Here is a 72,089-nt window from a genome sequence, read left to right as displayed (position 1 = left end):
GAAAAGTATAAGTTTTTCCAAATTCTGATTTTTGGGCCATCGTACATTCGGAACTTTACAAAAAAATTATCCTCCGAATATTACAAGTTCAAAACAAACCACGACATGGTTCCAGGTGGTTCTAAGGGCCAATATTGAAGGTTAGACAGCCCATATTCGGAAGTTTTGGTAACTAATTTAACTTCCGATTATTTCAAAGACAAAATTTGAAAAGTATAAGTTTTTCCAAATTCTGATTTTTGGGCCATCGTACATTCGAAACTTTACAAAAAAATTATCCTCCGAATATTACAAGTTCAAAACAAACCACGCCATGGCTCCAGGTGGTTCCAAGGGCCAACATTGAAGGTTAGACAGCCCATATTCGGAAGTTTTGGTAACTAATTTAACTTCCGATTAATTCAAAGACAAAATTTGAAAAGTATAAGTTTTTCCCAAATTTCTGATTTTTGGGCCATCGTACATTCGGAACTTTACAAAAAAATTATCCTCCGAATATTACAAGTTCAAAACAAACCACGCCATGGCTCCAGGTGGTTCCAAGGGCCAATATTGAAGGTTAGACAGCCCATATTCAGAAGTTTTGGTAACTAATTTAACTTCCGATTAATTCAAAGACAAAATTTGAAAAGTATAAGTTTTTCCCAAATTCTGATTTTTGGGCCATCGTACATTCGGAACTTCCAACTTAATCGGTAGATAAGAATATAAGTTTGCCACCGAATGTCTTATTCGGGGGTAATACGTGTATCTTTAACAACCGATTGTAGTGCACCAATGATACGAAACCTCAACGGCCATATTTTCAGAAACCTCAACGGCCATATTTTCAAAAATTAGATCCGTTGGAACTCTAATCTATATAAGGAGGGTAACCCCTCTCAGTTATTATTGAGTAAAAAATCGGAATGAAAAACCTTTTCAATGGCAAGTCCATCATCAATCGACAACATACTTCGAAGATGCAAGCGAACAACTACATCAATTGCAACAATGGAAGAAGAAATACAAAAAAGGAACAAACAACCCAAAAAAATTAAACCATCGTTAGTGGCAACGGAGGAGGAGGAGGAAGAGAAAATCAAGGCTAAGAAGCGAGGTCAAGAACAATTCCATCATAGAGAAAGATTAAAACAAGTTGAGGAAGAGACCGAATGGATAAAAAATTATTACATTGTGAAAGATCTACCCAAAGAACAGCAGGACGATCGTATATTTTGGATTAACGTTTCATTGGGTCCTTTTGTTGGTAAGTACAAGAAGCCACGCCACAATTATGAACCATCGCATGTTTCTTCAAGGGTGCACCATGTTATAAAATTGTGCACCGAGTACAACCGTATTCTTGCTAGGCACAGAGACGACAGGTTTGCGGCACAAGATGCTTATTCCAAGTGGAGAGGAGAGTCGTTTCTACATTTCGAAGCCGCGTTGATTGTTGCATCTCGGACTGGGAAAAAAGAATAACATGTGATGTTTGAGTGCTGTAAATTCAAAATTTTAATATTAATCGGCGGTTTGATAAAATATGGAATTACCGAATATGATTAATCGTATTGAAGTGTTATAATACTGTTGTTCCGATTACATAGTTTCAAAAAAAAATTATAATAACTCAGCCGATTCCTCGAAAAAAAACGATCAAACATCGTCATCATCCGAGGGGATCAATTCGAGTAACTCAGCGGGAAAGTTGTTGTCCATAACACGATCCCAATCAACCATGTTGGACTCATATTGTTTCACCCAATCCTTGAAATGGTTCATCGGGAAGTAATCGTGCCACTTACTCAACGGAGGTAACGGACAATCTTTCTTTACTCTTAAACCGATAAAATGCATTTCATTCACAAATGCCATTACGATTCTTCTACCTTTAACCGACTCGTTGCAAGACGTTCTTGTGGGTGCAAACGTCATGCTAAGTCCATACATAGGAGGAACAAAGAAATGTACCACGCAATTCAAAACGTCCGCTAGGAGATATCCAAATTTAGGCATTGTCATCCAATACTTGGATCCGATTGTCTTCAATCCCTTTCGACACTTCACACGCGCAACTAAGTCTTTGAACTCTTGTTCTTTGTCGTATCTATCTCCTCGCCTCATCATCTCCATATAAAAACCCTTGTCCTTCACTAGTTGTACCGCCATCTTATTTCTTAAATATTGGCATTGGGTGACATCTTCGATATCCGTCTCTCTAAAGTAACCCATTTGTTCCGTAGCAACGTGAAAACCACAATTTCCATCCCCATCAACCTCGTCGGTCGACAAAACAAATGGAATGATAAGTGGAGGGAGTTGTTCCAAATACTCTTTGTATATTGTATATGTGGATCGATTTGGTCTTCCATTAAGATCTCTAGGGCAACGAAGAGTACCTTTGTCCTCTTTTATAGTAAGAATTTCCATTGGTTGGGTTTGTTGCGAGGCGTTCATTTGATCAACAACTTCTTCAACAACATTGGGTTGACTTACTTGTCGGGTGGTTGGTCCACTTTGATCATTTCTTGGACGACCTCTTTTCTTAGGTTCCGGCTCATCTTCAAATTCGGCTTCCGAACGCTCGTGCCTAGACAATATTCTTTTATTAGACAAATACTCCTTCAACTCTTTTCTTTGGATGGTCCTCGACACTTCGGTGTTCGGCCTACCGGTGTTCTTTTGCTTAATAGGTTCATCAACCTCCCTTAAACAAGGGTGAAGGGCTTCCTCCAAATTATGCATCAATATTTGCTTTTTGGTGCCGTTTGATGTAGCGTAACGCTCGGCTATTCGTGCACACAATTCCGACTCGAAGAAAGACGGACCATCAACTACCGGGGTGTTCGGAGTGAAATTTAATTGCTTCCAAAATGGGTGAATATCATCGATGTCAATCACTTCAACATACCTACCCAACTTATGACGACATGGGAGTCCAATACCTATCATATCTCATATCCTTGCAAACACAAACCGTATTCTCGTCATCATAAATTTTATATAACTTCAATTGTTTCATCATGCGATTTATTTCCCATCTTGAAACTTTATGAACAACTCCCCTTAGAAGCAATTTTTCCTTAATATGTTCCATCGGGAATTGGTGTACACTAAATTGCATACATTTCCTAATCTTTACGAGATCACGATTGGTGAATTCATGGATTTCTTCTTGGATCGACACAACTCCATTTTGACTACCAATTAGTATTTTCTTTAGTCGACCATGAAACCCCTCCGCAATGCTTGTCGCCTCGTTCTTGAAGTTACGATATTCATATGTCCATGCAAACACAAACCTCTCCTTAATCGTTAACCATTGTTTTTTACAATACTCATCCGGTTTTGGGTAGTCCGTGCCGTATTCATCCTCAAATTTCTTCAAGTTACATTCGTAAATTTTCTCGGTCATCGACCAAACAATTTTGTCCCATGTTTTCATGAACATTTTCCAAATTATTCCATCCTCCTTCCACTTTTCTTCAAATAGCCTATCCTCTTCCTTACGTTCTTCCACGGTTAATTTACTAATGCGCTCATCCTCTTCCTTTGACCTCTTGGTACCCTTCCTTGGTCTTTTAGCTTGGAAATGATGATGGCAATTGGTTTTGAGATTGCATTGAATGTGCCACGTACATTGCAAGTTTTGGGTTTCCGGAAACACTACCGCTATTGCATGCATTAAGGCTTGATTGTTATCCGTTACAATAACCCTTGGAAAATTATCACCGTTATAAATGGACCTCAACGTCTCCAACATCCAAATGAAACTCACATTTTTCTCATGATCCATTAAACCCCATGCAATCGTAGACGTGTTTTTGTCCTAAGTATGGCAAGCAATGTTCAACAACGGCATGTTATACTTGTTTGTCTTATAAGTAGCATCTATCAACAAAATTTGATGAAATCATTGAGCCAATTGGATCATTTCGGGATGTGCCAAGAAAATACGAACCACTATACCATCCTTTTCTTCCCTTCTCAAGGTGTAGCCGTGTAACTCCACTAACCACTCCGATTGTTGCATGACCGTTCTACCATCCCAATCAGTCCTTTTGATCGTATCTAGGGCCGACTTAATTGTAGACAAAGAAGACAAGTTGTCGGGATCGTCCGCCTTTATTTTACTTAAGATCGCACTCGCTTTTTGGATCCGCATAGACCTCACCGTCTGCATTTGATGTGGTTTTAACTTGGCAACCATTACATGTCCAATTAAATCCAACGGATCATCATGGTTGTGACAACCGTTATCAACTTTATACATTTTATACTCTTTACCTTTAATACCATCGGGCTTATAGAAGACAATCTTAAATGGGCATCCTATCTTCTTGGTATTGCTTCGGTATTTCCTATTCGTCTTCCGTATGTACTTACTATTCTTTCCCTCGTGACTCTTTCGCGTCCCACCTCGCTCACAAATCATTTCAAATCGAGTGTCACTAACATGATTATTTTGAACTACCACGCACATGTTATCTTTTGCCTTGTTCATAAGCCATTCCTTTGCCTCCTTCTTACTTCCAAATGTCTAAACGTGCATAAAACAAAACAAATCTAATAAGCATAACCATTTAACATATAAATTTTGAAAAAAAAGAAAAAAGTAGTAATGAGTATACCAAATCGTTTGCATAGTATAGGGAAGTGTCGGGCCTCAAATAGAAGTCATCAACAAACTCTTCAACGGCCTGCATATGAAAGCAACAAATTATTATACAATAATCGGAGGTTATTAAATAAGTCAAACTTCCGAATACTCTATATTCGGAATCCTATCGGTTACCCAAAACACCTTATTTATGCAAATGAATGTACACAGTTTACTGAGTGCAAAAAATGATATAATCGGAAGCTAAAATATATAGTAAACCAGCCGAATATAAATAACCGGAAGATAAATTTAATCGATAAACATCCGATTTTCAAGTTTTCGGAAATTTTATTTCGAGGCCACTGTTATATTCGGCAGTCAAAGAATGTTAAACTATTACCGATTGTAAAGGATAAGAATACTAAGTTTTGAAATTTTCTGAGGAATTCGTTTTTGGGGCCATTCGGGGGTAAATAACTCTACATAACTACCGAATGTAGATATTTTTGGAAAACCAGTTTGGGGTTTTTTCTCATCTTCGACAGTAAACTAGTATCTTGTAACTACCGAATATACATATTTGGTACTCAGTGTGTTATATTCGTAGGTTTATTCTACAAATTATCTACCGAATCTGGGTAGTTCATGGCATTCAATGCATGCAATAATCGGTTTTTCTTGTTTACAAAAGCACACAAACGCATGCAAATCGAGTATTTGAGTTTCTTAACACAATACCTGTGTTTTACATGCATCGTTAGCTTCAATATCGGGCGATTCTCCATTTTCTTCCATGAAAGGGTCGTCTATGTTTTCCTCTCCAAAAAAGTTTGGATCATTCAACATATACCCCAAATCGTCTTCTCTAAACGGTCGTGAACCCTCAACATTTTGTTCTTCGTCATGATTCTCACCTTCTTCTTCATATCCATCCATTTTTGTAGTGATAAAATGGGTTTTCTCTTTTTTTCCTTCACCTTCTTCTCTATAACTCTAACAACTCAAAAATGAAAAAGAAATGGAAAAAATGAAACACAAATCATTCTAATACTGCACCGACTACAATCGGAAGTCTGGGAAATATTTTGGCTTCCGATTGCAATCGGAGGATAACAATGTTATCATATCCTCCGAATATATAAGGGTAATTTCGCCATTATGAATTACGCGAGATAAGGGATGGCTACATTTTCCCTTTGGGTGACCTTTTTTGTTTTATTGTTGGCCCCTAAATCCTTTCGAGTGACTCCTAAAAACGCGAGGGTTATTTATCCATGTAAATGAGTATCAAGTGACTGTGGACTTAATACATAGAGTTACTTTAGAAAATATCAACATTCATTCATTTCGAAAATAGCAACATTTAACCACTTACTAATGATATGCTTTTGGATATACATTACATAGAATCCAGCTGCTCTTCAATAAATTTCCCGTACTGATATGGGGTTAGATTCCAATCTAACATCTCGATCGAGAAGCTTTATTAGGTGGCAAATTTTCTAAATTTTGGGATACCCTATGGAAATATGTGGTTATTCTGAAAACGGTGAAAACAGTATTTGAACCATTCATGCTCAGTTTCAGGGGTGTAGCTGGTACATTTTTCGTTTTCAAACGACTAAAACATTTACTGTATCAAATGACATCCTTTGCTTTCTGGTACTTACCAAAAGTAGAATCCAGATTCACATCTTGGTGATTTGGGGCCAGTTTGGGTACAAATGATGGTGACATTACGCTTAAAATTATAAACGTTTTGACATAACTCCACACCAATAATCCAACTATAAACTGATCGACTTCTTCATTTGGAGGAGGTCCCTTTGGCAATTGAATGTCAATCAAAGCATACAACAAGGTTTACTCTTCACAGTAGAGGCCGCCTCACTTCAAAAGATGAGGAATGAGCATGATTTTGTACTTTTCACTTTTCACATATAGGACAGTTTTAGACTTTTCATATATAAGGCATCCGCATTATTCAGTTCTGCAGATTTGTAATATAACCATAAATAGGCAATGACAACTCAATACAGTCTACTACTATGTGTTCTTAACATACTTGTATTTTCAGTTCTGCAGATCATGGGAGCAACAAAAATTCCTGGAATTGTCGTGTTCGGAGATTCCACTGTTGATGCAGGCAATAACAATCACATCCCAACCTTGGCGAAAAGTAACTTTCTACCATACGGTCAAGATTTCGAAGGTGGAAAACCCACTGGACGGTTTTGCAACGGCCGGTTGCCCACCGATTTCCTGTCAGAGTTGTTAGGGATCAAACATTCTGTACCCGCATATCTGGATCCAGCTTTTGGCACTGAGGACTTTGCCACCGGAGTTACCTTTGCATCAGCTGCAACTGGTTATGATGTTGCTACTTCAAACGTGTTAGTAAGTTTATCAATTTAGTGCACTCTTGCATATACACATATATGATTATTCTTATCATCATCGAATTACCCATCTCTTTTGCACACAGGCTGTGATACCTTTATCTGAACAACTGGAATACTTCAAAGAGTACCAGAAGAGGTTAACATCCTTTCTTGGAAAGGATAGGGCAGTGAAGGCAGCAAGAGAATCGTTGTACTTTATCAGCATTGGAACCAATGATTTCATCGAGAATTACTTCACACTGCCCGGACGATCATCCCATTTTACGGTAGATGAATACGAGAATTTTCTCCTTGATAATGCGAGAAATTTCCTTATTGAGCTTTATAGTTTGGGTGCTAGAAAATTAGCACTAGCCGGGCTTCCTCCTAGTGGTTACCTACCAATAGCAAAAACTGTGAATCACGTTTCTGGAAGACCGAATTTGGAAGAATTAAACAAAGCTGGTAAAGACTTTAATGTCAAGTTACAAAATTTATTGGCAAGTTTGAGTAAAGAGCTCAAGGGGATCAAATTGGTGTATGCTGATATCTACAATCCCCTTCTACATATCATTCAAAATCCATATCTATACGGTAAATTCTGGTTTTTAGGTTTCAACCAAACTTTAGACTCAATGCAGTCTAAAGTTTTTTCTTTATGAGCACTGCTAACTTTTTTTTTTCTTTATGACCTGTGCATGGGGAACCATAAAGGATTTGTGAACGTAGAGGAAGGATGCTGCGGAAAAGGAAAAATTGAGCTTGGGATTTTGTGTGAAGCGGCTTGTACCGACCCGAGTAAATATGCATTTTGGGATGCAGTACACCCAAGTGAAAAGGTTTATGGCATAGTAGCCAATATATTGATGAATAAGACCGTAGCTCAGCTTTTAAAGTAACAGAGGAAGGGGCTATTATAAATCCATTTGAAAAGAGGCATGATTGTCTCTAAATTCCCTCTGTTCAAGTTATATAGGTATAGAGGAGACAAAATCTCGTCGATTAAGAAAAGACACTTCAATTTATAAATATCCATATATTTACCTATTTTACCAATTAAAAAACATATTTGTAAATGTAATAACATTATTTATGAACGCGCAATTGGGATATGGAAACTAACGGGAGATATGAATTACTTCTCCCAACCAAAGATGTCTGCTAAGGGGTGTTTTTTGGGGAGAAAATACTAAAACACCCTTAGATTAATTAAAAAAATATTATGAAAAGACTGTTATACCCTTTCTACTAAAACTTAAAATCTAAAAACCAAATCATTTATCCCCATTCTCAAATCACTTCCGGCACACTAGGGTTAGGATTCCGAAAAAAATAATTCTTCATCTTCTTCATCCGTTCTTCATCAACGATTAATCGTTAATTCAAAAATTTCTTCGTCGATTAACCTACCCGAGTCATAACCATGCCTCCACTAAAGAAATCAAATGGCCAATCGAAGTCAAAATTGATTGCTCAACAAAACAACAAAAGAGGCTTGCTTTGATTGCTCAAGAGCAAGAACACGAAGAACAAGAGTTATCGGACGATCAACTACTCAGAAATATGGCTTCTGTGCGAAGGTAAGTCATTTAGAAATGTTAAGTCATTTAAAAATGTTAAATTAGTGTTTCAATCGATTTGCAGCTATGGGTTTAGGTCAAAATCGCGAAACCCTAACTGAAACAGTTGAGTTTCAGTATTTCCGACATTCAATTTAGTATGAATACCACACCGGAAATAAGTACCGGCCTTCGATCTAGGATGAAGACCACACCGGTAGTGTTTCCCGGCATTTAATTTAGGTTGAAGACCACGCCGGAACTTAGTTTCAGCTTTCTATTTAGGATGAAGACCACTTCAGGACCCAGTACCGGCATTGATTTGAACTTTTACGAATACGCCGGTAGTGAGCTTCTAATAAACAGAAAACCCTAGGATTTTGTTATTTGTACCGGCATACATTTTAGGTTAGATTCCATGCCGGGACTGGAGTTTTGGTATCCAGGAACTTCAGAAATATTATCGGCATCTTCGACATTTTTTTTCAACGCCGGTATTAGGTCCCGGCATGAGTTTTTATTTTACGTATCTGCCGGTACTGGTATTTTGTTATCCAGGAATTTCTTAAAATATACCGGCATCCACGAAAATTATTTTTCAATGCCGGTATTGGTTCCCGCCATGTTCGATACTTTTTTGTGGTATGCCAGTAGTGATGATTCTATGCCGTAATGTGGTGTATCTATGCCGGTATTAAAAATCAAAGTTAGTTGTCTTATATTTATTTCGTGCTTCTTTTGAAATAGATCTAAAGCAAAGGAAGCTAAAGCAAAGGAGGCTAACAAAGGAAAAGCTAAAGATGTTGTCACTAAGAAAAGAAGGAAGGATGGTCTTGATACTCCTCAGTCTCTGCCTCCTCGAGGGAACAATAAAAAAACGTTTGGGTGTTATACAAGAAGGGCAATTTGGGAGAGTGGTCGTGATCGTAGTAAAATCGTAATCCGTGAATCTACCGGAGTTGTTGAGGAGGAAGATGAGCAAGATGAGTAAGATGAAGAGGAAAGTGAGGAGGAAGATAATGAGATTGATCCAACTCAATTAGCAAACCAAAGCCAAGTAGTAGTGGAACAAGTTGGGCCAAGTCAACAACCGACACAAGGCAAGGGCACAGGCAAAGTAAAAGTTAAAGGTTCACACCTTCCTCATATTGTTGACATGATACCTGACCTTGATCGTGGTAGAATTTAGGGTGCAGCTTCTTATGATCTGGGGCATCTATTTGGCTACAAGGACGCTTAGGCTCGTACTATCTATCAAACCTATGTAAGAATTTCTATCCCGTGCATATGTATTGTTTTGTATTTATATAAAACCTCTTAATCGTATTATCTCCTAATTGTAGGATCATAAGAAGGTTGTGCGTGTTTGCCGAAACCAAGCCGCGTCTCATTGGGATTCTGGTCTATATCCTTTGGTTGAATATTATGTGAAGTCAGATATTGTGACAATCAATTGCTTCGTCGAAAGGTATCATGGTGAAACAGATACCATGCACTTCCCGTTTGGATAGATGATCTTGATCCTTGATAATGCTCAAAACATTCTAGGCTTGAGTGTTACCGGAAAATCAATTGCAGAAGGAGATCATTCTCCGGAGCTAGAATGGTCGAAGTTGCACGCTCTTACTACAAGCTGTTTGGTTGGGACTAAAAAAATTTTGTGAAAAGCTTCTATGTATCTAAGACAAGTAGGACAAAGACCATCAAGCTGACCCTGCTTAAGAAGAACTTTGAAGACACCGCGCAGAGAAAAGACAAGGATGGATAGGTCCCCGCAAAGATTCGTTACACAGTCGTTGCGTACCTGTTATTCATCTCGGGCACTAGGGTGTTCCCTGACACTAGTGGCAACATGGTTAGTGCAAACTACCTTCAATACTTGGATCCATTGGAAGAAGTCTTTAGCTATTCTTGGGGCACCGTGGTAATGGCACATTTGATGACGGAGATGAGAAGGGCCTCTAAGGCAGTTATAAACCAATTTTTCGGGAATTTCACTCTACTCCGGATAATTTTGTTTTTAAACTTATGTTCTTATTTATATTGTTCACATGTACCCTTATGATGAACTTAGAAAAAAAATTTACTGATTTTTATATGTATCATTTCATATTTGTATAGGTGTGGGATTATGAACATTTCCCAACATTGTTCAAGGGAAACCCATTCTTGAAGATTATACCCATTGATGACCCCGAGGAGCCTAGAGCCAAGAGATACCAGTTCAACAGCCATCCAAAGCCCGGTAACAATCGTCGACTGACAAATATGATATCGTCTTTGGACGCGATGACTACCAAAGATGTTGTGTTCGACCCTTACAGGGAGGCTAGAGAAAACCGCCAATATTTGAGGTTCTATAACGTTGCATTTTACAATGGTCCTTTGTTCCACCCAAAAGGATACGTTATGGATGACCCTCGACGTGTGATACGCCAACTTGGATATAAGCAATTACCCCACTTCATGACAGCCTCTACTGAAAGGTATCTGCTTGACCTTACTGTGTCCATGTCAAGTTCCACAAGGTTGAGGGTAGAGTATGATCCAATTCCAGAACCAACACATTGGAGGGATAGGGAACCACGTCGTTTGGTAGATGCTACTAATTGGGAGCTTGTTAACAACGGTGATGAAGCCGATCCCTCCTATATTGATAATTACTTGGAATTGTCACATCCTTTTGTCGTGCGCCCGGACGACATCAAAGTTCCACCCCAGAAAAACCCTTCCGTTCCAACTCCTACAGAGGCACCACCAACGACGACCCAACTTAATAAGACCGTTGGATTGCTAGTAAGTATTGTTAGTTGCTTAGTCGTTTAATTTACACATAATTTTATATCACCATATATATACTAATTATGTATCAAACTAGTGGTGTCGGCTTCGCAAGTTGAGGAAGCTGTTAGGTTTCAAGTACGACGAAGGAGAGGTGTTATCCATTGAAGAAATGAAGGAAGTCGTGGAGAAGCTTGATAAAATGGAATACCCAAGTGCAAGAGCTTTGTTTGGGGAAACGAGGAAGGCTCCCGTTGGAAAGAAGCAAAAGACCAAGTGATGAACTCTATAGTTGTATTTCATTATTTGGATGGTGGTTGTTATGTTTTGAACAATTTCTAACTTGTTTTTGGTTGAACTCTTTACTTGTTTGGTTTACTTTTGGGTTATGATACCTTGATGAAGAACATTTAAGCACGATTCAGTTGTTTGGTTTATGTTGAACATGTAAAATGTTGTCTTTGTAAGTTTTCTTTACACGATAAGCACCTACATTCATATGTTTAAGTTCCACAACACCGGTACTATTTCCGGTAATAAAAGAAATTTAAATTCCATGCTGACATTTGTACCGGCACGGAACAACTATCTCCGAAACCATGTCGGGCACAATGGATGAAAATGACCAAGTTTCTGTGTAAATTATGGGTAGTTCCGGCATTCAAAAGTTTAAGTTCCACATCACCGGTATTGTTTCCGGCAATAAAACTTGATGTAATTCTATGTCGTCACCAGAACCGGTACGGAATAGTTTCTCTTAAACTATGCCGGGCACAATCGAAGAAAATAACCAAGTTTCTATGTACATTATGGGTAGTTCCGGCATCAACAGATTTATTGAATCGATGCCGGAATTCTGATTTTCTTACTCTTGCATAGTTTTGCAGAATTCCGGCATTGTATGTGTTAACTATACTATGTCGGTACTGTTAGGTTATGAATGCTCCATTTATTTATTTCCTAGATAATCTATTACATTAGATTTCAAAATTGAAATTAAAACATACTAAAACATGGTAACGGAGCACTTTTGGTTTAAGATGATCTCCTATTTAGTAACCCATCCCTTTTCAACAATTGCGGAACCTTTGAGCCTTTCGCGAATATCTTCGAAGACATTTTCTGGAATCTCGGTGTCAAGGACCATCTTCATTAGTTCTTCTTCTCTTTCAACATATTCCTTTCCCTTCATATAACACCCATCACACCCATCGATAGTCTTGCATTGGCCCTTGTGGTTTTCTCTTGATTCTGCTAGTTCAACAGCTTTGTCAAACCATTGAAACTCATCGTACTTTGGGTGATTCAAACACCTTAGAAACATTCTTCCATTTTCAGCATCATCAGTTTTTGCAATCCAAAACCGGCGTGTCCCATCACATCTTCTACACTTTGAATAAATAAAAGGACAGTCCATGCCTAGATGAGAAGGTGATTTGCAAATTTGACACCTGCAATGATGATTCTGCAAGAGAAGATTATATTAGTTATGCGTCATAGTAGTGAAGATTTTAACTGTCCATGTATTGTTAGTAATGTTCAATATCCTTACTTGCAAATAGAGCTTGATGATGAATCTCCCATCGGTTGTGAAGCTTTAACCGTGCTAGATTGATCTATTTTTTGGTGCTTGCTTTCTTGAGAGAAGGATTTTTGTTATTTGGTGGGTGCTTTGTGTAGATTTTTCCAAAGGAATGGGGGTGGGGGGGTGGGGGGTATTTGATACGGATTCTTTCTAAGAAGATTGATAGGTTTAGCGGTATTTGGTTAGGTTTTTAGGGTAGTTTTTGGTAAGGTTTTGTGGGTACATCTCTATGTAAACCCTCACGAGACTATAACTCGTCCACTTGGGTCACCAAGTGGTTTAAAGGCTTGATGCACGTGTTAAGTGCATTCGTGCTTCCTGCGACAAGGATTACATTTTAAGTAAATTATAGTTTCGGTTTACTTTGTTAACATAACTCAATACCGTTAGGTTTCCGGCATAGATACTATATATTATCCTATGTCGGAATTTAGTGTCAAAATTCTGTGTGCAATAAACCATGTTCCGTCTTTGAAATTATATAAATTACAGTGCCGGTAATCACTACCGGCATGGTCGAACATCTTCCATACACTTTCAGAACGGAACATTCAATGCATAACGACTATTTTTTTAAACCATAAACCAGTAAAGACCATTTCCGGCGTGGGATATAAGTTACTGACAATGCCGGAATGATAACGTGGAAAAGAGTCATTGTGTTCTCATATATTTAAAGGAATGGATACACCCATTGCACTTGATACCTCAAAAAAAAAATAGGTGAGCTCCAACACATATCTCTGATGGCAAATCAATCACCAACTACCGACTTCATCATTTCCATGGAAAAAGAAAAACTTAAGAAGAACAAATTATCCACTCCGATAGGAAATCAATCATCATCCACCACCAAATCAATTCCCATTATACTAGAAAAACTTAGAAGGAATGAGCAGACCACCAAGTCAATTTCCGCAATGGAAGAAGAGATACTTAGAAGGAAAAGAGAAGAAGAAGAGGCAGCAATACAAGCAAAATATCGCAAAGAAACCAAAGAGATAATCGAACGTGTAAAACAAGCGAAGATAAAAGCGGATGTTGATGAACAAACCGAATGGATTAAGAATTTCTTCATAGTATCGGATTTGCCGGAAGATCACCGCCCTTCAAACCTTTTTTGGGGTCTTGTTGCGGATGGTCCTTATATGTCGAGGTTATATGACGGTAAGTGCAAGAAATGCAAAATGGATTATGGGGATGAGTTTGTAGCGAATCGGACAATTGCCCTCATAAAATTATGTCGCAAATACAATGAGTTCCTCACAAGATACAGAGAGAATAGGTGGCAAGCTCAGGAAGCATATACCAAGTGGAGAAAAGAGCCTTTTAGGCATTTCGAAGCCGGTTTGTTTGTTGAATCTCGTTACAATAAATAATGTTAGTTGCAATTAACTTAAGACCTTTCATTTTATGTGGAACGTTTTTTATGTGTTTAATGTTTTTTAGTTTATTTCCTTAGTATTAATATGAAGGCCAATTTGGGTCAGTTTGCTTGCTTAAACCTTTTGGTGGTGCGTTAATAATGAATCAAGAATCACTACCGGCATAGATTGTTAATAACAAATCAATGCCCGAACTGTATACATAAATTCATTTAAATTCGTCAGACTACCGGCATAGATTATGAAAGTTCGACAACGCCGGAATTATGAAGGTTTGTTACCTTTCAACCGTCCTTAATTGAAAACGTTTAAAAAACATAACAACTAATTCTAATTCCTTATTCTTCTCCATTGTAACTGTCGCACCAATTATCCCCCATTGTAACCGTTACAAACTCCCTCATTCCATTTATGTGACGGTTACAAACTCCATAATTACATAAAATTGACGGTTATAGAATGGAAACGGTTCCATCTTTCTATTTCTTTGTTTTCACTTCGCAATTCCAAAAGAACTTCCAAAACCACTAAACTCCATTATTTGGTTTCATCCTCTGAACCAAATTCATCAATTCTTCAAACCCAAAGAAGAATGGGTCCTCGCAAACCTCCTGAAAAACCAAAACCTATTCCTGGTGGTAAATCGAAATCAGAAGCATCTATTGAACAAGATGATGATGAGGAAATAACAGAGATGATGAGGTAAGTGATTTCTATGTTTATTGAAGCATTCTTAGGGTTTATTTCATAATATAAAAAACACAAATTGAAACTTGCATGATTATTGTTTGTACTAGGTAAAAGGAAATTTGAATTTGCAGTTTAGTGAATTTGAAATTAAATTTAGTGATTTTGAAATTGAATTTAGTGAATTGAAATTCCAATTTAGTTTCTGCGTACAATTAAATTACAATACAATGTCGGTTTATATGTCTTGTATCCCCCTTTTATTGCATGCAAGTTATTAGAATACCTGCATAGAAACCCTCTAAGTTTCAACGCTGGCACTCCTACCGGAAGTATCGTAATGTTCACTATCCATGCAGGTTTTGGTTACCTTATTTTGTTAAATATCTGTAGACAATTCCCATATTACCGGCATGGGATTTAATTTACATACAATGCCGTTACCGTGTAACCAGCATGGAATTTCTTTAGACTACAATGCCGGAACGTATCCCGGCAGTATCGTTACGTTCACCGGCCATGCTGGTTTGATTACTTTATTTTGTTAAATCTCTATTGACAATTCCCATATTACCGACATAGGATTTTATTTACATAAAATGCCGGTACCTTTAAACCGGCATAGAATTCCTTTACACCACAATGCCGGAACGTGTGCCAGATGAATCGTTATGTTCATCGGCCATGCTGTTTTTGATTTTCTTATTTTGTTAAATCTCATTTTGTACGTAGGTCCAAAGCTGCAAAATTGAAGAAAGGAAAGAGAAAAGTTGTTGATGAAGGAAAACCTAAGTCTTCTCGGCCTCGACGTAGTCGAGATGATCCGGAACGTGGTAAGGTCATGATTCGGGAGATTCTCCCGGAGGGAGACACAAGCAGCGATGATGATGCTGAGTGGGAGAAATTTGTACCTCCTGATCCAGCAGGTGGCTCATCCTCACATGGCTTAGGAAAACCTGAAGTTGAAGACGGAGAGAAAAAGGAAAAGGACCCACCAAAGCACCTCCCAAAACCATATAACATGATTCTAGAACGCAATGATGGAAAATACTGGGGTCAGCCGAGATATCCAAAACTCTTATTTGACTACAAGGACTCTTGTGCTCGTTGGATCTATTCAACTTATGTAAGACGTTTGCATCTTGTTGTTATATTGTTTGTATATGATCAGGTGAATTGAAGTTTGTTTGGTGTGTTTTTATAGGACCACAAGAAAGCCTTCCGTGTTTGCCTCCATCAACAAATGGATACATGGGATTTGGAAGGGGAGTGCGGGGCTGTTCAAGCGGAAGTAAGAGCATCTGGGTTGTATCCCGTGATAGAAAAATATGTGGCCACTGATCAAGTGACGGCGAATTTCTTCTTGGAGAGGTTTTTTGCTTCAACTGATACCATGCATTTTCCTTTTGGCGAGATGACCATTATCCCTGAAGATGTCCAAAGAATATTAGGTCTAGAGATCCTTAGAAAAGCCGTTAAGAAAGAAGATGACGGTAAGACCCTAGAATGGTCCAAGATCTATGAGTTGACTAAAAAGTTGTTTGGTCGGGACGAGGCAACGACAAAAGCAAATATGTAGGTGTCAAAGAATACCATGACAAAGACTATTAAAGTCAATCGTCAAGCTCAGATATTTTTTTTGGAATACGATGGGCAAGGAATTGAATGTCGAACACATTCAGCAAACTGTCGCTGCTTATCTGTTGTTCCTCTTGGGCATCGCAATATTCCCTGACTCTAATGGTAACAGGGTGCATATGAAACACTTACAATACTTGGATCCCTTGGAGGAGGTTCATGAGTATTCATGGGGCACTGCTTTCTTGACACATTTTTTTGCGGAGATGTGTAGATCTTCTATGGCGATTTCCTGTCAATTTAATGGGAATTTCACTGTATTACAGGTAACGTGAACTAGTTATTTTGTTTTCCAATTAGTTCTTTTCTTATACATTTCATTGGAACGATCTTTTATTGGCGTAGGTGTGGGCTTATGAACACTTCCCAACATTGTTCAAGGAGTACAAATATTTGGAGTCGTCAACTCATGGTTTGGACCCACGGGATCCTGTAGCTAAGAAATACTTTTTTGAAAATAAACCGAAGCCCAATAACAGAACTCGGTTACTCGCCATGAGAGAGGCTTTGGACTCTATTGCTGTCGAAGATGTTGTGTTTGACACATATAGGAACGAAAGAGGAGTTCACTTTGCAAGGCATGGCAATGCAGCATTTTACAACGGACCATTGTTTCATCCAAAAGTATTTGTTATGCATAACCCTCACCGTGTGATGCGCCAACTTGGGTACAAACAGAAAAAACTTACGGGTAAATCTGATGCCAAATTCTCTCATGATATTCCTCAATGCCTATCAGATGAACAACATACGCTGGTAGTTTACAAACCAACTACTCTACTTGCACATTGGAATGAATGGGAAGAACAACAACTAGTGTTGGAGAGGGTTGGTTGGGAATTGGCGGAAAATGGTTATGAGTCGGAATCAAGCTTCCTCAGAGGTCAGTCTAGGTACTCCCATCCTTATATTGTACGCCCGGCCACCGAAATAGTGCCTCCTCAAGCAGAACCTCCCTCCATAACTCCTGAAAAAGTTGTTGAACCCGTACTTCAAAAGACCCTAACGTTGTTGGTACGTAATTCTGGTTCACTTCTTATTATTTGAATGTATATCTATAAACTTATAAAAGTTAACATACTAATGGAAAAATATGACAACAGCGTTCGCGGCTAGGAAAATTGGGAAACTGGTTTAAATGCAAGAAAAAGAAAGGAGAGGTGCTGACCCCTGAAGAAATGAAGACAGTCGAGGAAAAGATATACAAAATTGAAGATCCAAATGCAAAGGACTTGTCGAAGGAAACGAAGAAGAGGGTTCACAAGAAGCCAAGGATCGAGTGATCTAAGATGTTTGTTAATGTTTCTTTTATAGTATTAGTTATGTCTTTGAACAATCTACTGTCGGGTTTATGTTTGTCTGTGTGTCTTGCTAAACTTTGAACATCTTTGTTTCATTTTTTCCGGTTTGGAACATCTCAACTTTACATATGGTTTGTTAAATAATCTAGTCTTTGCTTATGTTATTTTGTGTGTTTTGCTAAACTTTGGAGATGTTGATTTCATTTGTTTTTGGCTTAGAACATATTATATTGGTTAATCTATGTCAAACATTGCAATTTTTATGTTTTTTTCAGAACCGACACGGTCTAAATTGTAACAACAATGCCGGTATACTGATTTCTTTTCCGGACCAAAGGAATTTAGAATTCCGGCATGGATTCGCTTTTCCAGACAATGCCGATACTCTTTGTTTTTCTCACACATAAGTGATCTGTGTATAATTCCGACATTATTAGGAAGTTAATTTCAACGCCGACACTAAACCTGATATCTCTGTGTACTTATGGTGCCTTTCCGACATAAAAGAAAAAAGACTTTCTAAGCCGGGATCAATTCCCGACATTGTAAAGTTTGAACGAAATCATGCCGGCATGTCCATAGCATATGGTTTAATGATTACAACTCAAACTTCCAAAAAAACAAAAGGTTGCGTGGCAGTGAACCACACATTTCCAAATTACTCTTCATCACTTTCTAATTTATGAATAGGAATTCCTCCCTTCTCCGGGTTAATTGATATCTTCAACGTATCCCACAATTAGTGGTTCTCCGCATACAGTTTCATCCATTCCTCCGAGTGATTGGGGACTATATCCTTGTTTCTAGTCAATGGACACACCGGTGGCAATGAAAAAATTTCCTTTAGCTTCAGAATAATGAAATGATTCCCGTTTACGAACGCCAAGACAACTCTTCTCTTCTTAAGAGATCCTTCGCACTTTTGCCACTTTGGCGTATAAGTTGTTTGTTCGGTGGGAGGAAATAATGAACAACACAGTTAAATGTATCCGCCACAATATGCCCAAAAACCGGCATTTTCATCCAATATTCAGTAGGAAGGAACTTCATCTCGTGCTCTGGCCCTAACACTCGAGCATGCAAACTATCAAACCCTTCATCATCATCTACCAATTGTTCATTACAGCTCTTCTTTTCCATAATTTGTTCGTCCATCCTCTTTCTAGCGTATCGGCATGGTGTCATCCCTTTACTAACCGCCGTCTCAAAGATTCCTAATTGTTCGGTCACGACATGATAGCCACAATTTCCATCTCCATCGACATCATCTGTATATACAATATACTCGTGAATAACCTCGGGAAGTTGCAGTACATAGGACTCTATTTTTGTATGGTAATGTCTATACATCTTACCTGTTTAGGAATCCTTAAACGTCTTCATATTACCAACTTTTAGCTTAAGTATATCCAATCCATCCTCTGCAATCTCTACATTTCCAACGTATTCAGTATGTGATGGGAGTTCGTACTTCCTTGGCCTACCCCTTCGCCTTTTAAAAGAGACTACATCACCATCATGTTGTTGATGACTAGGCATTGGTCGCTTACCTTTGCAATCACTTATCTTTGGCGTGGCTTCGGAATATTCAACTTGATGTACTTCACTTGATGTAGGTTCCTTATTCGGCCTTTCAGTTTTGATATGAAAACCCGCCCCTTCAACTATGGGTGTGACTTCAGAATGCTCCCCTTGTTCAATCATTGTTGGTACCTTCCTAGGCCTACCCCTTTTCTTTGGAACCTCGACTCTATGTGTGGCATCCACTTCCTCGGCTTGTTGTTCTTGTTCCATCGATGCGGGTACCTTCATCGGCCTACCCCTTTTCTTTGGAACCGACACTTCATCGGCTTGTGGTGTGGATACGGAATTCCCCGTTTGTTGTTGACTTGATGGAGGTTCCTTCCTCGGCCTACCCCTTTTCCTTGGAACTGGCGCTTCCGCGAACCTTGCTTCTGAAAGCTCACATACAGTTGGGTCTCGTTTCTTACTTTCCTCGTCTTCACATTCACGTTGACTCATTGCTTTCAATTCTTTCCTTTGTTTTTTCCTAGTCGTTTTAGTTTGTGGTCTACCGGGCGGATCTCCCTTTCTTGGCTCTTCACTTTGCATTATCCATGGGCGTGTAATTAGCCTTAGTTGTCTCAACAATACTTGTCGGCTAGCCGAGTTTCCACGTGAGTAAGCTTCATAGAATTCCTTGGCCTCCTTTGTATCCCATGGTGATTGTCGGGAGCTTCCGAAGGGGGAGGGTCGAAAGATACTTGTTTCCAAAATGGATCAATAACCTCAATGGGTATAACCTTTTCATACTTCACAATCATATGACGACACGGAAGCCCCAATGAAGACATGACGGGACAAATACACACATCACCCGGTTTGACCTAGTTTATCTCTTTTTCCATTTCTCTAATCATATGTTTTATTGCCCAATGCGAGACGTTGAATTCTATTCCTTGGAGCAAACTACCATATCGGAAATGTGATGTCATCCTTTCCATTGAGATTTTCTCAAAGGACTTCTTGATCCTATCGATATCAGCCTTAAAGTATTGCTCCATTGCCTCGGTGACCGTAACCACGTTTCCTTGGCCGGGCTGGATGAGATCTTTAAATCTCCCATGAGCGGACTCCTCTATACTAGTTGCTTCATTTCTGTAGTGTCGATACCGATTTGTCCACGCACGGACAAATTTTTCCTTGAACTTATCCAACAATTTATCCCGACAATATGAGACGGCACTTGGATACACTTCGGTATATTTGGCAATAAACATGTTCAATCTCTTTTCATATATATCCTCGGTAAGAGACCAACAAACTTTCTCCCAATACTTTAGAAATTCCAACCACCTTTTATGATTTTCATCGTGTTTTTTGTCCATTCGCTCTTTAATCTTTCCTCTTTCATATTCTTCTTCTTCGGGTGATAGTTTCTTCTTGCGAACATCTTCCTCTAGTTGAGCAACCATTCTCTTCTTAATATCCACCTTAGAGGGTTCAAACAAAGCATGACAATGTTTTATCACATTTTTTGACCTATATGATATGTACATAGGAAATATTGTGCATCCGGAAATACGTCAGATATAGCATTCATTAGTGCGTCATCTTGATCGGTTATGATGACCATCGGAAATTTATTTTCCGGGAATAATAATTTGAATTGTCGTAATGCCAAATGATAATTGTGATCCCTCTCGTTTTCCATTAAACACCAAGCCAATGTGAATGATACCTTGTCCGATGTTTGGCCTACGATGTTGAACAACGGCATATTGTATTTGTTTGTCTTGTAGGTGCAATCCATCATAAGAACACCACAACATGTATGAGCCAATTGTGAAAGCAAAGGATGCGCAATGAATATTTGAAGGGGTTTGTTGTCCGATCCTCTTTTAATGACACGCGTGTAGTTATGATCCCAAACTATCTTCTCAAATTCTTGCATAACGGTCCTCCCTTCCCATTCCACCCTTCTAATGGTTGCTTGTGCACTATAAATTGTACTTAGGGAAGAAACGTTCTGACCATCCTTTTCCTTGAAGCCTCTGAAAATCACTCTTGGTTTGATACATGCTTTGGTCATGATCTTTACATCCTCGAATTCATGAGGTTTTAGCTTCGCAACTAGGGAGTGACCAACAAAATCTTTCGGATCCCGGTGGTTATGACGGCCAAACCACACCTTACAATCTCATTCCTTTTCTTTGTCTCTTAAATAGAATACAAGCTTAAAGGGGCAATTATCCTTCCTCGTACGAGTCTTGTATACCCTATTAGTCTTCTTTGGATATACATAACCCTTTATCTTATGGATATACTTCTTCTTGTATTGCCCACTTCTCTCGCAAACCATCTCAAAACGATTATCTGAACGTTGGGTATTCCTCACCAACACACACATGTTCTTAAGAGCCGTCTCTTTTGCCCAAGCAATTGCTTCATCTGGAAATTTTATGCCCTACATATATAAGGACAACAATGGGATATTATAAGGTTCATTTCAAGCAATCCCCACATAAAGTTCTAAAAACTAGATGAAAAGTATTGTTTGGTAACATACCGGAGGCATTTTATAGTATTCGGATGTATCCGGACCAAGCGCTTTGGGATTTGTTGGATAAATGTATGTCACAATCTAAGGAATGAATGAAAAGAAAATTGAATTAGTTCCAAATAAAATTAAATTACTATGCCGGGTACTAGTTCTGGCATGCTCGACGACAATACCGTTAAAACAACCAAAGCTGAAAAAATGTGACGGTATTCTCGAATAATTTTCCAGCATTACGGAAATGCACTTGAAAAAGAGGACCTAATTTTAAACATTACCGGCATTGTTGTAGCGCCCCCAAAGCTAGCAGCTGACTAATCCAAGAGATTAACTAAATAAAGAGGCACAAAGAATCTAAATCATTTTTACTTAAACATTCAATTAAGAAATCTGCTACAAAACTTAACCCAAAACTAGCCCCGCTCAGAAATATATATACAAGAACTTATCTTTAATGATACATATACAATAGTCATTTGGTTTACAAATAGAATATACAACATAATAAACATAGCAGAAGTAATCTAACAAACGGATTCAACTCCTTGAAGCTTTCGCTGCGCAACTCTGATCTGTCTTTGAAACTGTAAGTGGGAATGGGTGAGCACATCATCCCTAAAAGGGGTGCCCCGTAGGAATAACATTTAACTTTCATGCAATCATTGGAAATGATTTGAAAACAATTCATGTTTTCCCTGAACACTAAAACACAACCAATTTCACAGAGGTAAACAATCATGTATATGGAACTAACTCCTTCTAAACAATGTATAATATGGTGACTCGTCCCGCACCTAGATAATAATATGGTGACTCGTCCCGCGCCAGTAAATGAAGGAGCAGTACCCTATATACTGCAGATGGAAATTCTCATTTCCAAACAATCAAATGGAAATTCTTATTTCCAAAAACTATTCATAAAGACAAACAAGGCATTACAATTCCTTTCCAAACTATGGATGATTAAAAGAATCAACGGTACTTTCGGAGTTTAAAATAAAACAATGCATGGAATACACAATCAGACTATGCATGAATTTGTTAAACATAAACTTTTGTAAAAGAAAACAACAATAATCACAAAAGAGCTAAATGTAAACCTCTTTTGATGAAAAGCCACTCCTACCTCGAAATCCACGATCCACTGGTTCATCCTTTGAATCGATCGTTGTTAATATAGACTAACTGTTAATCACACAAGAAGTCTAAGAAACTAGACAAAATGGCTCACACAAGAATTATACAAGTCTATCTAATGGTTATGACTTTACACCTTTTCGTTCTCTATCGTTAGCATAACTAAGGTTTACTAATTGAATTAGATTGGTTTTATAGTCTATTAGCTAAGTCTTAAGAATGTCTACAACTTTGTAGAAGGAACCACAGACTAATTCAGACCATACGTGGTCCAATCCATCAAACTATGAAAACTGGCCCTAAGACAAAAACCACTAAGTCGGCCCATTAATCTAAGGCCCAGTCTACCTGAGTCAACTAACGGTCAAGTTAACAGTAAACGGGTCTCTAACAGTCAACGTCAATCAAAGGTCAAGTTTATGGTCAACTAATCAAATCGGTCAAGGTCCACTGAGTCAGATGAGTCAACTCAGTCAGATGTCTAAGTCAGTCTAGGTCAGTTCGGTCAGAAAGTTTGAATAGATTACAGACCACACAAGAAACACAAAAACTCTTAACTTTACAATGCTAACTTCTTCCTCGTTACTTCAATTCTACCAAAATATAAAACTACATCTAATCATTTCAAACATACATTTAATTCATATAAACTTCATAATTTGATTACAAAAATAATCTTAGCTTACGTGCAATTGCAGTAATTGCAAGCCTCCACTGAAACCACCATTCATAATTCTACAACTACCATTTCTCAACTTAACCCTTACAGAACTACCATCACTCCCTCTAAAACCCTGAATTCTTCAAACTATCTCCACCTAGAACTTCCATATTCGATTCACCACTAATTCAACACAACTCTCTGCATTCAACAAACCAACACCACCTGTAACTCCACCAACACATCTCATTCCAGTACTTTTAACTTCAGCTGAGACTCAATTCCAACACAACCAGCTCTATCTAATATCATTCTTTCACCTACAACTCCAATTTCATTCATTGTACGAGCAAGTCTTATGGTGGAATCCAACCTATTCCAAGTGTGTAAAAACCATGGAATGTCAAGTCTAATGGCTTCCAAGTTGGGGTTTTCCACATAAAATCCAAGCAAGGTTCCACCGTTTCGTGGAAGGGTTCGTGGAATCCATCTGAACGCCAATAAGAATAGCGTTAAACGCTTCTTAGATCTATTGAGAATAGCGTTTTTTTTTCTTCCGTAGATTTAGGATGAGTTGTTGAAATCTAACGGCTGAGAAAAAAACGCTATTCTTAATAGCGTTTTCACTATTCCACCACTACACTTGCACTTCCATCCACGGTTCCAAATACTGAGGTGGCGTGGAAGATGGAAGATGGAACTCTTCCACCATAAGACTTGCTCTACAGAACCACTTCTGCATATTCAAACAATCACCACATCCACATTTAAAACTTATCACCATTATCAGATGAGCAAACTCATCACATACCTCCTGCCTCAATCTCAATTCAGCACTACTACTACAACCTTTAATCTTCATAACTGCAATATCATATACATACAACAAACCCATTCATTCATATCTCCTGAACTTTTACAATTCTACCATACCAACCTTAACACAACCATCATCCATATTTGTAACTCATACCAAATTCAGATCATTCTCTATATTAGTCCAGCACATATCAAACTTCAATTCAAACAACACAATCTACTTCAGTTCTCAACACCACTAACAACTATCCAAAAGAACTTCAATCCACACTCAAATCAATTCCTAATTCCATTACCAACCATACAGACTCAATAATAATAATTGGATAGTTACTGATCTAACTCAGAGAAACAAATTACCTCAAAGACAATTCAACTCGAGCAGTAGTGATCGAATTCTTCAAATAACACAATTAAGGAAATTAAGAACTTACCCAAGAACCAGCATCCACTGAAATGTTATTTCCTTTCCTGAGTCTTGATTATACCTGATATTCCACTTTAATCCACTCAACCACCATCTACCAACACCACGTGATCTTCATCACTATCCTCTATTCATAGTAGACTCCAAACTCAACACCAAACCCTAATTCCTACTTTGGGGAAGAACAAATACAAACCTCAATTCTCTGATTTATCAACTCATCACTTCAACTGTTAAATTAACACAATACCCATTTTCAATTATCCCTCTTAGACATTATATCCATCTTCTATGAGTTTCTTATAAACCCTAACTCATAAATTGAATCAATCTTCAGTGCTAGCGCAACTCAACTTCAATCAAAACTATAATTCACGACAAACCCATCACTTAGATATGGGCATCCAGGCGGTTTATCTGTAAAATGATTTTGCCCTTCGTACAAATATGATGATATCTTCTCCGTACGGTATTTGAATGGCACGCTCGAGCAGTCCATTCCGCGTAACTTTTCGATATCTATCTAACGATACTAGTTTCGTATCTAAATCGTTGTTATATAATTTCTATTAATTAAAATCTATATTAACTAATCGATTTATTAGCGGCTAAATCGTCCCTTGACTGGTCTAATAGCGTTGACGAGCTTGAGGGTCTTTACAATTGTATTTTCTTGAACATTAATGTCGGGATTCGCAATACCGGCATTCTCGATATGTAAGGTTCCAAGCCGGTATATCGTGCCGTCTTTTTCCATAATTTATAAACCACACCGGTACTTGGTGCCGGCGTGATCGATAATTTATATACCACTCCGGTTTTTAAGTTCAAAAATCTTTAACTCCTGGATGTTTTTCTTGTGGTCCCGGCATAGTAAAGTTAAGAGTGAACCATGCCGGTTTGGATATTCCATGGAATATTCGGTGGTAGGTAAAAAGTTAACTGCGTGCCGGCATGGATTCTTTTGGTTGAATACCACGCCGGAAAATGTTTCAAAATGGGGGATATTTTCCGCCGGCATGGAAGTAGTATGAATACCGTGCCGGTTCTATAAGTTCCGGCGTGGTATTCATACTACGAGTATGCCGGCACCAAGCTTTTTCAGAGGAAAAAATGGCGGTTTCAAAAAAAAAATCAAATTTTCGACCTCTTAGCAACATTACCTGTGTATTGGGGATGCTTGTATGTTGAACTTGTTTACTTTCTTGGGTTGGTTATTCAAAAAACATTCATGCTCACGAAAATCATATTCCAAGGGTGTTGGTTCATCATATAAGTCCAATTGTGAGTTGTTATCATTAACCGAAGATTGAAGATATGCTTCTTGTTGTAGTTGAGCTAAAGATTCAGCAGCTGCAATTCTCTCCTCACAATCATCTTCCATTTTCACAAAAAAAATTCCACTCAAAAATATTTTTCCCTCCTTCTACTCTCACCTCACTCACACAAATTCAAATGAAAGTACACACTAATCTATCCCCCAAATACTCAAGATTTTACTAATTATTATTAACCACAAAACCTGATTAGTGAGGGCTAGATTAGGAATTAAAAAAATAATTACATAAGGAGTGACCCAGATTTGATATTTGGATCCAGTTTTTGTCATGTAGCTATATCCCCAAATTAGTTTCCATATCCCCCAATCGCGCGTTCTTATTAATGCATTATAATATAAAAAACTTGGATAACTAATATCTATTGTTGAGTCTGACTCTCAACAAATTGGTTGATTCCGTTTTATCCATCCTCGTCAAATTCAGGAGATGCCTATTTCTACGACATGTACCAGATTTTTAACATGTGAACCGCCATTTGGACTATCCTACATGATAGAATCATCAATGTTTCAACTCCACTACCATGTTTGAAAGATATTATCTCATCAAATGATTGTGAAGTCTTAACATTACAAGAGTTTCACCTCAACATTTATAACAGATGCTATGGAAAAGGGTTTCATGGAAACCTAACGGAAAAGATATGGAAATAACTAACTGTAATAAAAGAGTAACAATTACCTAAGCAGTGACATAATATCTTCTAACACACCCCCTCAATCTTATGTGGAAGTGGTAATAAAGAGCATCATATTGTCACACTATTCAGATAAGATAGGAAGATTTAAGTCCCTTGGTGAGAATGTCAGCTAGCTGATCAGATGAAGGAATGTACTCAAAAGAAACAAACACAGTTGTAAGTAGATTGCGCACGAAGTGATAGTCTACTTCAATATGCTTGGTACGATCATGAAATATAGGGTTTGCAGCAAGGACTCGTGCACCATCATTGTTGTAGTAAAGAGTGAATGATGCTGACAAGGGAAGGTGCAGTTCAGTAAGAAGAGTGGAGAGCCACATCACTTCAATAGAAAGTAGACACAGTGTTTTATACTCGGCTTCAGTGATGGACTTTGATACAGTTGATTGCTTCTTGGACTTCCAGGATATAAGAGAAGAACCAAGAAAAACAAGATAGCCTTTAGTGGATTTGCGTGTATCAGGGCATCTAACCCAATCAGAGTCAGAAAATCTAGATAATAAAGTGATGTCACCTGGTAAAATAGTAGTACCAGATCCCAACGAATGCTTCAGAAAATGCATGATTCGTTTCACAAGCAGCGAATGAGACGTTCTCGAAGCATGCATGAACTGCGAGGTGTAATTAACTACAAATGTGATGTCAGGATGAATCAATGTAAGATATTGCAATGCACCAACTAAACTTCTATATTCTTTAGTATCGACTAGAAGTTCACCATCATTGACAGAGACTCGGGGACTATGTGCAATAGGAGTGGTGCATGGTTTGCAATCGATTATTTCAGCTCTTTGCAATAACTCAAGTGTACAATTAGTCTTAGTTAAAAGTAAGGAGTTTGTAGCAGACTCATTGGTAACCTCAATTCCAAGAAAATAATGCAAAGGACCCATATCTCTCATAGCAAAGGACGAACTTAATTTGGTAATTAATGAAATAAGATAACAGAGAGTTGGAGCTACTAATCAATAAGATATCATTAACATAAAAGAGAAGTAGAAGTACCTCTGACCCAGAGAAGTATAAGAAGAGTGAGTGATCAGATTCTGACATGTGGTGCTTGTTTAAGTCCATGGAGGGATTTATTCAATTTGCATATATGAGTTGGATGAGCTGGATTAAAAAATCTTTTTGGTTGATCCATGTGGACAGTCTCATGTAAATATCCATGCAAGAAGACATTGGAGACGTCAAGTTGTCGAATTTTCCATCCATAAGAAAGAAAACAATGAGAAGTACATAAATAGTATTGAACTTGACCACGGGACTGAAAGTCTCAGTGTAGTCAACTTCATCATACTGATGGTACCCCCATTGCAACTAGACATTCCTTATATCTTTTCATAGACCCATCTGATCGTAATTCAACTTTTTAAACCCATTTGTTACCATGCACATTCATTGATGGATCATAAGGAATCTTTGTCCTTGTATTATTGTTGATGAGATCTGTTTGTTCATTGTGCATAACAGTGACCCACTTAGGATTATATTCTTAGATGAAGTCTTGTAGGACTTGGGTTCTTGATGACATAGAACTGAAGTAGTAAAGTATGTAGGCAGTTGATGATTGATGGAATAGTAAGTCACAGATTCTAACAGATATTTGAGCTTATGAATACCAAGGTGAGACCTAGTGGTCATAGTATGTGAGGGTGTCAGGATACGTAGGTCAGTGTGTAAAGATGGTTGTATTAATGTTGACATAATGGTTGTATCAGAGTCAGTCATCTGATTCAATGGGCTCATGGTGAATGATCTGATCATTTTCAAGTTCATCAATAGTGACTGCAGTTGTAGTAGAAGGTGTAGTGAAGGATAAGGGTATAGTGAGAGTCACATGAGAAAGAGTGGTATGTGTCTCAGATGATGTGCAGGTACAAAAAGGAAAAGTAAGTTCATCAAATACAACATGGTGTGAGATGAAAACTTTCTTGCTTGTCATACCATAGAACCTATGCCCTTTGTATAATGAGTTATATCCAACATACACATGTAGATGACTTGGGACTTAATTTGTCCTTCCTAGAGTGCCAAGAAGTGGAAAGAAAGTATATCCATATGAAAAAGCGGGGGTATAACAACCACACCCAATATTTCGATTAGCAATCTGTATGGACTAACTCCAATATACTTTCTAGAGAATCAACTAGACAGTCATACTCAATATAGAGAAAAGTATATGAAGGAGTTAATATCTCTCTCTTTATTTGATTTTACTCAAGCAAATAGAAATCTGCGAGTCTTTATCAAATACAAGGATAATAAACTTGGATGGTACCAAAGAACAATATCCAAGGATCAATCAATTTCCAATCAACAACCAAAGGTTGGATTTCACAATTGATCGATACAAACGCACAACCTGTGATATTTAAATTATATAACAAAATATAATTCGGAATAGAAATAATACAGACACCAGAAATTTTGTTAACGAGGAAACCGCAAATGCAGAAAAACTCCGGGACCTAGTCCAGATTGAACACCACACTGTATTAATCCGCTACAGACACTAGCCTACTACAAACTAACTTCGGTCTGGACTGTAGTTGAACCATAATCAATCTCACACTGATTCAAAGTACAGTTGTGCTCCTTACGTCTTTGATCCCAGCAGGATACTACGCACTTGATTCCCTTAGATCTCACCCACAACCAAGAGTTGCTACGACCCAAAGTCGAAGACCTTAGTAAACAAATCTGTATCACACAGAAAAGTCTACAAGGATAGATAAATATGTCTCCCACAGATAAACCTAAAAGTTTTGTTCTGTCTTTTGATAAAAATCAAGGTGAACAAGAATTAATTGATAATCCAGAGTTATGTTCCCGAAGAACATCCTAGTATTATCAATCACCTCACAATAATCTAAATCGTATGGTAGCGAAACTAGATATTGTGGAATCACAAACAATGAGAGGAAGATGTTTGTGATTTCTTTTTATCTTTCCCTATCGGATATATAATCTCAAGTCAATTATTCAATTGAACTCGTACGATATAAAATGGCAAGATCAGATCACCCAACTATAAGAGAAGTAGTTGTGTCTGGCTTCACAATCCCAATGAAGTGTTTAAGTCGTTAATCGACAGGGTCTCGCGAAGAAACCTACGATTAAAGGAGAATCGATTATAGCAAACCAACTAGTATCACGGGAGGTGTGGGGATTAGTTTTGCAAAGTTGCTAGACGTCTCCTTATATAGTTTTCAAATCAGGGTTTGCAATCTAGGTTACCTTGGTAACAAAGCATTAAATAATAACCGTTAGATGAAAAACCTGATTTATCCAAGCTAATATCTTTCAACCGTTAGATCGAAACTTAGCTTGTCACACACAAATGAATTGTATTCATTTAGGTTTGAGTAACCGTACCTAAACGTGTACATTGGGTGGTTCAAAAATGGTTGACCAATGGTTAGCCATATGAGTGCTTTCATATTAACCGTATTCATCTTTCTCATAACTAGTTCAAATGACTCATAAGAACTAGTTCAAGAGTTGTTCAATTGCTTAGGTCTTTATACATAGACACAATTGAAACAAAATCGGTTTGATTCATTTGAATCAATTCATGAACAATATACCCACGGTTTGCAAAGATTGCATTCCTTATAAATTATTGGTTTAAGTCCATGAACTACCGATTTGAGAAATAACTAGCTTGGGTACGCGTATGGGTATGCGTACCTTAGCTACCGGATTCTGAGTTGGTTTTAGTTTCCAAACTCACCAGACTTTTTCGGGTGAAGAATTTCCGCCAGTACGCGTACGGTACACTTACCTAAGGTGACTGGTTTTTGAGTTCATAAACTTCAAACTCAGAAGAATTTCACGGACGTGAATTTCCGCCAGTACGCGTACGGGTACGCATACCCAACCTGTCTCCTTCACCCATACCGCATGCACACATACGCACGCACTTGGTTTCCGGCACATGGATTTATACACTAATGTGCGAACACACTATATGGATACATCCATAGGTGGTTACATATTCTCAACTCTACATTTCAATCATTGAAACATTCTTCTATAATGTTATAACAGTCGTTAGACATAAAGAACCGACTATCGTCATCAAAGCTATTTTCAAGATTGAAACGTCATCATGACTTTCGTCACGAGTAAAGATGAAGATGGTTAAAGCAAAATCTTACCAACACGTATTTCGAGAAAAATATAGGCGAGTAAACTCGGCTCGAAATAGCAAATGTGTATGTATGAAAACTATCATACTTATACGACTTTTGTCTCAAGAGTAGAAGATAGAGTAGATAGACTTTTGAGTGACAATATGAGTTCAACTCTCCACATACCTTTTGGTCGGATGAAGTTCCACTGGTTCCTTGAGTAGTTCTTCGTCTTTGCAAGATAATCGCCATGGAGTCTGGAGCTCAATTATTCCTAACTATCCTAGACCGAGGCTTAGTCATAAGTATACTAGAAATCAAGACATATAGTTTTGATCACTAATATTGACAAACATGCTTAAGATAGCAACGCATGCGAGTTCGACCGAGCAATGCTCTAACAATCTCCATGTTTGTCAATTTTAGTGACAAAACTATCAATACATATGGATTTCAAAATAAATAAAACTTTGTAGCTTCTCATCCACATGCTTGATCTCCTTGGTGCTTCAACGTTACTTGAAAACTTTGTCTTTTCCAAGTACTCCCATGATTCCATAGATGTTAAATTCAGCATCATAGTTGTTGAAGTTCCGTAGCCATAACAATGAAAAAACAAAAGCTCTCGATCATTGTTATACAGTGTCATAGTATTATCACACAGCATCAAAGTTCTCATATCACAACTTCGACAACAATACTATGGTGATATGTATCACTCCCCCTTAGTCAATACTTTCGTCTCGACATGAAAACCACTCCCCCTTACATAATGACCCGTGAAGCACGTAAATCATATGTATTTTAGTGTGAACTACACATTAATTCTCCCCCTTTTTGTCAATAAAATTGGCAAAGGTACGAAAACGAGATCCTAATGAAATTTCCACAAAGACGCTTCAAGACCAAAGAAAAGTACGTATCAACATGTTTAGATGCAATCATAAAGCCGAGGCTAAATGCATTCATCAAGGAGTTTATAAAGATACAAGATAACCCCTAAATAATTCCACAGCCGCACTCCCCACAAAGATATGGAAATTAAGCGCAAGTTCAAAAGAACTCTCCCCCATTTGATGTCATTCCCAAGAGAACAACAAGAGCGACCTTACTATTACAAGAAAATAAGGATTTTATTGTACACCAAAAACCATAAAGAAATGATTTTCTGTATCCAAAATTCTCAATTAAACTAACCACAACAGAACCCATGATTAATTTAATCGGAATACACAACCAAAATAACCACAAACGAATCTATGATTAATCTAGTTGGAAATGCTCGAGATAAGAGAGCTTACGGAGCTACAACTAAGTTCACCATAAAATAATGATTAACTCAATCGTCTTATGCTCAACACAAGAAAAACTTATGGAGCATTGCAGTATACACATAAAATATGGATCAGGGAGTGATCAATACTGCGACATGCACAAGGATTCATTCTATTTTCCATCACTATTTGCACAATGACATACAATAGACATAATCCTTGTAAACAAAAGATTTTAACCTATCTTCCATCAATAGTTGGCATAATAGGCTTAACTTTTGTTTGTCAAAAGTTCATCGATCTTGTATCAATACTTGCATATCGACATATAAAAGAGATAACTTTTGACATCATATGGGACAATAATAGTTCACGGACACAAACACACATATCCCATAATATATTGCAATATATGAAACCATAAAGATTAAAATTGCAATCATCATCTCCCAAACAATTTTTAGAATTTAAATAAATAAACCTAAAAAAATAAAGATGAAAAACGATGGACATATCTATGTGTACTCACAATAATGGCTATTCCAAACTCTAGTTATTCTTCCTAAGACATAAGAAATAAATTCTCATAAGAAGACTTTCTAGACATGTATATCTTTGAGAAATTATGCATCGTTCCCGAACTCCTTGTCGTCAACAGCCATTGGAACTTAAGGTTCGTGGAGGAAGGAGTCAATACCAACAAACCGTCTTGGTTGAAGATGTCGAACCAGGGCCTTTTGAATTTCTAAAGATCTTAACACACAAGCCTTTATTTGTCGAATCTCCTTTCTTGTCTCTTTCAACTCATCAAGAACATCAGAGAACTTCTGAGAGTTAGAAGGAACTGCCCTTGGCTTCCTCGCATTCCTTCTTTTTATTTTCAAGGATGGAGACACCGGAGATTTTTCTTTTTCCTTGGTGATTGATGGCTTAACAATCAAATTGGTGTCTTTTCCATCTGAAGACATGATGCTTGGAGTATCCATGAAAGCACGGTTGTGCGAGAGGAGTTCACAATTCAACTTCAACAAGCAGTTTTGAGATATAAAGAATATCATAGAAGGAAAAAGGAATGTAGGGATTTGAAACCTTTAAACAGGTTTGTACACGTCCAACTCACCCTATAAAGAGCGGAACTGACGATAATAACCTTCTTCTCTTGGCAAATCGGTCTCTTCCAATAACAATAGTGATACGAATAAAATTTCAAGGCCAAACAACTCAAAACTAAAAAATAAATATATTATTTTAAAGACTGAGGTGTGCAAGATCTTGTCTCTTTTGAACAGGCACATGAGACAAGATGCACAAAAACAACACAATCAGGTTGTGCTGTAGTGAACAATGATTTTTCCACCATGACCCTTTTGTACGGAATCAATGGAGCTCTGCCTTGTTTAGACCAGGTTTTCCTCTCTAATGGTCTATATCTTTCTTTGGAAACTAGTCTTTTCGAAGAGGACAAGATCTTACATACCTTAGCTATTTTCTCTGCGATTTTAAGCTTAGTGGCTAGACGATCTGCTCTTCATTGAAGCTTGTTGACATATCTCATCTTGTGTTTGTACTTGAAACACTTTGAAAATTCATGTCCCTTGGGAGAACAATAGGAGCATGTCAACGCAAAGGATGGTTCAGGGGCCTTTGAAACGCAAGCTGCTAGGCACAAAGCAGATCCTGAAACATTAAGCAAAGGGTTTCCAAAAGGCGGGTCAATTGATTCTTCCATCTTGATTGGGCTCTATTCTAGAAGATTATCAAGATGATGTATGTATTGCTACAATTATCAAAATCAATATTTTCACATAGAAGAGCAACACTTGATTTTTTGTCTTCATCAGAATCATAGTTGTCAGACATTGATCGAATTTTATATAGTGGTAAAAAGGATTGTCGTTCACTCGGACTTGGTGAGATTGATTTTAAGAATTAATAAAATAAAACAAAAGAAAAGAAAAATATATACAAAATATTGTCACAGGTTGAAGAGAGGTGCTGGGACTCAGGATTCCACTACTTTTCATATTCTTGTGGTTCAATCATTAAATCTAGACAATATAGCTCAAACAAAAGAAGTTGTGACTCTAATTCTTTGCCAAAAATAGATTTTCATAAAACATTATTTTTAAGTTGTAAGCATGACGCATCAAAAGTAATTAAAACTAAGCATGCGACATCAGACAAAATAACAAGTAACTAATATAAATCATAAAACAATTAAATCTATGCAAAAAGTCAATAAAAGAATTTATTAATTTACCACAATCATGAAAAGTTGCTTCCTCCGCTGTCCCAGTAATGGGGTCTAGCTCATCATGTTAGAAACACGCTCAAAATATAATTTCATTGCTCAAAGATGCTTACAAATGATGAAAAGAAGAGATATCAAATAAACCAGGGATTTGCAACACATTTAAAATGTTACAAACCCACTGTTACAGAGAACGATAGAAACTGAATGTCACTGATATTGTAGCTTTCAACCACGTGGCTTGTTGTTGTCACTGTTGAAGAACGACAGTTCTCTTCAGTCTTATGTTCTTCGTGCTCTTCACAGCAGCAGCAATGGCAGTTCTCTGCAACTCTGGTTTTCTGATTCTGTGATACTCTCAACTACTCCCCAAACTCTCCATACCATTATCTGATACTCCATCCTCTTATTTATACTCGACAGGTACAAGAATAACAACTCATTACTTACGGAAATCTTCCCATTACTCGACAGTCAATAAAAATATTCCCGAGAAGTTTTCTTCTCAATCTTGTCTTCTTCATGCGTCTGTTGTAGTCAACCTCCATCCAAACACTCTTCTAGACATCCCAGCATGTGTCAAAAATGCTCAGGTCACAAGAAATCTTCCCAAACATAACCAGAAATCCCGTAATATCCTGGAGTAAATATTCTTCCCCTGTTTTCTTCGAATCCGAGAATCCACCCCATTCTAATCGAAACCATCGACCATACCATTCCTATTTGGTCCAAACATGCCCATAGCAACCAAAACCAGTGCTCGAGTCTCACTCAAACTTTTCAAAAATCCTTACAGAGTTTCCGCATGAAGAAAACCCAAGAATTTGTTCAATCATTATATCCATCATTCTAGCCAATTCTGGTCTAAATGACTACCATTACCAGCCTTGTTGAGTCAAAATAAACAAACCCAGTGAGTTTCGACCTTTGAATCTCCCTAGAACATGATCAATCTTCAAGCCCTAATTCTATTCCGTGAATATCCAGTTTCCCGCCAAAATCAAATTTCAAACGAAGAAGAAAGGTTCTCCGCTTATCCAACAGCTGGGGTGCCAAATAACTGGTGGGTGCTAATGACAAATTTGGGCTACACATAGCCGCGGGTGTCCCTTATCAAAAGTGGGGGTCCGTTTAGCAAATGTCCTCCGGGGGTGTCCCGAGCAACTTTTCGAGCCGAATTTTCCAAAAATGTTTATTTCCCCAAAAATACCTACAAACACATAAAACAACATAATAAGTACGAAATCGAGTACTAAAAATACGGAATACTGAGGACAAATTAGACACATAAATGTGTCTATCAAATACCCCCAAACTTATTATTTGCTAGTCCTCGAGCAAAACTAATCTAGAAAATAAAAACCTAACTCGCTAGGTGGCCCTAGCGACCGAGTTAATCTCGGGAGGGTTTACCAGAGGTGTGCCCACAAAACCATGACTTCTAATTGGTAACAAGTATCCAAAGAGCTATGAGGACATACATATTCTCAACCTATCTCCAAGTAACTAGAATGCCAGAGAAATTAAAGGTTCCATCTCTAAAGCTGAACAAAGAATAGGGGAGACACATCCGCAACACTGCTAGATAAAGAGACATTCGCCACACATCTAGATAAACATTGTAAGATGCATCCGCTTTACAGCTGGATAAGATTAGGAGAGAGATAAAGATGAGAGGGACATCTGCTACACAGCTGGACTAATTACGTGTGATGAGTTGAACCAGTGCTGAAAAGATCTTGTGCCAGATGGAAAGCGGACTAACGAAGCAACCAATATGCATCTTTCTTAAACTCTCTCATAGTGCTCAGTAGAAACAACGTCTTCTTCGGCTTCAACTGTTGATGATAAACTCTCAAACCTTGACAATTTAACTTTTCTCCTTAATTTCTTGCTTGAAACTTCCTTATAGATTTCTACTTCCTTATGGCCTTATTGAACAAAAATCTAAAATGATTTTTTATTTTTTTTCATTTCATTTTTTTTTTGTTTGAAGAGAAATTAACAAGACAAAAATTTACATGGCCATGATAGAAGGACTTTAGAACTTGGATCTTCACAACTTGTAATGTCTTGGCATCATGAACTTCAACAACTTATATCGTTTGATTTTCTTTGCTCTAAGTCTTCAACTTTGATTTTTGAATTATTCTTTTCTATTGTTTCTTCTAAACCTTAAACGTATTCAACTTTCTTCATAGATTTTGATGTCGCTCCGCTTGTTGATGATGATAAGTTTCTACTGAAAGAGAGTCGTAATCCAGTAACTAAGACTACATTATGAGGTTGCTTTGTCTTTCTGGCATTTCCTTCTGACCTTCTTTCCTTTCCGTCATGGATGGTTAGGTCCATCACGGTTACCCTCTAAAAGGAACAAGTTCTCTCCTGAATTTTAAATATCTCAATGTCTTTTTCTCTAATGTCTCAATAGAATGTTATCCCTAGCAATTCCAATTTCTATCTTTTTGGTGAGAAACAGTATGTAAACTTAGCTAACCGGATACTATGTGATGCTAGAAGTTTATCCCTTACCCCCAAACTTAAATCTAACATTGTCCTCGATGTTCTAAAGATAAAATTAAAAACATGAACAAGGAGAAACTATTACCACTTGAGGGAAAAGAAATAAGGAAGAATATTACCGTGTCGCATGAAAATGGGTTACCTCCCAAGAAGTGCTAAGTTTAAAGTCTTCAGCCAAACATTGGAAGAATTAGTCACCTCGTAGAATCATATAATAGTAGCTGGAATAACTGTGGGTCATCTGGATCAAAAAGTATTACCCACAAGAAGAGGAAACTGCAACAGACCAAAAAAATACTGAACATACCCTTGTTTAAGACAACTACATCTAGTTGTGGTTCAGGTTCAGACTCTATAAAAGGGTTTAAATAAAAGGCTTTCGTAGGTTGGATTTCCTCAAAGGCATCCTGAAGATCAGGCTGAAGAGTCTGGAAATACTCAACTAAGAACTTAGAAGCGCATAACAAAAGCTTGAATAATTGGGGATCCTCTAAGTCAATCATATTTGACTCACACAGCTGACCACAATGAAAGATGTGGTCTTTCTTAAGAAAATATGTCGAACCTATTCTCCTAAAGTAATTAGGTTTAGTCTCAAAACTTAATAACCGACACATCTGAAAATCATATGTTCCCACAATTGGAAAAAAAGTTTTTGGTGGGAAAACAAAATCAATCTTGGTATAATAGCCTGGGTTGACCACATCAACCAGAGGATGGGTTTCTAACAACTGAGCTCTCTTATGGACACAACTAGGTTCAGGAAAAAGTGTATGAAGATAATCTTGTAAGATGGTTGAGGCACAAATGTCAAGTCCTACACGAGGGAACTTTCTAAGAGTTAAAGGTAAGGCCCCAGGAAAGTGATAATCACCCCCAAACTTAGAGTTTTCATTGTTTCTAGATAGACTAGTCACAATCTCCCTAATTTCTAAATCATCAGATCCCTGAAAATGGTCAATTGATTCTTCTAAGTCAGGTACATCCTCACTCATATCGACGGGTTCATATTGTTTTTCTAATTCTATTGTTTCTAAATCACTAGACTCAAAATATACCTGTTTCTCTAAACCATCGTTGGCTTTGTAATAAGGAAATACTACGTCGTCTAAAACGGGGATACATATAGTCAAATCCTCGTCCTTTTGAATAGGTGAATAATTATTAAAATTATTTGGATTTTAACTAGAAATAATATATAATCCTCGTCCATTGTAAATCTCAATTGGAGTAACAAATTCCTGATCACTATGCCTATATGTGTCTGATTCTTCATCAACACTATCCTCATCATAATCATCATTATAGTAACATGAAAATGGTTGAACCTTATCTAAACAAGTAGTGTTACCAATTATAACCTCGTCATATTGATTAGGAAAGAAGGTTCACACGTTGCATTGCTTTCGTCCATGACTAAGTTATTTAATTCTACTAACTTACGTGTCGACTCAGCTAATTTACGTGTTGACTCTAGTAAAGAGGAATTATCAGAATTTTGCTCGTATGACCGGTGGGTGTGTGGATAGTAATTGGGCTCACCATGGTATGACCCATAACCTTCAAAAGTTTGGCGTTCCCAACCACTATTCACACTATGGTCATAAAAAGAATAATGTTCATGTTGCTCAGTCGAATAATCATTGTATTGGTTATACCAGTTTGACATACTAACTGCAAGGGAATTCTAAACAAGCACAAAGAAGACTGACTCGACCACAACAAGCCTATTTTATCTAGCAAACAAAAAGCATGATGGATCCACTTAGATTGTTTCTAGACCGGCTTCTATTCTTTCGAAAAAGAATTCGTTACAATCTGAGCAAACTTCTCTGGAATCAATCCGAGTTAAAGTAAGTTGAATAGAGACGAGGGAAGCTCAGTGGAGCTTTGATACCCAAGGCCTCACCGGCATTACAAGGAGGCGTATTCAGTTTACAGAAACCATCATGAACTTCGAAGTATGCTCAATAGAGCAACCAATATTTTTCGAACGACTTTCCTATTAAGATCGTTACCCTATCGGTCTCGTTCTAGTCCAAATTTTAAGGCTTAGGTTCTCGTAGGTTACGTGTTCCTAAGTCGAGCAAGAAGGAAACGGTGATGAAATCCGAGTCCTTATATTGACTTGGCCAGGCCTTGCCCTTTACTAGAAAATTAAATCCGATTTCAGGTCCTCAACATATATGCATACGAAATCATCCAGTAAACCCGCTGACAGGGGATTCGTGGGTGTTTAGAATTCTTACCTCCCGTTCCAGACGGGGGATGAACCATTGAAGTCGACTCGGGCCACCGACTCCAATGTCAGTGTACGAATCCGAGGGGCCGAGGCAATATCGTAATCGTCGTCCTTCTCTGCAAACAGTTTATATTTAAACTAACCCTTCCTTAGGGTTTTAAAAAAAATGTCCAATGTCCAAAAATAAAATTCAAAAAGTGTCCAAAAAAATAAAAGATTACAAAAATAAAAATTCTAATTACAGTTTCTAAAAATAAAAAGAAATAACTATATACAGGGAAAACAAAATTTTCTTCTTCACTCCTTTTGAATTTCTCTTTTATTTCCTTCTTTGGCCTTGCCTTTTCTTTTTCTCTAGCTTAGCTCTGAATCTGAAAGCAAACAAAAAAATACTAAAAGGCGTAAAAAAAGAACAAAAATAAACCTAAAAACAAATCTATACACAAGTCTGCGTCGGTGGCGCCAAAAATTGATCGAATTTTATATAGTGGTAAATAGGATTGTCGTTCACTCGGACTTGGTGAGATTGATTTTAAGAATTAACTAAATAAAATAAAAATATATACAAAATATTGTCACAGGTTGAAGAGAGGTGCTGGGACTCAGGATTCCACTACTTTTCATATTCTTGTGGTTCAATCATTAACTCTAGACAATATAGCTCAAACAAAAGAAGTTGTGACTCTAATTCTTTGCCAAAAATAGATTTCATAAAACATTATTTGTAAGTTGTAAGCATGACGCATCAAAAGTAATTAAAACTAAGCATGCGACATCAGACAAAATAACAAGTAACTAATAGAAATCATGAAACAATTAAATCTATGCAAAAAGTCAATAAAAGAATTTATTCATTTACCACAATCATGAAAAGTTGCTTCCTCCACTGTCCCAGTAATGGGGTCTAGCTCATCATGTTGGAAACACGCTCAAAATATAATCTCATTGCTCAAAGATGCTTACAAATTATGAAAACAAGAGATATCAAATAAACCAGGAATTTGCAACACATTTAAAATGTTACAAACCCACTGTTACAGAGAAAGATAGAAACTGAATGCCACTGATACTGTAGCTTTCGACCCACATGGCTTGTTGTTGTCACTGTTGAAGAACGACAGTTCTCTTCAGTCTTATGTTCTTCGTGCTCTTCACAGCAGCAACAATGGAAGTTCTCTGCAACTCTGGTTTCCTGATTCTGTGATACTCTCAACTACTCCCCAAACTCTCCATACCCTTATCTGATACTCCAGCCTCTTATTTATACTCGACACGTACAAGAATAACACCTCATTACTTACGGAAATCTTCCCATTACTCGGCAGTCAATGAAAATATTCCCGAGAAGTTTTCTGTAACCTTGAGTTCCAACTCACTGCAGCTGACCCCATAGTATAAACATAACCGGTCGTACTTCGCCTTTTATCTACATCACCTGCGAAGTCTGCATCCACATAACTCCTCAAAATAGAACCACCTTTTCCATAGCACAATGGTAAGTTTGTGTTACCTCTCAAATACCTGATAATCTACTTCACAGCTTCCCAATGTTGTTTTCCTGGGTTGCTTGCATATCTATTCACTACTCCCACTGCATGTGCAATATACGGTCTCGTGCACACCATAACATACATTAGAATCCCAATAGCGGAAGAATATGGTACGTTAGACATGTAATCCTTTTCATCTGTCTTCGCACACTGCATATTTGAAAGACGAATTTGACTTCCAAGTGGAGAACTAACTGGTTTAGCATTCTCCATATTGAACCTTTTCAACACTCGTTCAATATATTCAGCCTAACTAAGCATAAGTACACCCTTAGCTCTGTCTCTTATGATCCTCATACCAAGAATCTGCTTTGCTTCACCAAGATCTTTCATATCAAAATCACTTGCTAATTGTTTCTTCAAATTCTCAACTTCTTGTAGAGATGTTACGGCAACCAACATATCATCCACATACAGTACTAATATGATGTAGTCAGAATCATTCCTTTTGAAGTAACAACAATGATCTGCATTACACCGTGAGTAACCACTTCTATGCGTGAAGTTATCAAACTTCTTGTACCACTGTCTCGGGGCTTGTTTTAAACCATACAAACTCTTCTTTAGCTTGCACACCATCTCTTCCTTGCCTTTTACTATAAATCCTTCTGGATGCTTCATGTAAATTTCTTCATATAGGTCACCATGAAGAAAAGTTGTCTTTACATCCAACTGTTCAAGGTAGAGATATTCAGAAGCCACTAGACTTAACAATACTCGAATAGTAGTCATCTTCACAACTGGAGAAAATATCTCGTTGTAATCAACACCAGGTTTTTGCTAGAAACCTTTCACAAGCAACCTCGCCTTGTTGCAAATTTCTCCATTTGCTTCAGATTTCATCCGATAAACCCACTTGTTATGCATCGCCTTCTTACCTCTTGGTAATTTTTACTAACACCCAAGTGCCATTCTCATCAAGTGAATTTATCTCATCCTCCATAGCAAGTTTCCACTTGCCTGAATCATCAGCCGCTAATGCTTCCTTAATATCTTCAGATTCGCCTCCATCCGTAAGTAATAGATAATCCAAAGCATACCTTGGGTTTGGTTTAGGATTTCTTGACGATCTTCGTACTTCTTGTGAAACTGTAGGAATAACTCCCACTGCAGTATAAGTCTCTCCAACTTGTACTTCTCTGCCATCAGCAACATCATGCTCTTCTTGTTCCATACTTCTTCCAGAAACATCATCAATATCGATATACAACTCCTTATCGACGTTGCTTGACCTGACATCTTCAACTTGTGTTGTATTCCTGTCCTTGTACAGCTCATTCTCATTAAAAGTAACATCTCTACTTCTAATAAATTTGTGACCCTCATAGTCCCAAAGTTTATACCCAAAAGCGTCAATTTCATAACCAAGGAATATACACTTCTTTGCTTGAGAACCTATCTTAGATCTCTCACCGGGACTAAGATGAACATAACCAACACACCCAAAAACTTTCAAATAGGAAAGATTTACCTTTTTTCCAGTCCAAACCTCCTCTGGTATCTTCATATCTAATGGACTACTAGGTGTCCTGTTAATTAGATAAGCATCCGTCTCTGTTGCATGTGCCCAGAAGGTCTCGGGCAAACCAGACTGCAACCTCATGCACCTTGCACATGCATTCAATGTCCAATTCATACGTTTTGCTACTCCATTCTCCTGTGGTGTCCTTGGAACTGTCCTCTCCAAACGAATTCCATTTGTAGCACATAACTGTAAGAATTTTGTTTTGTCATACTCATCACCGTTGTCTAACCTTAGACACTTCAACTTCAGACTAGTTTCTATTTCAACCAAAGCTTTCCACTTCTTAAACACTTCATACACCTTGAACTTATTCTTCATGAAGTAAAGTCACACCTTCCTTGAGTGATCATCAATAAAGGTGACATAATACTGGAACCCGCTGTGAGATGCAACATCAATTGGTCCTCATACATCCGTGTGAACCAAATCAAGTTTTGCACTTCTCAAGTATCTTCCTCCTCTGCTGAAACTAACTCGTTTTTGCTTTCCAAGAACACAGTCTTCACAAAAACTCATATCAACAGACTTCACCTTAGGTAGATATCCTCCCGAACATAGAATCTTCATGTTCTTCTCACTCATGTGACCTAATCTTCTATGCCATAAGTTAGTGTCTTCACCACTACTAGCCACTTCTAAAGTAGTTCCATCTGAAGTCCGGTATAGAGTACCGACTCTAACTCCACGAGCTAACACCATAGCCCCTTTCTTTACTTTCCAATTGTGTTTCGTTAACACAACTTCACAGTCATCATCACAAACTTGGCCCACAGACACCAAGTTCTTCTTCAAATTTGGAACGTGTCGTACATCCTTCAATTACCATGTCGAACCATTGACTTTCAATATCACATCACCCAAACCGATGATGTCGCATGCTTCACCGTCACCCAAGAATACTTGGCCATAGTATCCTTATTTATAAGAGATCATAATACTCTTATCACTCGTTGCATGGAAAGAAGCTCCCGAGTCTATAATCCAAGACTCATCTTGCTTGTCCTCAGAGAGTAGTAGAAAACCTTCCGTAATCATCTTCTTGTTATCAACAAGGACCTTCACCGGTTCCGCAGCTGCAACTACATTGACCTCTTCTTGATTACCTTTGTTTCCACCATTATTAACACCTTTGTTTTCCGGACAATCGCCCTTGAAGTGTCCTACTTTCTTACACGCCCAACACTCAACAACACCTCTAGGTCGAGATTGAGATCCCCCCTAGACTTCCATCTGGATTTGTTGTTGTTGTTCCTATTTGAACTCTTGCCTCTATCTTCATCATGCATACTTAAGGCCGAGCTTGAAGAACTAGAAACATAACCTTATTCTATTCTTCTCTCCTCTTCAGTGATCAACCTTTGCTGCACATCATCAAGCTTCAACTTCTCGCTCCCTGCAGAATTGCTTATGGTTGTCCTTGCAGTCTCCCAACTCTTTGGTAATGACGACAACAACCGTAAAGCTTGAACTTCATCATCAAAAGTAATACTAACTTTTGATAGCTGAGAAATAATTGATTTAAACTTCCCAAGATATGCTGAAATCGCTTCGCCTTCTTGCATCTTCAGATAAATAATTGTTCACACAACATAATCTTTCCCGAGACTGATGACTTTTGATACAACTTTTCAAGTTTATCCATAAGATTCTTCGTACTAGTTTCCTCTTGTACGTTATTGTAGACTTCCTACGTTAGGCATCTAGGGATCACGGCTACACACTTGCGATCAAGAGTATTCCATTCATCGTCTTTGCGTGCTCCCTTTTTCGCAACTCCACCCAATGGATCAGCAAGGTCTTTCTCATGTTATTATCACCCATAACTCTCACTCCAATCGTACTACGATAAACCCTAAAGCTTTAACCCGAGCTCTGATACCAGTTGTCAGGATTTTCTTAGGGAATCACTGACAACCGCGGAATAACGGATCTTGAGATATTATGATGAATAATAAGTAAACCAAGCACAAACAACTATAATAATACGAGAAAGATAAATCAACTCACAAGACACAAGATTTATAGTGGTTCGACCAATACATACAACTTGTATATATTGTCTACGTCCACTTCGAGCCGCACCAACTCAAATCCACTATGAAGAAAAACGATTACAATGTCGTGTGAATCCCAGCAAACCCTTGGTTACACCGCAACAATTACCCGAGACGATAACCTTGTCTCTTGTTCCTCACCAATATGCTCTCACAACGAAACCCTAGCTTTAGACCTCAAAGCTATACAAGAAATCTCTCACTGATCTCTTAATCGTTTTCTACACAATGCACAAATTCTACAAGGCCTAACTACCTATTTATATAGGTTACAAATTTTGCCACCAAGAATTCTAACCGGTTTAGGAAACCCCTTCCCTAAATAACCACGATTAACTTTAGAAAATAATTAATTAGTCTTCAATAACTAATTAACAAGTTGTTGTGGATCGAAAATATAAGGTATTGATACCATGAAAGATATCATTTCAATAAATGATTGTTAAGTCTTCACATTACAAGAGTTTCACCTCAGCATTTATAGCAGATGCTAGGGAAAAATGTTTCACAAAAACCTAACGGAAAAGATAAGACAATAACTAACTCTAACAGAAGAGTAAACTAACCTAAGCAGTGACATAATATCTTCTAACAATGTTATGTGCCAGAAACATTGTGAGGAAGAAACAACCAAACTATAGGAAGACTTCCCTGGAAGGAGTTGTAAAATGAAACATAGTGATGAATTAGAGTGCCTCAACAAAGCGACAGTGGTCACCAACATCGAGACTAGAAATAACAACAGTTGTACTAGTAGGTATCGAATCCTTACAAGTAGCAAGAGAACTGGTTTGGTGGACCATAAAGTTGTCATATTGATCTTGAAGAAGCATCAGAACGACGAACGCAATGTCAAATTCATCATCATATTCATTCATAAAAATCCCCACCAGAACTGGTTTGCTGCTAAACTCATTGGTCGATAAGGTCTCAAAATGCCCTTCAAGATTCTTTCACTACAGCCTTTGTGATCTTTTTCATTCTCGGTGCCACTACATACTGCGTAATAAAGTTGGCATATGAATTTTGCGCTAGAACCAGAGCATTTTGTGTCATTTCACCAACAAAGTGGTCTTGCAGATGTCCTTTTGTTTTACGTTCGCATCACATTGCTAGAAAACACAACACCCACTACAGCTCTAAAAATGTCTTCACACTCGTAACTTCGGTCTATGTTGTCCTGTTGTCAAGCTTTCCAACAATTTCAATCTCTCCTGCAGTACACACAAGGAACATCTTATTAAAATATAATTCCCTAAGGGTCTAACATAAGTAGGCAATACAAAAAATAAGTAACTGCATATCTTGATAAAGTCATTTTTCCAACCAAAAGTCTCTCTGGGACTTTTCCATCCTCTTAATTACGTTGTCAAGAATCAAAAAAGCATTCATGTGATAAATGGGTTACTTCTAATAAGGACATTACTCACAAAAAACAGACCTACCAGCTTAAGTAAGTTGTTTCTTTTCCATTTGCAACTTTTTTTATCCACTTGATTTACTAAATCTATCAAATGACCAAATGCATCAGTTTTGGACCTACCAATGAAGAGAAGGATGCTTAAGTATTTCTCTTCCGATGGTACTTTGTTTTTGAAATATTTACATATACATTAAGAGCATTTCCAATACAACGGATCAAGCTAATGTTAGGTGGAGGTCTTCTATTAACACTTTTCAAGGTCTTATTTAATTAACTTTATTTGATTTTAGGATGAGGTGGACTTAAGACCCAATGTCACGAAGAAAGTCTAATCTAGATATTCTCCTTTACTCCAATTTAGCCATGTCATCCTTCTTTAAGACCTTTTCTACCAAAATTTCTTCTACAATGCAAGGGTCAAGGTAATAAAAAGATTTTTCATTTACCTTGCATTGGAGATGAAAATTTGGTGGAGAAGGTCTTAAAGAAAGATGACATGGCTAAGTGGGGTAAAGGAGAAAGTCTAGATTAGACTTTCGTCATGATCTTGGGGCTTTAAGTATCCATCATCAGTTTGTCTCTAAATTTAAATAAAAAGTGTTAAATTAGCTTAGAGATTAGAGATGAACTTTAGGTAAAAAAAAAAAATCGGTTTACCAATGACCCTTAAAAAAAGGTGTTAATAAGACCTTGACCCCTTGCATTCGAGATGACTTTGACCTTTCGAGATGCTCTAAGCGACACAGAGAGTAGATGATGACAATTTTAATTGAGGAAACAACTAGACTTCTGCAGGTTAATGACTTGACCTGAGCAAGCTGAAAAATCATTAAGTATAAACATATATAATTTTTTTCAGCTTTATTATGAGTAGCTTTGCAAAATACAAGGCAATTGTCAGTGAAGAAAAGGTGGGATATTATAGGAGTTTCTTTACTAATTTTGATGTCATGGATGAGATGGTTAGTCACGGAGTGTAGGAGAAACCAGGAGAAAAAAATCTCCACACATATGATAAATAGATAAAGTGACGGAGGATCACCTTCAGTGGAAGGAACCAGGGGTAGTCTAGACCTAGCTCTGGCCTCCTTTAAAACTTTTGTAATCCCTAAGTAGTTCTCGAATTGATTATCATCAAAATGAGTTGAGTTGCAACTTCAGATAATGGAATCTATCTTGGGACCTACGTGTGTAGACCAGATTAGTTATAGGCGCAGGGATACTGAAGGAACTGAGTAACTAGGAGTAGTTTACTTGGTATCAAATATACGAAGTTGCAGTAGTCAATTTATATACTGGTTTCCGAGAGTATTCAAAACTGGGCTAGGTGCTTGGGGTATCATGCCTTGCAATTTTCCTCGTTAACAAAATCTTGTTGTGTTCATTTCCTTTACTTTCCACAATATTATAATTATTGTTATAGTTATAGTTAAAGTAATAGCATTGTACGTAAATCAAACACTTGGTGCGATCCCAGAGATTGGTTCGGTTACGAACTTAAGCTATTTACAAAGTGTACATCTTGTTGAAGTAATCTTTTAACGGTTTTTGTTTATATAAGATTATATAAGGTGTGTTTGTAGTAGGTTGATAAGAAAAGATCATGGTGTACTTGGTACCCTCATTATTTCAGATAATAAATAAATTATGGAAATAAATTGTGGTTCTTACCTCCAATACTCCCCAAAAATCATTCAAGTTTTTTTTTTGGAACTCGAGCATTCACCAAGGGTTATGTAAAGTTCAGATAAAATTGCAAACCACTGGTCATATGTTGGTGCTTGCACTAAATCTTCTAAATAACGATTTGAGAATACCAAATAATGTCACTGAGCTAGAATTTGGAAATAGACATTGACTTATTTTCCACAGCACAAACACGTTCGAGCTCCTCGTAATATTTAGGGAACAAAAATTTTATATCCGCTATCCTGTTGTTATTCGCAATCTTAGCATAACGCTTTAAGAAACTTTTCAACTAGACACTCATAATCCATGGGATTTTGGCTTTGTAAAGTCTGAGTTTGCTTCTGCCGCAGTTGTAGCCAGTCTTTTCATTTTCCTTCTGACTCTCACATTGATTTTTCAAATGGAAATAAATCTCCCTCACATCTAATTTCCGTCAGTATGTACAACTCTAACGATGTAATTCATATAAACAATATTTTCATAATTAAGTGTTGTGTATATCCATAATATCACATATACCTAAACTGAATGTAAATAATCTTGAACAATTTGAGTCTTATGATTTCTAAGTGTTACAAAATATAAACGCCACCAAAAATATTTTCAGACTCTACCTCCAACAGCGGGGGAATATGCTTGAACACCTTTTGGAACTCAAACTACCCACCTCTTAGAGCGATTAGATTAACTCGCTCTGGATGATTAGATATATGCATAGGAGCATTTCATGACCAGCTTGTTGTCTAATATTTTGAAACTCGTTTTCTTTATTCTGGTCATAGTCTAATCAATTCTCTGGGTCGTCGATTGATCTTTTGACTTTTTTCTATTTCTTTTTGTTCTTGGATTATACATTTTGAAGAAAACTTTAGTAGAACAAGAATTTGGAGAGATTTTTTCAGAACGATATTTTGTTTTTTTGATGAAAAAGGAGAAGAAAGATAAAGAAAAAAAAAGTGTGAAGCAAAATTGGATGAGATGTGCTTAACTATATGCAGCAGAGAATCCACCGTTGGCGAAATTATGTCAAGCAACATAGATTACAAAATCAGCGATCAAGACTCTATCATTGACGGTCAACTCTTGATCACTCGGTAGAATTTCAATGGGCGAACACTTTTCCCATAGTGGCTCGCTTAGGCCACCTAACATGTTAAATAGAGATTTTTGATAGTTGCCATAGGAACCGGCCCAAAGAAATAATATATTCAAGGGGTATTTAAACCCCACCGTCGCCGAACTTGATTGTTGATAGGGCATAGTTTTAAAGTCTGCCGAGCACAGTAGGTGGGGTTTGGTTGGCACTGAATGACTGAAAGCTTGGTCAAAACAAGCAACAAATAACTATACCATTCTTACACAAGGTATATGCATTCAATTAGCTATAGCTCCATATTAATTTCTTGTGTGTAAGCTAGCTAATAGGATTCTTACACAAGATATAACATTAATTTTGATGAACTCGTATTCATATTAACATTCATTATATAGCAACATCTAACCAATGGAAATATGTTATGTTGTTGTTTTTCGCCCAAGAAATGATGGTGTAAATGGTAGAAACAGTATTTCAAGGATGTGCCAAACAACCCGCTTGCTGCAGAAGCGTATGGATTCTTCATGCTACTCAATTTGCAAAGCATCACTATGGCGGATCTAACCCATTGTCCAACCATTTTAAAGCCAGATGCTTGCTCTCTCCTCCCTCTTGCATCTCCCTGAAGCTTTGGCGTCAACCTGACCTAGTCTGTAGCTGGTTCATTTTTCATTTTCAAGTAACTCAACTATTTATTGTGTCAAATAAATGAATGTCATCTACTTTATTTTCTGGTACTTGCCAAAAGAAGGATTTTTAACCACAGATTCACATCTTGGTAGTTCACTGTGTGGTTAATTTCGGGCCAGTTTACGGTACTACAAATGATGGCGACATTACCCTTAAAATTATAAACGTTTGAGATAACTCCACACCAATAATCCAACTATAAACTGATCGACTTCTTGAAATGGAGGTCCCCGACCCCGTGGCAGTTGAATGTCAGTCAAAGCATGCAACAAGGTTCACTCTAAATTACAGTAGAGGAGGCCTCATTTTAACAGATGTGATAATTTTGTACTTTTCACTTTTCACATATAAGACAGTTTTAGACTTTTCCTATACAAGGCATCGGCATTATTCGATTTGTAATAAGCCATGACAACTCACTATGGGCTACTACTATGTGTTCTTAACATGCTTGTATTTTTCAGCTCTGCGGATCATGGGAACAAATAACATTCCTGGACTTATCGTGTTCGGAGACTCCACAGTTGATGCAGGTAATAACAATCAAATTCCAACATTGGTAAGAAGTAACTTTCTACCATACGGACAAGATTTTTGAAGGTGGGAAACCCACTGGACGGTTTTGCAACGGCCGGTTGGCCACTGATTTCCTAGCAGAGATGTTAGGGATCAAATATTCCATACCTGCATATCTGGATCCAGCTTTTGGTATTGAAGATTTTGTTACCGGAGTTACCTTTGCATCAGCTGCAACTGGTTATGATGTTGCAACTTCAAAAGTGTTAGTAAGTTCATCAATTTAGTTCACTCTTGCATATACATATATATGATTATTCTTATGGAATTACCCGTCTCTTTTGCACGCAGTCAGTGATACCTCTATCTAAAGAATTGGAATACTTCAAAGAATACCTGGAGAAGTTAACATCCTTTCTTGGGAAGGATGGCGCAGTGAAGGCAGCAAGAGAATCGTTATACTTTATCAGCACTGGAACGAACGATTTCATCGAGAATTACTTCACAATTCCCGGACGATCATCCCATTTTACCATAGATGAATATGAGAATTTTCTCCTTGGTATTGCGAGAAATTTCCTTATTGAGCTTTATAATTTGGATGCTAGAAAATTATCATTAGCCGGGCTTCCTCCTTGTGGTTGCCTACCAATAGCAAGATCTTTGAATCACATTTCTGTAATACCGAGTTTGGAAGAGTTAAACAGAGCTAGTAAAGACTTTAATGTCAGGTTACAAAATTTGATGGCGAGTTTGAATAAAGAGCTCAAGGGGATCAAATTGGTGTATGCAGATATCTACCATCCTCTTCTACATATCATTCAAAATCCGGATCAATATGGTAAATTCTGGTTTTTATGTTTCAACCAATCTTTAGACCAATGTAGTCATAGAGATAACAATTTAAAGCACTGCTGAGTTTGTTTTTCCTTAATGAACTGTGCATGGGGAACTATGAAGGATTTGAGAACGTAGAGGAAGGATGTTGCGGAACTGGGACAATTGAGTTTGCGGTTTTGTGCAAAGCGGGAAATCCGTTAACTTGTACCGACCCGAGCAAATATGTATTTTTTGATGCAGTACACCCAAGTGAAAAAGTTTATGGCATAGTAGCCAATATATTGATGAATACGACCATGCCTAAGCTTCTTCGGTGATTAGGTAACCAATCTGATACTCTGTGCATACAAATACTGATGTGGTGGCAGGTGTGCAGGACTTCAAGGGATTCCTCCTGCTAAGGAGTGGTTAAAAATAAATATGGATGCCTCGTATGATAAACTGACTGATATTGCTGGCGTTGGACTAATTGTGTGTAATTCCGCAGGAATTTGCATTGAGCAAAAGGAAAATTCACTCATGGAGAATTAGATGAGGAAGAAGAGGCTGAGCAAGCTGAATGCATGGATGTGAAGGAAGTTTTAAGCTGCACAAGGAGCTTTCATTTCTCATGTTGTGTGTTTAAATCAGATTGGAGGAATCAAGGAGTCATGCCTGATATAAATCTCTTTGTCTGGAAAGGATAACTGGTGCTGCATTTATTCCAATAGGTAGAATAACAGAGTAGCTGATAGATTAACAGAGAGAGAGAATTGAGAGAACTTGTTTCAGAACTCTTTACCTTCTGACGTTTAACTCATTAATCAGCAAGGAAATGTTGGATGCTTTTACTTAAAAATCTAATATATTCATTCTTCTGAATCCAAAAAAAAAAAAAAATAGTGAAAATAGTGAATAGGTAACAAGGATTCTTCGCCACCAAATGTTCAGAAACTTCCCCACCAAATGTTCTTTAAGATTCTTCGCTAGAGCCTTTGTGAACTTCTTTATTCTCAGTGTCACTACATGCTGCAGAACCAACAAATGGATTTTGTGCTAGAACCAGTGCAATTTGTGTTAACTGCACCAACAAAGTGATCTCGCAGATGTACACCTGTTTTATGTAAACATCAAATTGATGCAAAACACACAACACCCCGTGCAGCTCTGGCAATGCCAACACAGTGGCTAACTGAAGCACGGAAAAGACATTTATTCTCTTCATTTGAGAAAGTCTTCAAGCAATGTTGAATCACATGGTGACCATTCGAGTCCTTGCTCAATTCAACAGCATCTTTATTCAGCACACTCAACTTTGTCTATGTTGTCCTGTTGTCAGGCTCTCCAACAATTTCAATCTGTCCTTCAGTACACTTCAGGAACATCTTCTGTTCAAGATAATTCCTAGGCAATACAGAAATAATCCACTGAATATCTTGATAATGTCCATTTTCTAATCTTGCCTCAGTTGCCTGCAATAATCTTAAACCCAAGCCATATCTACCAACAAATATCTGTCGATTCTTCCATATTATCTCTTCATACCATGAACAATGACACCTGCTGCTGCAGCCACATTTAAAGCTAAATTATCTCTACAATGAAAGAAACTCCCATCATAACTCCAGCAATAATGCCTTCCGCTGGTAACAGGTAAGACCTGGTGAAAGTATTGAACCACGCTGCATATACAACATTTACCAAACTTGTTGCACTACCACCTGCACTGACTTGCAAGCACTACAAGCAAAACTTGTTGCAGGAAACACAATTTTGCAAATATTGCAACCCTGCAGTTAAAAAAGAATAACAAGACCTGAAATTGCAGAATACCTAAAAAGAAGAATAATTCAAGCTGACTGCTGAAAAATAAAGATGCCCACTATGATTTCACAGACTATGAGCCTGTCATAACCCAGTACAATTCCCATTGAACACCTCTTAACTCAGAAAACTGCAAATCATTAGAGACCCTTCAAGAATAATCATTAGAAACCCTTCAAGAATTATAGCATCACTTGTCAATAACCAGAACTTGCAGCTTGATCATAATGCAATGAGTATAGTAAAATCCCACAATACAGTATACTGTAACTATTCATAAATCATAACAATCAGGCAACCAGCCTTCAAACAACAATTTCAACAACTGAAAATTGTAAACCAAATAAATCTCAAAATGTGGAATCACTGGTGATGAAGCACTACCAATTTGAGAAGACGAAACTTAAGACTAACTGAATACCACCTCACATGCAAGATAGACAACCACATAGGGGCATCTTGTAAGAAACCCAATCAACACAGATTGCAATAAGGTAGAATGAGTTCACAACTGCAGAATCAACCAACCATTACAGAATGTGAAGAAAAACAACATCTGTGAATGAATTCTTCTATCCATAAGCAGCAGTATCAAAATACTAGTACCCCAAAATCAGATTTTTGACAAGAAGAAGAACCTAGTAAAATCCCAACTTTCATTTCCACTTGATATAATGAGATCAATTACAGTTTTATATGCAAGAAATTTAAGAAAAAAATTAAAATTACAGTAAAGAAAATTAAAAAGTGAAAAATGTCAACCTCGACATAAAGGAGATCGTTGTTGAATAACCTTTAGTGATTGTTGTCTGAAAACTTTAATTGGACTCGGAAAATACCAACTTCTTCTTTCTTTACCACCAGAGTTGCTACTAGTACTAAATCTAACATCATCACCACCACCATTATTATTCTGATTACTAATCTGATCTCGATCTGAATAACAAGATTTTGATCTAATCATCATTATTTTCTTCATCTCTTGTTGATTTTCTTTCTCATCTTCTTCTTGTTTTTCTTCTGTGTCTTCTTCTTCTTCAACTTTCTTAGATGATGATTTCTTAGTAAAAACAGAAGACCAGAAAGATGAAGATTTCTTTTTCTTACCGGACGGAGGAAGTCCAAATCTCGACGATTCTTGGGTATTATTGTCTAGAAATCTGGACGGTCGTAGAATGTGAAATGCGGTAGATCTTGATCGTCGAAAAGCTGGTTCGTTCTCAATAAGATTTGATATTTTACCAGTAATTATTCCACCTGCAACTCCATCAGATGTAGAAAACCCAGAGGATGAAGATGATGATGATGAAGAAGATGTAGATAGAGGCGTACAATGCACACAAGGGAGTTCACAAGCACAATTAGGGCAAAGTTTATTAAGTCTATCTCTTAAACAACTTGGACATACTCCTGATACTATCTTCTTCTTTGTTGGATGTTTCCTGCATTTCCATATCTCTTCTTCTTCTATTGAAATCCCCATTAATTTACTGTATTTTTCTCTTCTGAGTTTGCTTCTGAGTGTTGTTGATTTTTCTTTCTGAGAGATTGATTGATTTTCAGATTGTTGCGGTTTGGGGAATTGGGGAATAAATAGGTGGGGTGAGTTAAAAAGGTTTTAACCAGGGTTGGTTAACTAGAGTTAACTTAAACGGTTGGTGAAACGGTGTTAGACGGAACGACGCCTTTTCGGGGTTTAGTCATGATTTTCGGGGCAAAAATACCCTTAGAGTTGTAGATATTTACGATATTATCACTCTCGAGTTCTTACTGTTTAGATTTGTTTATTGTTTATTTTAGTGGGCTTGAATTGTGCAAGTCAAAAAAGAAGCCCGAAGTGCATTGTGGTTGAAAAGGATAAAAGAATAGTTTCTGAAAAGGTGAGTTGGCTGAGTCAGCTTGTTTCAACACGTTTCACTTGTCAATTCTACTCTGCCAACTCTGGTGACTGGTAAAAAGGAGAAACAGGAGTTCCACTCAAGTTCACTTTAGTGAGGTCACTGAGATGGGATGTAACTTCCACCGTAGTGGTGTTGTTGGTGGTGCAATTGTTTTTATTTGACTGTGGACGAGGTCTTACGACGAGGGGTTTTTACTTGGAAAGCCCGGGAAAATCAACGTGGTCAAATAAAAAGTTAACAAGTATAGAATTGGTAAGAGCAAGGTGGGGAGGAATGACAGCGCCATAGTGAATTAGTCCGCCAGAAAGAGACCGCTGATGAAATAGTTCATATCCCAAAACGCTTATCTTGATCGACTACTCAAGCCGAAGTAATTTATAGCACGTTCGGATATAGATCTATTTCTGATTTCTGTTTTTTCAGATATCAAAGTCAGAAACAGTAGTCCGAAGTATTAGGAAATAATATATGAGAGTTTATATTTAGGAGATACACATTAAGTTGTGAGAGTTATATTAGGAAAGTGTCTATGTTTAGAGTTTGATCTTAGTTAGGAAAGTACGTTGAGTGGTCGTCAAGTTTGTGAACAATATAAATAGGCTGTTGAGCCATGAAAGTTGACATACCAAGAATTATTATCAATGTAGTCTTTTACGCTTCCGCGTTTATGCTCTCCTCTCTCTTGCTCGATCCTTAACATGGTATCAGAGCAAGGTGAGAGGGAGAGAGGAGAGGAAGATAGAGTTAGAGAAGATTTTTCACTGTTTTCGTTTTAGGGTGTATGAGAAGGTCGCAGTTAAAAAAAAAAAAAAAAAAAAAAAAAAAAAAAAAAAAAAAAAAAAAAAAAAAAAAAAAAAAAAGTATGAAGTTTGATGATAAGAAGAAGGTGTAGTAGTAGTCTTGTGATGCTGCTGCCGAGGAGTTTGTCCAGCTGTTTTAGGGTTCGTTCTCTAAGGTTGTGACTTAAGTTCAAAGCTAAGATGGAGATGGATGGTCGTGAAATTCAGGTTCGAGGCAGCTGTCATTGTTTGTGAAACTATGCTTCTTTTGAAACTATTCTTGTGAGCAGTTGAAGACAGAAGGTTATCGATTCACAGCGTTGTTTCTCTGTGGGTTCGGGCAGACGAAGAAGATGGTGGCTACAGATACAACAAGTTTCGAACATGGTTCGACGGATGCGTGATTGTCAAGATGATGCTGTGTGGTTAAGAGAGAGTTTTGTTCGAGCAAAACAAGAAAAGTGCTGATAATCAAGGTCGATGCGATGAGAGTGGATGCTGCTGATGGACACCGGAGATGGAGCTATATGTTGTTGCTGAGGTGACAGCTCAAGAAGATGAGACAAGTCTCTGTTGTGTGATGGTTAAGAAGGTACTCGAGCAGGGAACTGAGGTGACAAGCCGTGGATTCTGCTGCCGTAATGGGTTGTTGCTGACGATTCCACAATCATGAAGAGATGACAGAAGAATTGGTTTGTTTATAAAAGTTTTTAGCTGAAGGAATATATTGATACTGCTGTGTTCGAAGTTCAGAGAGCTGTTGGCAGATATGAAGAACTAGAGCTCGAGTCTGTCGTGGCAGAAAAGATATGAGATTGTTGCGAATCAAGTTAGAAGCGGTACAGTACTAAGATGAAGAAAAGAGTTTGAAGAGGTGCTGCTGACTTCAATTGAGATAAGTTAGCTACATTGATTCAACTGAATTTGGGATCAGAATTCAGTGTTGGTGATGAACGTGAGAAGAGGATTACGTTGCTGCCATTGCAGTTGACTGAGAGAGATAGTGGTGCAGTCGGAGATCGACGTTAGGGTTTCACAACCCTAAGTTCAGGTGAGAAAAAAAAAAAAAAAAAGGAAAGTGTTATTGAAAGTTTGTAACAGTTTAGATGTTACAAAGAAGTACTGTTACGGATGAAGAGTAGTGTGACTAATGGAAGTCACAATACACAATAGTTGCAGCATGGTTGTTACAGAAGAGTTGCATCAGTTGCAGAAGCGTGAGAGAAGAAAGCTGGTGACAGTAGTGTGCGTGATAAAAGTTGGAAGAAGTGAAGTGTGGTTGAAGAGTTTGTGGCAGAAACTTAGAGATCCTACAAAGTGTGGCAGACTTTGTAAAGACGACAAGATTGTGAGAGAATCTTGAAGAACAAAGAAGTGTGAAGGTTTCGCAAAAATAGCGTGACTGGAACAAGAGAAGAAGAAACAACATTCATGTTGTGAAGAAAAAAAAAGAAAAAAAAACAATCACCAAGAGGTGATGAGAAAAAGAACAACAATAGTAGGTTAAAATCCTATAAGTTGTCGAGAGAGTACACAAAGTATTCTATCGAAGAAACAAAAAAAAAAACAAGAGTACAAGAAGTATTCTACCGAAGAAATGAAGGGGACCGTAATGTCCTTAAACTACAAAGAGGGGACCGTAATGTCCTTAAACTACGAAGAGGACCGTAATGTCCTTAAACTACGAACAGGACCGAAATGTCCTTAAACTACGAAGATGGGACCGAAATGTCCTTAAACTACGAAGGGGACCGAAAGTCCTTAAAACTATGATTGGGACCGAAACGTCCTTAAACTACGGTCTGAAGATTTATTTTTTTTTCGCAAAAGCGTTGAAAAAAAAAAAGAAGAAAGAAGAAAACCGAAGTTAAATTTCTTTTGTCCAAGATGGACATTCGTGATCTACATGCTCCATCTTGAGGGAGGGTATTAGGAAATAATATATGAGAGTCTATATTTAGGAGATACACATTAAGTTGTGAGTGTTATATTAGGAAAGTGTCTATGTTTAGAGTTTGATCTTAGTTAGGAAAGTACGTTGAGTGGTCGTCAAGTTTGTGAACAATATAAATAGGCTGTTGAGCCATGAAAGTTGACATACCAAGAATTATTATCAATGTAGTCTTTTACGCTTCCGCGTTTATGCTCTCCTCTCTCTTGCTCGATCCTTAACACGAAGCAAAATTATTTTGCTTTGCAAAAAGTTAATTATTCTATTCATAAAAGATGTTTTTAAAATTTGATACCTAAATTGATTTCTGATTTTTTGACGCCTAGAAGTCGAATAGCTAATCTTGATGTGCTATCTAAACAGGCAGTAATACCCGAATTTTATTTATTTTTGACATTTTGGCCTCCACCGCTGTAGATGCTCTCACGAGAAATATGGCATGGTGAATACAGTTAAAATTTTAAATCTATTCTGACATCTAAAGGCAAGTATGGCGGGTTCAAACTTCAAACTGTAAATTTTTCCATCTTTACACACTGTAGCTCCTGCGATGAAACATTAAGTAGTCGATTGTACGTCTGACACTGTGACGTACCTTTACAGTACTGCCTTAAAAGTCCAAGCAAGTCACTTAATTTTCCACGATAATTATCTTATCTATATCAAAGAAAAAATTGGTCATCTCTACCAACCAAAAATCTAAGAAAAACAAACAATTAGTCAAAAGATTAAACTGGTGGACATATTTCTCTGTTTCCCAGATGAATCATAGTAATAATAATTGAATTACCTAATACCAACTCACTACATGTTTAAAAGTCTCACATATGGGTCTGGCTTAAGCACTTTGTAAAAATGGTCGTTTCCCACCTTTTAATTTCTGGTGTATTGGTAAGAAAAGAAAGAGAGGCATACATACAAGGATTATGTGCCCTTCTTTCCTTTTTCTTTCTTTTTTTTTCTTTACCGTAAAAATGGTCGTTTCCCACCTTTTAATGGCCATTGCTCTTATTGAGCTCGAAATAGCAAAGCTACGAATCAGTTCAATAGAATCACTGTGAAACAACAAGTGAATTGCCCTTACAACAGAGCAAAAATCAACCTACAAAATTTAAATAGCAAAAACTTGCGCCGAAAGACAACAAAAACAACATTGATAAAATTAAAAAAAAAATGTTTGTTCAGATCAAACGAGAAAAATGTTAATGACGGGTTTAGATTGCTTTTTTTCCTCTTTTGAGGAGGGGAAGTATTGATCCGTAAGATAGAACTTTGAAAAACTAAAAAAAAACTAAAAAATTACAAAGAGTGTTTGTCAATGTGGAGCTTGAAAATCATAACGGGTCAATTGCATTTTTAATGCGCCTTGTTCACTCTTTTGTTGACATTAGAGCTCCTCCCTTTCTCCTAAAACAAAAACCCAGAAACACTGATCGTCAGATCTAAGCTGATCATTCGTCAAATTCTCTATCTTTCACCTTATTGCGCTAGTTGTTTTGTTTTTTTGTTGATCTTGTTTCAAGTTACCTTTTGGTTTAATTTCGTTCCAATTTTTCTATGCATATGTAACTTCGACGAGTTATCAGGAAAGTTCTTCACGTTTCGGGCGAGAAGGTTTCAGGTCATCCATCTTTCAAGTAGTTCTCCCCGGAAAAAAGGTAGTTGTCAGAAATATTAAAAAAACTACTTTAGGTTTTGAGTCATGCTTCATCTTCTCTCTGGAAAAAGGTAGTTGTCAGAAATATCAAAAAAACTACTTTAGGTTTTGGGTCATGCTTCATCGATCCAGGTTATCCGCATTTAAGTGGATGTTCTACTACTATTACTGATTATCAGAGATTAGGGTACACTATTAACTGAAATTCTGTTATCAGATATTCGTCACTTAGTCCTGTGTGAACGTCGTTTACAATAAGTCTAGCTGTATCTAATGCGTGATGTCCTGTAACTTCATGTTTAATACCTACTTTATCTATTTTAAAAACCAAAAAAGTGTACTCCCACCATACCACAAAAAAATGTATTGGCGGAAAATGTATCAAGAGGAGTACTTTATCTAATGTACTCCCAGAAAAATGTATAGGCCGAAAATACGAAATCTTAGTTTAAGATTTTTTTTTAAATCATAAATATCCATTTTCTTCTGTCTATAAATAACAGTATTAAGATGGGTAAAGATTCTCCCTCCATCTCTCATCATTTATTCGCTGACGACTGTCTCATTTTCAATAGAGTTGGAAAAAAAGAGTGCAAAAACCTTGTTAAGATTTTGGACCTTTTTAGTCAGGGTTCGAGTCAACCTTTTTAGTCAGGGTTCGGGTCAATTAATCAACTATGACAAGTCTGGCATCTTCTTCAATAATTCGGTATCAAATACGAAGGCTAGAGAGATCCTTTGAATCCTAAAAGTTGGGACGGTTAGAATGGATGACAAATATTTGGGTGTCCCACTTTTTACCCACAAATCCAAAATTAAATGATTCGAATCAATAATCAACAATTTAAAGGAAAGACTGAAAGCTTGGTCTAGCAGGCTTTTCTCCGGTAGGGAGATGAGTCATGATAAAATATTTATCTGATTCATTGGCTACTTACCAAATGTCATGTTTTATAATACCAAAAACAATAACCAAACAAATGGATAGACTGAATAGAACTTTTTGGTGGGGTCATGCCTCTGAAAGCAAAGGATGGTGCCCAAAATCTTGGGGCATTGTCTGCAAGCTGAAAGTTAGGGGAGGAATGGGGTTCAAAAAATTTGAATACTTCAACCATGCTATGCTGGAAAAATTGGCATGGAGAATGATAAAAAAAAGTCAGATGTTATTATGAGAGCGAAATATTACAGAAATTTCTCACCACTTACCATTAAAAAACCAAAAAATAATTGCTCTTGGCTTTGAAAGGATATGTGGAATGGCTTAAAACTCATACATGAGGTTGTTATATGGGAGATTGGAAATGGAGAGGATATTGAAGTTTGGAACCATAACTGTCCCTCTCCATAGCCCAAACATTATTGAGCGGACTAAAATAAAACCCTTAATCGCTAACACTATCACCATGGTCTGTGAAGTTTTCGAATCACAAACTAGGATTTTGAACCAGGACTTTTTAAAACAGATTCTACCCCCTCGCATTGTCCAGGATATTACTTCCATTACCCTGAACCAGAATAATACTCTAGTCGATAAGTTGGTCTGGCCGTTAAGTAATAATGAAAAAAGATGGTAAAATATGTTTACGATTATCTTGTCTTTGGCCATGAAACTGAGCCAATTAATCATACTTGGAAGCATATATGGAACATAAAAGTTATCCCCCGCATTCAAGTTTTTGTTTGGAAATGCTACAATGAAATTCTTCCTATCAGTGACAAAATAAGCAAATGAGATCACTCTGCATCACCGGTATGCAGGATGTGTGGTAACTGTGTTGAAACATATATTCATACCGTGTTGTTTTGCCCATTTAGCAAAGCGGTCTAGTTTTGTCTAAATTGTAGGATTCAAAATCAAAATATTAACAACATCAAACAATGGATAAAATCTTGGTGTGATAACACTCGATACAGTCTAGTAAAAGATGTAACTTGGAATAAATTGTGTGCTATCACAACCTGGCACATAAGGAAGGCCCGATGCCTAAAATGTTTTCAAAATATTACTCTATCAGCAGAAGTCACTACCAATTTCATCCATATCCATACAAATTCTCTCAATACCATCCCTTCGAACTACACCCACGATAAGAAACCCAACACCGACCAGCTCAATCAAACTGTTGTCAGAACCCCCAAGAACAAACAAATCATGATATGTTACAACACATGGATTAATAACTTAGCCACTACAAGTGTCATAATTGTTGTTACAGATGATGAAGGACAAATCTATGGGCAGAGACGATTCAACTGCGAAGTACAATCCTTGAAGAAGAGCAACACGTTGGTTGTTGGGGGCAACCGAGGCTCTCAAATGGCGGAAACAGTGGCAGAATCGAATATGCAAGATACAAGTTCTAGGTAAGCCCCTGGTGAAGAAGTTGAATCTCAAGTAGAGGCATCCATCCAAAGCCTCTAATGATGTCATGATTGATGATGTTGCAGATTTGTTTACTTATTTCAGACAATTTACTTGTACTCCCCTAAGGCTTGATTGGAAGCCAAAACTTACTTCCCTAGCTACAATCTCAGCAGCATCTCCTACAGATGATAGTACTGCTACCACTTTCGATACTTGTAATCCTATAACTAGACCAAATGCTCTTTCGATTTCAAACCTGAGCAGCTAATTCTGTGTGTTTACTGTTTTCCCAAGAAAAATAAATAAATAACAGAAACTCATCTTGGAAATAGAATTTCGTTTATCTAATAGGACAACCGAAATCCAAAACTACTCAAATTTATACGTGGTATGCAGGGAGTACAAAGAAATTCCAATGATACATGTACAAAAAAAAAGGAACCGAAAAAATACTCCTTATTTTCAAAATCTTTTAAAAATTGCTCTTAAGGACATTATTTTAAATTTGTGTCTACTTATTGATTTACACAATTTTGCATTAAGTTAATTCAACTTCTAAAAGAAATAGAACCGAAAAAGTACTCTTTATTTTCAAAATCTTTTAAAAACTGCTCTTAAGGACATTATTTTAAATTTGTATCTACTTATTGATTTACACAATTTTTCAGTAAGTTAATTCAACTTCTAAACGAAATAGAACCGAAAAAGTGCTCCTTATTTTCAGAATTTTTTTAAAAATTGCTCTTAAGGACATTATTTTCAATTTGTGTCTACTTATTGATTTACACAATTTTTTAGTAAGTTAATTCAACTTCTAAAAGAAATTGAGCTAACGATTTCCTGCATCAAGAAACATTAATGAAGACTTAATCTTATGGGTTACAATATGTTGATGCATTTAGAAAGAAATTCAAAGATTTTCATCACCAATATAATTTTCTTTATCGATTCCAAATTTTGTTGCCCGGACTGCAAAATCTCTCGCCAAAATAAAAATATCTCTCGTATCATTATGTATAGTGGCTCTTGCTGGAAAGCATACAAAAGATACACTCTCTGTCTCTGCAGTTGACTAAAAAAGAAAAACATTATACCTTCGGCCTCCCTAAAAGGAGGAGCTGTGGTGATTACATTTACTCAGTTATACTGGGGAATCAGGGAGGATACAGGTTTTCAGTCCGGAAAAAAACAAGACCACACCCGAAACATGGATTTAAAAGAGGATATGGGTTCATCAGTACTTCTTCTTTTTCTAAATTATTTATTTTGTGTTCCCTGGCAAATCGAAAGATAAGATATTACTACGGTACTGGCTGTGATAAAAGTTTCTGTCTCTGAATAAATTAAGCTTTGATAGCTATGTAGATTGTGGATCCGTATCGGGAGTTGTGGCTACTGAGGTTTGGGTTAGGGTGAAGGGGACAAGACAACTGAAAAGGTTAATAAAGCAGCGGCACTCACTCGTGCACATAGTGATATGTCGCTATGCTCTCTTCATTTGTTATATGTGCGCTCGTGCAACTTTCAGCTTTTGCGAGACCCATTCCTTTCGCTGTTTGGCGTTTTGGCTGCATCTCCCTGTCTTTGGTCGTGCATTAACTTGTAAGCTAAGATGAAGAAAAGGCGTGAAATTAAACCGTACTCTCCTCGCTTGAGCACGCTTTTAGCATTTGTGGTGGCTTGTTCATACGTACCATATCTATTCGTATCATGTGATCATTCTGATTAACGTTTGTGATGGCTTTTAACTCATTCACATTATCACAACGTTCAGACAATAAAATACAATGGTACATATAAATTCAGGGCCGGCCATACGGCAAGCTAGCAGAGTCTTTCCTTAGGAAAATGATAGGAAAGCCAAGACCAAAGAATCATGTAAAATGACAGTTTTTGTGTGGATTTGTTTCAAAATAATTGGTAAAAGGCAGGGACGGAGCAAGAGTTGGAGGTACGTAAAAACGGATAAATAAAATGAAAGAAAACCTTTCTATGGGTAGGCAGGTAAAAAGCCAAAATGCCCTGAAAAAAACTTAATTCTTTTTGATGAAAAAAAATTAATAAATGTCTGGGAACCAGTTTTTTCTTTTTGAAGAAACCACCTCAAAGGGTTTTTTTATAAACAAGGAACACAAAGTTTTTTTTTTTTTTTTTCTATAACCAGTTTAAGATAAAATAAAATAAAATAAAATAAAATAAGAGAATACAGATCAACAAGAACATATCGTAAAAATACAATACAGAAAAATCCGATAAGAGAAAGAGAAGAATTACTGGAGTAACACAAATACAAGTATGAATAAGATCCGATTAAATCGGAGGAAGAATGATTTTTGTCGGATTTAATATCCAATCATTTAATTTGTTTTTCTTATTTAGAAAGATATGCTCCCAAAATAGGATGATTTGTTCAAATCTCTTATAACTAGTGTGATTTATCAAAATCTTCATTGGCCGAAATATTAAAAACTCGTCAGAAAACTCGTCGGAGCTGTAAACCCAGCTGGAAAATCTCATCACCAAACTTGGAGCACGCGTTGATCAGATAATGATCTGACATGAGAAATCCATCACAAAGAAACTTAGAAGACCAAAAAATGATAGTAACATAGCATACCTAGTAACCATAAAATTAAAATTAACATCCGAATGAAAATATGATCTATTTGACACTAGCTCAACCATAAACCATAAAAGAGGATTAACGAATATCTATAGTTGAAGATTACAGACTGTAGTAGCCGGAAATGCTGCAGAAATAACTGTTTGTGTATAAATCGGTGCTGAAATTGGTGAGCAAAAATCATGCCTCCACTCGCAACCCAATCCCCAATAAACAATCACAAAATTGCACAATAACAAAAACAAAAATTAAAACATTAAGAGCATGACTTAAAGGTAAATCAAAGTTAAACACTAAGATTATCAGAGGTTGTAGATCGAAAAAGTATCAGAACTGCTCAGATCATCTCCAAAGGAGCCGGTTTGAGCAGGCGACGACAATGGAGTGTAAGGTTTTCATTTAGAAAGGGAAAATAGAAAGAGATAAAAGTAAAGATCAACAATTTTGGAATTTCAAGTATAATCCCATTTAATAGACTTTTAGGATCCAACCCTAATGGTTGTTCAGCAAATGTATTCAGATGAGTCAGAATGTCGAAATGAGCTCTCGTAAGATTGTTTTGAGTATTTCGGAGCTTGTATAAATTCTTAGCCAATATTATCGAGATTTAATAGTGGGTATAAGAAAAACGGAACCACTCGGACGATGTTGCTATAAAGGACGAGATTAGGCGACTTAGAGTATCACACTTTACTAAAGATGAGCATTCGACTGGCGAGAGGAACACTAATAGAGAATTCTCGTCTTAAACATGTCTGTGATAGATGTGTAGCTGTCCGCGTGCTGCGAAGTTGCACCTCATTATCCCCGTTCTTTCATTAGTATGAAAGTATTCTGCATGTCAGCAAAAAAACCTTCCTTTAAAGTTCATATCTAGGTTTCTGAGTTTTTATTTTTGTCTTGGTTGGTGGTTGGAAATCAATTTCTTCCCTGATGACAACCGTGATTATCTACTGTGATTGAATAACCACCTCCCATCGTGGTTGCCAAAATATGGATGATGAAAGCTGGGATTGGGTTAGAGAGGTAAAAGATGGTAATGGCATGAGTGCAGAAGGTTGCTTATGAATGACCCTTTTATAAACCAAGAAAATGATCGTTCAAGGGATGCTTCAGTCACAAGATAGAGAGGTAAGGTTGGTCTAGGAAAGGAAGATGAGAGAGGTGAGACTAGAGTTCTTAATTGCAGAGAGTTATAAAGTTAGAAGCTTTCAGAGAGAGATAGAGTTACCAATAAATATTGATCTGATATTTTTTTTCCTAGAATGACCGGGAGTTGATGTACACATAGATCTGCAGAAGCATGATCTCTAATCGATGAAATAAGGATGATAAGTAAGATAAGAACCCCTCCTTGATCCCGTGAATAGTTAAGGATAGATCAAGGGTTGAGTCTATCCTTCGTAATTGATTCATTGAGACTGATTATCCCTTCCTCGTATGAGTAGGTTGATACCCACACGTGGCGAATACCCTCCATACTAAAAGTGAAGTTTATCCGCCCATTTATGACGTAAATATATGTGATGTGTGGTGTGACGTGCTAGTATTCTAGTTGTGGTAACTTGGATGAAGGAATACTCATATTTTTGTGTGGAAGCCTGAGTCTTGTGGAGAACTCAAGGAGGCTTGTTGTAGTCGTGTGTGTCATGAAAAAAACACAAGCTAAGCTGAGATCAAGTATGTATGACCCTGGATGGCCGTCCTCCGACTAGTTGAGCATAAGCATGACCAATGTTGTAAAGAGGTTAAGGAATATTTGTTATTTTTTCAACTGTTAAGAGCAAGCTGATAGTCGTAGGCTAGCTGTTAGAAGCTATAAGAGTCGTAGCCAAACTGTAGAAGCCTAGACTGAGAGTCATAGTCCAGCAGTTAGGAGTTATGAGAACGGTAGTCCAACAGTATGAGCCTAGGCTGGGAGTCATAGTCTATTTATTAGGAGATATATGAGAGTTGTAATCCAATCGTATGAGCCTAGGCAGAGAGTCCTAGTCCAGCAGTTAGGAGTTATGATGGTTGTAGTCCAACCATAAGAGCTCAAGCCGTCCTGGTCCAACAGTTAGAATCAAGAGAGTCCATCTATGACGAGACGAAGATATGACCGGTCCTGAGAAGGTGCTATGATAGTGGTCGGTCCTCATAAAGCGTTGTGATGGGGGCCATCCCTAAGAGGGCGCTGTGAAATTACCAGGTCTGAGAAGGCGTTGTGGGTGAGTGTGAAGACTCGATATTGAAAATGCGGGGTACAACAACCACACCCAACAATTCGTTTGGAAATCTGAGAGGACTTACTCCAATACACTTTCTAGAGAATCAACTAGACAGTCAGACTCAATCTATATTAAAGTATACCAAAGAGTTTAATATCTCTAACTCTTAATTCAATCTGCAATCAGCAAATAGAAATCTGTGATCCTGATTGAATATAAGAGGAATTACTTGAACGATACCAAAGACCAATGTTCAAGTGTCAATCAATGTAAATCAACAACCAAAGGTTGGATATTCTAATTGATTGATCTTAATGCAAAACCTGTGATATTTCAATTATATAACAAAATATAATGCGGAAAAAAAATTACACAAACACCAGAATTAAAAAGGGAACCACAAATGCAGAAAAACCCAGGGACCTAGTCCAGATTGAACACCACACTGTATTAAGCCGCTACAGACACTAGCCTACTACCAATTAACTTCAGACTGGACTGTATTTGAACCCTAATCAATCTCACACTGATTCAAGGTACAGTTGCGCTCCTTACGTCTCTGATCCCAGCAGGATACTACGCACTTGATTCCCTTAGCTGATCTCACCCACAACTAAGAGTTGCTACGACCCAAAGTCGAAGACTTGATAGACAAATCTGTCTCAAAAAGAAAAGTCTATAGGATTGAATAAATCTGTGTCCCACATAAATACCCACGAGTTTTTTGTTCCGTCTTTTGATAAATCAAGGTGAACATGAACCAATTGATAAACCGGACTTATATTCCCGAAGAACAACCTAGTATTATCAATCACCTCATAATAAACTTAATCGACTAGCGAAACAAGTTATTGCGGAATCACAAACGATGAGATGAATTGTGATTACTTTTTTATCTTGCTTATCAGAGATATAAAATCTCGAGCCTATTATTTCAATTGCACTCAACACGATAAAAACAACAAGATCAGATCACGCAACTACAAAGATAATAGTTGGGTCTGGCTTCACAATCTCAATGAAGTCTTCAAGTCGTTAACCTACAGGGTCTCGAGAAGAAACCTAATGTTAAAGGAGAATTAACTCTAGTTATGCAACTAGTAACACACAGGAGGTGTGGGGATTAGGTTTCCCAGTTTCTAGAGTTCTCCTTTATATAGTTTTCAAATCAGGGTTTGCAATCCAAGTTACCTTGGTAACAAAGCATTCAATATTCACTGTTAGATGAAAAACCTGATTCAAGCAAGATAATATCTTTCAACCGTTGGATCGAACTTAGCTTGTTACACACAAATGAAATGTACCCTCATTTAGGTTTATGTAGCCGTACCTAAACATGTACACCATTTTAGTTCACAAATAGTTAACCGAGGTTAGCCATATAATTACTGTCATATCAACCTTATTCATCTTAACCATAAGTAGTTCAAACGACTCAAATGAAACTAGTTAAAGAGTTGTTCAATTGTTAATAAAACACAATTGAATCGGTTTGATTCACTTGAATCAATCATGAACATTATAGCCACGGTTTGCAAAGATTGCATTCCTTATGATTTAAATGGTTAAGTTCATGGACTTGACCGATTTGACAAAGTAACCAGCTTAAGTATGCGTACTTAAGCAACCGGTTTTGAGTTTGTGAAGTTTCCAAACTCAGCAGAAATTTTCGGTTCAAAAACTTCCGCCAGTAAGGTGACTGGTTTGTGAGTTTTGCCAAAACCAAACTCAGCAAAAATTCTCGGTTTGAGAACTTCCGCCAGTATGCGTACGGGTACGCATACTTAACCTGTCTCCTTCACCAAATCCGTATACACACATATGCATACTCTTGGCTTCCGGTTTATGGACTTATACACTAATGTGCGAACACACTATATATGCTTATATCCAAAGATGGTTACATCATCAACTCTTTATTTCAATAATTGAAATATTCTTCTATAATGTTAATAGCCGTTTTCACACACTATCAACATCAAAGCAATTTTCAAGATATTGAAATAATCATTATTGAAACCTTCCAAGTCTTACACCAAATGATTGTATCACAAAAACCATGTAAGATGTTACTCGGCAATTTTCTCATAATATAAGATGAACTTGGTCGAAGCGAAAGCTTACCAACACATATTTCGATAAATATGTAAGCGAGATATAGGCTATAGTAGAAATAGACTTTTCAAGTGATAGATAAGTTCAAGTCTCCACATACCTTTTGTCGAAGATGTTCTACAAGCTCCCCTTAGTAGTTCTTCGTCTTCAAGAGATGAACGTCGAGAGATTTAAGCTCAACTATATGTCCTAGTCCGAGACATCCACAAATAAGCTAGAAATCAAGACTTATAGTTTTGATCACTAACATTGACAAACATTCTTGAGATAGCAACGCATGCGAGTTTGACCGAGCAATGCTCTAACAGATATAACGTTGAGGAGTCTTGAGCTTGGTTTGCGAACCTCGTTGTAAAGCCTGTGGTAAGGTACAATCGAGATTATAAAGGTTGTGAGACCCTATAAGGGTGGCATAGCTTTGAAAAGAAAGCAAGACTCAACTGGTGCAGCAAGGCTCAGGAGGGAGAGGAAGAATTAACAAAGGTAATGAGGCTCAACACCCATCTTGAACCTTAGTTTCTTCACTTGTATTGGCAGTTGATTCAAGAAAAAGTGTTCAAATGATAATGTTTCGACTAGATAGTCAATCTCTAGTTAAATCTGATTAACTGAAAAATGACCTTTTTGCGCTCATGCATAAAATGGCCATTTTTCCCTGGATTGTAAATCACCATCAACACCTCCCAGAATTCCAAAACCTTGTATACTCTTGTAATCTTTTTTGTCGATACTGAACTCCCCAAATTCCTCAGAAGTGAGTTATACCAAGCACATTCTGAACTCTAAGTCCAAGCACTATGGTTGATGATTTCGTTACGCTATAGCGTAATTGTAGCGAAACGTAACTACCATGGTTTTCCGTATAGCTTTAGAGTAGCGATATCCCTTAACTACTTTACAAAGTTGATAAGGTCTGATGAGCTTTGTAACTAAGGGAAATAACAGAAACTTTTGTTTTTTCACTTTAGTTTTCGTTTTTAAATTGAAACAGATACTGAGTACCCGTTGCATTTTACACGAAAACTAAGTATATATCCGATTATGATTTTCCCTGTTTTACACTAACAATTCCTTTTTTCACTCGTTTTTTTTTACTAAAACTCTTTTCTTTACTAAAAACTAAATATCAATTTATGGTTTTCCCTATTGTATACCCTGGTTTATGATTTTTTTTTTTCTAAAATAAACACAAAAACCAACTAAAGGTTTGTAAGGCTTAAATTTACAAGTTATTGCATACCTTGTTCTTTGTAGAAAAAAGAACTATCTTTTAATATACACAAATACTTCTACCGGAAAAATTTGGGGAAAAAGATTGGAAATTTAATTTCCGTTTTGTACTATTTACATGGAAACTTGGTTTATGTGCAGTAAAACTAAGGATAGCACAACACCACATTGAAGTTTCTCTAAGACCCATTTCCCATAACTTCAAATAAGCTATAGCTAAAAGAAATGACACACCATAGTGCTTGGAATAACTATTTCTCATTTGCATTAAATTCTTGGCGATAGAATCTCTATTTTGTTTTTCCTTTTACAGGTTGTCCCTTTCTACTTAAAGAGCTCACCTATCTTAAGGATCGTATGGATAATTTTTCTGCACGAATACCTTGCACACATGATAATTGTAGGTACAACCACAATTTTCCATCATTGAGAGATATGATCGATCTTCTTTTTGAAGTCCAACAAAGACAAAGCGGGGTTGTGAATTTCTGAGCAGGTAAGGCCGACAATGTTGGCCCCTTTTCATCTCTAATCAAACTCAACAGGGTGAAACTCTAAAGTTTAATCAAAAAGTTAGTTCTGTGATGGTATTATCTACAAATAAAGCAAAAATCTTAAGATTAAAATAGAAACTTTCTACTAAAATAAGGAGTTGACAAGCCAACTAACCATGACTCATTATGGCATTAAGAACCCTAAGAATGTGCATCATGCATATATCAGTCCAAATTAAAATAAATAAAATATCATGTTAACAAAAATCAAAAGACAACTCTAAGTAAAGGTATCTAATAGCGAGATTTTCTTCATAATCATGTGGATGATTAGTAAGTTATTGTCTTAGTCTCCACTAATGTCCAATCTTCAAAGAATCAAACCCCTCAGGTTTTTTAATAAACAAAAGAAAATAAACCAATCAAAAATCTTCGTATGATTTAGTACAGTACACTACACACTAGTGACAATGTGAACTTATTGATTATACTAGTGGTTTTAAGTGTTTACAGCTAAAGTACCCAAAGACATTGGATTTTCTGGTTTTTCCGTCTCATAAACTACAGTTTAGGACACGATGCTTGTACACAGTATTTCTGCATTGCAGTGCAGTTGAGAGGATCCCTAGATTACTACTTACATTAGGTACTGTTAATTTTTTATTTATTTTTAATCTCTGAACTGTGTACATGGGACACAATTGAGGATTTGATAGCGTAGAAGAAGGATGTTGCAGAACATTGAACTTGCGGTTTCGTCCATTATCTTGTGTCGATCCGAACAGAAATGCATTTTAGGACGCAGTACACGCAAGTGCAAAGGCTTATGGCGTAGCTGCCATTATACTGAATACATAACGATGGAGGCAGGGATGGTACATAAGTTCATTTAAAAGAGAACCTTAAGGAACTTAATGATGAAGAATCATAAGAAAATGAACAAATCCATGTGAAAACCAATTCGTAAATGTAACATTTTCTATCAATAAAACTCATGGATAAGCAATATCAATTGATGGGCCTGAATTATGAACCAAGTTGGCTGATCACGTTTTACCCGCGTCAAATTCAGAAGAAGCCCAATTCCTTGACATGCACCAGAGTTTAACATGTGACTGCCCGGGAAGGAGTCGTAAACTGAAGCATAGTGATGGAGTGCCTCGACAAAGCGACAGTCGTCTCTATCACCGAAACCAGACAGGACAACAGCTGCAATAGTAGGAATCGGATCATCAGAAACACAATAATAGTTCATCATCAGATTCTTTCAGAAACTTCTCCACTGGATTGCTGCTAAACTTATTAGTCGATAGGGTCTCAAAATGTCCTTTATGATCTTCTTATCCTCAATGGCACCACATATTACAAAGTTGCAGATCTAAAACTAGAACCAGTGCACTTTCTATTAATTGCACCAACAAAGTGGTCTCGCAGATGTCCTTCTGTTTTCTGTACACATCACATTGCTGCAAAACACAACGCCCACTGCGGCTGGCAATGTCAACACAGTGGTTTGATGAAGCAAGGAAAAGATGCTAATTCTCTTCATTCGAGGAAGTCTTCAAGTGATGTTGAATCACATGGTGAACATTTGAATTTAACAGCACCTTTATTTAGCACACTTCTAAGTCCATGTTGTCCTGCTGTCAAGCTTTCCAACACTTTCAACATTTCCTTCAGTACACTTCAAGAACATCTTCTGTACAAGATAATCAACTGAATATCTTGATAATGTCTATTTTCCAATCCTGCCTGGTGTGGTCTTATACCCGAGTTGATCTTCAGCCATATCTACTGACAAAACACCAATTCTGCGGATTCTTCTTATCCATATCTGATGAAGGAACAATAAACACAATACTATCTCTCCTTTCTTCGAACGCTAACAATGGCGGCCGCTGCTTCAGTAACAGTAAAAAGCTAAATTCACTACTGAAAGGAACTTACATCAGAGAGTACTCCAGCTATAATGCCTTCAGCTTGTAACATTAAGGCCTGGTGACTGGTGAAAGTAATGAATTACACTGCATATACAACATTTACAAAACTTGGACTACCACCTTCACTACATGAAACTCGCATCAGAAACTACTCCAACTA

At 37.3% G+C, this 72,089-nt stretch overlaps 1 protein-coding gene and 1 pseudogene across 1 annotated transcript; both read left to right on the top strand.

Moving 5' to 3' along the window:
* Positions 1-6,610: 6,610 nt before the first annotated feature.
* On the top strand, positions 6,611-7,901 carry LOC113352056 (GDSL esterase/lipase At2g04570-like). The gene is made up of 3 exons (XM_026595932.1): positions 6,611-6,985; positions 7,074-7,563; positions 7,684-7,901. The coding sequence occupies exons 1-3, from the start codon at positions 6,611-6,613 to the stop codon at positions 7,866-7,868; spliced, it is 1,050 nt and encodes a 349-aa protein (XP_026451717.1). The 3' UTR covers positions 7,869-7,901.
* Positions 7,902-49,722: 41,821 nt separating this feature from the next.
* Positions 49,723-51,389, top strand: LOC113352055 (annotated as a pseudogene).
* The last annotated feature ends 20,700 nt before the right edge of the window (positions 51,390-72,089 follow it).

The sequence above is a fragment of the Papaver somniferum genome, chromosome 2 (assembly GCF_003573695.1).
Source record: "Papaver somniferum cultivar HN1 chromosome 2, ASM357369v1, whole genome shotgun sequence".
NCBI lineage: Eukaryota > Viridiplantae > Streptophyta > Magnoliopsida > Ranunculales > Papaveraceae > Papaver > Papaver somniferum.
This window is presented reverse-complemented; position numbering and strand designations above follow the sequence as displayed.

Excerpts from the sequence above, each read along its gene's own strand:
- LOC113352056 (XM_026595932.1), top strand. The coding sequence starts at position 6,611 with ATGACAACTCAATACAGTCTACTACTATGTGTTCTTAACATACTTGTA. Across the intron at positions 6,986-7,073 it reads TTGCTACTTCAAACGTGTTA|GCTGTGATACCTTTATCTGA; the intron begins GTAAGTTTATCA and ends TTTTGCACACAG. Across the intron at positions 7,564-7,683 it reads TCAAAATCCATATCTATACG|GATTTGTGAACGTAGAGGAA; the intron begins GTAAATTCTGGT and ends GGAACCATAAAG.